This window comes from Phytophthora infestans, genomic scaffold (genome assembly GCF_000142945.1).
Source record: "Phytophthora infestans T30-4 supercont1.58 genomic scaffold, whole genome shotgun sequence".
NCBI classification, from domain to species: Eukaryota; Oomycota; class Peronosporomycetes; order Peronosporales; family Peronosporaceae; genus Phytophthora; species Phytophthora infestans.
In genome coordinates, this window is record NW_003303701.1 from 156,450 (window position 1) to 223,691 (window position 67,242).

A 67,242-nucleotide genomic window follows, 5' to 3' on the forward strand; every position below is an offset into this window, starting at 1 on the left:
GGGAGTGCCTTGTCGGCTCCCGATCGAACAAGCCTCAACGGACCAGTTCCCATAGAACTCGGGTCCGCCGAACAGCGTGACATCCGCTGCTTCGGCTGTGGGAAGATGGGCCACTTCAAGCGCGACTGTCCCGCGGAAAGACTCCGCAGACGGTCCTTCCCCAAGCCCGTCCTCAAGTGTCGCTGGCAGAAGCCAGGATCCCGGGGACAGGAAAACGCCGGGAACCAGTAGGGGCGGGGCGCCCTACTGGGGAAGAACTAAGTCTTCGTGATGGGTGCGCCGGTGGCGCGTACCACGGAAACTTAGCCCCTGAGGGTCTTTGCACTCTCGAATCGGCGAAGAGCAGCGGCGGGCTGCTCGTAGTACACGGATGTGTACGGGGATACGATCATCCCTTTAAAATCTTGATCGGTTCTGGGGCGTCGAAAAATTTCGCACGCCGCCAGACGGTTGCTCGCAGCAGCAACAAGTTGTCCGATGCTTTGAGGGAAAGCAAGGGCAACGGGGCGGTGTCAGTGCGACTGGCCGACGGGAAGGTCGTCACTGTCCCCAACGTCCAAGTGGATCTGGCCGTCAAGTTTGAAGACTTTGACAGCCTCGAACAGCTCACTGCTCTCGATATGGATCCATATGATATGATCTTGGGCATGCCCTGGCTTGAGAAGCACGAGCCCTGGATCGACTGGCGAGGCAAGGCAATCGGTGCCAGCCGCCCTGCGCAGTCCGACAGAGCATTGGTGAGCCATGTTCCCATCTCTGTCAGGACCCGGGGCGCCCGCAAGAGCTGCCAGGGTACCAAAGCATCCGGCAGATGCTTGGGAGTCGTCGACGTATATGACGACTCCGAGGATGTTTTGATGGTGGCAGCGCCCAGAAGAGGCGCTGGCCAAGTGGGTAACTTAGGTCCACAGGCGGGTAACTTAGTTCCGCAGACAGCTGCAGCTGTCACAAACACTGAGAACAACGTGTTCAGAGTGGGTAACAGAGTTCCACTCACGGTCGCCCAGACCTTAACTGAAGAGGAAGACGTCGGATACGCTCCCTGTGTGGGTAACACAGTGCCACACGCGGTCGCCCAGACCTTAACTGAAGAGGAAGGCGTCGAACACGCTTCCTGTGTGGGTAGCACAGTGCCACACGCGGTCGCCCAGACCTTAACTGAAGAGGAAGGCGTCAAACACGCTTCCTGTGTGGGTACCACAGTACCACACGAGACCACGAGTGCCTCGGATGTCGTAGCGCCGACATCCCTAGACGTGGGCAGCAAAGCTCGACGTCACGGTCGCCGTCGTCAACGACGCCGCCGCCGCCTCAAGTCGGATCCGAACTTCGTTCCGATCGACGTCGCTTCAAGCGACTCGGAGTCCAGGGCCCGGGCTCCTCCGACAAGGCCGGAGGAAGAGTGTTATCACATCTTCGATGGCGAGACCGGTTTACCCGTCAAGGCATCTGGTGTCCACTTGGAGCCGTTGCCAGAGGTTGCAGAGATACTGAACCTCGAGGAAATGACGGCTGAGTCTTTCCTAACCAACCTCAAGGCTGGAGAGATTGCTGAGATGGTACTCATGAGACCTGAGACCACTCGGGAGGAGCTGAACTCCTCCTCTGTCTTGGACGAGAACGTCCTGAAAGACCTGAACAAGCAGCGTCAGACGCGTTCTGAGATCCTTAAGAACCCCAATGATCCGGTGTATCCTTTGGTGACGGAGTATGCGGACGTGGTGGACAAACACCCACCGACCCAACTCCCACCGGATCGAGGCGTACGGCACGATATTGATCTCGTGCCCGGTATAAAGTATTGTGTCACGAGGCAATGGCCTCTCCCGCGCGAACAGTGCGAGGTCATTGATGCCTTCTTCGCCGCGAAAGCGAAGGCAGGCATGGTGCGGGAGTCGAAATCCCCGCACTCGACTCCGACTTTCTGCGTTCTGAAGCCGAACGGAAAGTGGCGTCTGGCTCACGCTTATAGCAAGCTGAACAACGCAACGGTGCCGGCCCAAGCACCAATCCCACGAAAGGATGTGTTGTTGAACAACATGGCAGGGAGCGTACTGTACAGTGCGCTGGATTTGGTAGACGGATACTACCAAATCCTGATGCGAGAGAGCGACATCCCGCTCACCGCGGTAAGAACTCCGAGCGGCATGCTTTGGGAGTGGCTCGTCATGCCGCAGGGCTTGTCTAGCGCCCCGGCGACGTTCAATCGCCTGGTGACGCAATTGCTCCGCCCTTTGCGTACGTTCGAACAGACGTACTTCGACGACATATTCGTCCATAGCCGTGCCGAGGGAGGCAAGACGGCCATGGACGTGCATCTAGGACACCTCCGTCGAGTGCTGGACGTGATGCGAGCGAGCAAGCTCTACGCCAACATCGACAAGTGCATTTTCGCGTCACCAGAAATTAAAGTTCTCGGTTGCTTCGTAAGCAACGTGGGCGTTCGGGCTGACCCAGACAAGGTCAAGGCCATAGCAGCATGGCCGACGCTCCGATCCTAGAAGGACCTTCGAAAGTGGTTGGTCTTGGCCAACTACCTTCACAAGTACAGCGCAGGGTACGCGGGCTAAGCCCTTGTCGAGCCTCCTTCAGAAGGACGTCGACTGGCGCTGGGAGCAAGAGCACCAGGATGCTTTTGACAGCATCAAGGCCAGTCTCCAAGAGGCCCTGTCCTGCCCCTGCCGGACGAGACGAAGCCGTTTAGCGTCGTCTGCGATGCCTCCGATTACGCCAGCGGGTGGGCATTGCTGCAGGCCGACACGGCTGGACACGAACGAGTCATCTCGTTCCAGTCCAGGCAGCTCAAAGCCGCCGAGCGGAACTACCCTGTCCACGACAAGGAGCTCCTGGCAATGAAATATGCCCTTGTGAAGTTTCGTGTTCACCTTCTGGGCTCTAGGCCCTTTGTGATCTACACAGACCACGCGTCCTTGAGAACGGCGACTAACTCGCCTCACCTCTCCCAAAGGATGGCGAGGTGGCTGTCCTTCTTCGCGGAATACAACTTCCGCGTCGAATACAAGCCGGGCAAGCTCAACGTGCTTGCGGACGCCCTCTCTCGGCGTCCTGACTATGAGTTGGCCCACATCACGCGGGTGACAACGGATCTATTTGATCGGATACGCATGGCGTATCGGGACGATGAGGCTGTCGCGCCTATCGTCAAGCTCCTTATGGCAGGAACGAGCGCGAAGTCCGACTGGCTCTCGTCGCGACAGCGCTCACGGCTCCACCGATATGAGCTGAAGGATGGACTCCTCTATTACCGGGTGGAGCTTACTGATCCTCCACGGGTGGTCGTACCCAGCGACGAGGATCTGAAGTTCGATATACTCGCGGAGGCGCACGACGCGCCCTCCAGCGGTCACTTGGGCCGCGAGAAGACCTTTCTGTCGGTCTTTCTGTCCTTCGGGTGGATCCACATGTACAAGTGGGTCGCCCGGTACGTTAAGACATGCGAAACATGTCAGCGGGTCAAACCCGCAGGACACTCTTTGGCTCCACTACAGGTACCGGCTGACTGTTGGAAGTCGATGAGTCTTGACTTCATCTTTGGGCTTCCCGCCAACGGACACGGCAACACCGGAATTTTGGTGTTCGTGTGTCGGCTGAGCAAGATGGTACATATTGCTCCGGTTCCCGTCACTGTTACGGGCGAACAAACCGCAAGGGGGTTCGTCGATGGTGTGTTCCGCTATCACGGTCTCCCGGAGGCGATTGTCTCGGACCGAGACCCGCGGTTCACTGCTGCGTTTTGGAAAACGCTGTTCCCTTTACTGAGAACTCGTCTGCAGATGTCCACTGCGGACCATCCGCAGATAGACGGCCAGACAGAGCGCGTCAATCGAGTGCTCGAGGACACTCTGCGCAGTGTGTGCGCGGAAGCACCACGTACGTGGTCGATGCAGCTTCCAGTTGTTGAGTTTGCGCTCAACAACGCGGTGCACGCGTCCACGGGGTTCACGCCGTTCTACTTGAAGGGCTTCCGTCACCCCAGCGTGCCTCTCACTCTTCGAGGAGACACTGACTCCTCTATTCGAAGTGGGGGAGAGGCTCGGAAAGCCATTTCCTTCCAGGTCTCGGATGTGAGACTAGTTTCGCTGCGATAACAAGTGGAATCCTTTATGGATACCAATCTGAGCGTTGTCAGCAGGGTCCGCGATGCCATGGCAGCGGCCCAAGATAAACAAAAGGAGTACTCCGACAAACATGGAAGAGGAAACTTTAGTGTATTTAAAGTGGGAGACTTAGTGTTACTAGACACAAGGAACCTACCTCTTGACACTGTCAGCTTTGTCGGCCGCAATAAGCGGAAGCACCGCTTCATGGGACCATTTGCAGTCCTGGTCAGACATGGTGCGTCGTACACCACCGACCTGCCAAAGTCAATGACGACGCACCCGACGTTCTATGTTGGACGTCTTAAGCGGTACTTTGATCCGCAAGGAGTTGCTGACTCGCAGACCCACCTTGACCCAGCTCCTCGAAGCGAGGGCCGGGCACAGACGCCGACGAGGGCGTCGGAGCAGGCACCCAAGCCTCGGTCTGAACGGCAAGGTCCAGACCGTACGCCGGAGGGGCTCCCTACGAAGGGACCCGAAGCCATACGCTGAGTACGCCGGGTACGCACCATGCGCGTACGTCTGGGAGTGTGCCGCAGGCGGCTCCGGACGTGGCAGCAGCGCCTCGGTCCGTCGGATCATGCGATAGGCCTCGTCCAGATCGGACGAAGAGGCCCGGCGATCCACCCCCAGATGCAGGCTCGCGACCTCTCGCTCCAACTGGTCCAGGCGGCCCGCAAGATGAGCGAGCTCGCCCTGATTCCCGGCCTGGGCGGCAGCATCACCGCCAGTCCCAAGGCCAAGTGCAATATCAAGCACGAGGACACGTTGACGGAGGCGGTCAACCTCAGGGCCCTGTGTCGGACCCGCAGCCGGAGCACTCGGACGAGAGTGGCGTTCGGGAGACGCCGAGTACTCGTACGCGTACGGGACCTCCGCGCCTGCTTGACCGGAATGGAGAAGTCCACTTCCACGTGAAGCGGATCCTCCAGGAGCAACGGCGTCGCGGTAAGCGACAGTTCCTCGTGAACTGGAGGGGTTATGTCCACTCCGAGAGCTCGTGGGAGCCGATTGAACGGCTCCTGATTGACTGCCCGAAGGCTGTCGCAATCTGGGAACAGAAGCGGTGGCAGCTTCATAAGTAGTCCGGGGCTTCTTGCCCGAACGGGGTACGGACGATGAATACACTCCGTACCCGCACTCATCGTGAGCGCTGGAAGCCACACGCTTCAGGATGTCCCTTGGGAACATGCGCTTACTGACCAAGTGGGCAAACCGAACACGAAGATCACGCTGGTCCAGGATGCGGAATAGCAGCTGATCATCATGGAGTTCCCGTAACTCCGTGGGTGAGTACTTGAGAGACTCTATCCATGCCCAGAACATGTCCTCACAAGAACTATAGGTGGGACAGTTCTCGGGCATAACCCAGGGGTATCCCCAAAGAGGCTAGAGACCACCCCGGGTCTCGGGCTTCTTACGACAAGTCGTGAAGTCCTTCAGGGGAATGCGGTGTGGCGCGAGAAGCACGCTCTAAGCAGCTACAACCATTGGCGGAGATTGACAGCCTGTTTGGTGGGAACGCTAAGGCCGTCCAAGACCCATACTACACCGGCAGAAGGAATTCTAAGTGCAACAAAGACAGCAAGCTCGACGACGTGAGAGAGATTCTCGAAGAATGTTCGAAAGAAATGTTTGATTAAGCAAAGAAATTAAAACAACAGGAGATGCGCGAGCGCCGAGATCAGCACGCCAAAGGATGACGCTTCTAAGAGAGTTAATCTTAAACCATAAAGACCTAGATGGAGGGCGAAATTCATCGGCAAGATTGACAATTTGAACCAATGATGTGACGGGGTCATACAGCACCTTGCGCTAGAGGAAGTTATCTTCCGAGAGTATACAAACTCTCAGTGAACGGCAGCTCACAGGTCCCCTCTTTATTCAAAAGAGAGCGAAGTGACCTAATTAAGGTAGATTGTAACTGAGTATATTTATAGGTAGATTAAGTTTGGGTTTAATACAAACTATAAGTCACCTATAGAAATGCAATGTCATCAACCAATGGTTGGCTTTGGACGACCTTGGTACTTTGTACCAGATATCCCGAAGTATGACGTGCCATACTTCATGTAACCAGGATACACTTAGGGCTACGTACCTCGTTACATCCTCCCCCACTTAGGTTCGGTTTACCGACCAATCAGAATGAAGAGGTGTTCGTCACAAACTTTCATTAACAAAGTCACAAACCATCGACTTGGCCGCGCGAGCGCGGCGGAGGCTCACTTCACAGTTAGATGCTCGAGCAGCAGTCAGTGCGCTCTTCTTCTAGGTCTTCCACTTCGACCGTTACCCATGCCTCGTGGCACTGCAAAGAGCGGTGCGAAGACACGCTCCAAGGCTGCAGTCGGGAAGGCGCAAGCCAAGAGAACTAAGCCTCACGGCAAAGGCTCGGCACTTAAGGAGGCTACTCAGGTGGCCTCCGAGGCGATCGGTTCCTCGGGTGACGCGGCTGTGGGCAAGCGAGCAAGCAAGCGCCGCAGCCCGTCGCCCTCGGCCTCTCCAGACAATCGTCCGAACCCTCGGCTCGTAGAACGTGAGTTCAACTCTGGCAGTGAGGACGAAGCCGAGTCCGAGAGCACGCACGATGCTCCTGCGGGATCTGCGGAAGGGCACAGCCCAGTGCCCAGTGAGCACAAGGATGACAGCGTGCAGTCGTTCGCTAGTGATCAAGGTGATCACAGTCCCAGGACGTCTGTGCGCTCTAAGAATCCGGCCGTCAAGGCTAAGGGCACTTTCAAAGCTGGTGGCGATGAGGAAGAGAATCCTCGCAAACGTCTCTCGCTTGCCGAGGGTCTTGCGCGTACTAAGGCCTCTAAAGCCGAAGGCGCCAAGCCCTCAAAGAAGCGTACAGCCTCTAAGTCTCCACTCCGCGAGGAGAAGGTGACGCGGCACTCCCATCGGGGCATCTTCGACTCCTCGGATGAAGAGGAGGAGAAGGAGGAAGAAGAGGAGAAGGAGGGTGCTATCTCTGAGCCCCGGGAGGTCACGACTGACCTCGACCAGCAGCAGGAGGATTTACAAGCTGACCAGCGTGTGCGTGGGGGTTCTGTGGTGGTACCCGTCAGCCAGGGAGCTGCCATCATGACCTTTTCTTAGAGGTCCTCGTCGCTCCTCGTGGCCTTGTGGGCGGCCACACTTCTAGGGACATTTACGAACGTGCCCTTGTTCAGAAAGAACAATTGTTCGTTGACAAATTGGAGGCTGCGCGGTGTGTGCTTCTCGCGCCACACCGCATTCCCCTGAAGGACTTCACGACTTGTCGTAAGAAGCCCGAGACCCGGGGTGGTCTCTAGCCTCTTTGGGGATACCCCTGGGTTATGCCCGAGAACTGTCCCACCTATAGTTCTTGTGAGGACATGTTCTGGGCATGGATAGAGTCTCTCAAGTACTCACCCACGGAGTTACGGGAACTCCATGATGATCAGCTGCTATTCCGCATCCTGGACCAGCGTGATCTTCGTGTTCGGTTTGCCCACTTGGTCAGTAAGCGCATGTTCCCAAGGGACATCCTGAAGCGTGTGGCTTCCAGCGCTCACGATGAGTGCGGGTACGGAGTGTATTCATCGTCCGTACCCCGTTCGGGCAAGAAGCCCCGGACTACTTATGAAGCTGCCACCGCTTCTGTTCCCAGATTGCGACAGCCTTCGGGCAGTCAATCAGGAGCCGTTCAATCGGCTCCCACGAGCTCTCGGAGTGGACATAACCCCTCCAGTTCACGAGGAGCTGTCGCTTACCGCGACGCCGTTGCTCCTGGAGGATCCGCTCCACGTGGAAGTGGACTTCTCCATTCTGGTCAAGCAGGCGCGGAGGTCCCGTACGCGTACGAGTACTCGGCGTCTCCCGAACGCCACTCTCGTCCGAGTGCTCCGGCTGCGGGTCCGACACAGGGCCCTGAGGTTGACCGCCTCCGTCAACGTGTCCTCGTGCTTGATATTGCACTTGGCCTTGGGACTGGCGGTGATGCTGCCGCCCAGGCCAGGAATCAGGGCGAGCTCGCTCATCTTGCGGGCCGCTTGGACCAGTTGGAGCGAGAGGTCGCGAGCCTGCATCTGGGGGTGGATCGCCGGGCCTCTTCGTCCGATCTGGACGAGGCCTATCGCATGATCCGACGGACCGAGGCGCTGCTGCCACGTCCGGAGCCGCCTGCGGCACACTCCCAGACGTACGCGCATGGTGCGTACCCGGCGTACTCAGCGTATGGCTTCGGGTCCCTTCGTAGGGAGCCCCTCCGGCGTACGGTCTGGACCTTGCCGTTCAGACCGAGGCTTGGGTGCCTGCTCCGACGCCCTCGTCGGCGTCTGTGCCCGGCCCTCGCTTCGAGGAGCTGGGTCAAGGTGAGTCTGCGAGTCAGCAACTCCCTGCGGATCAAAGTACCGCTTAAGACGTCCAACATAGAACGTCGGGTGCGTCGTCATTGACTTTGGCAGTTCGATGGTGTAACGGGGTAAGAGATACCGCTACTAGCTTACACTGTAATGCAGAGGAAGCTCGCAATAATAAAACCAAGTCTTAGGTTTGTGTCAAATTCAACTCTGATTTATTTAGGACCAGGGCGGCTACCCCTGGCCTCGTGTGAACCACTCAAACACATGTCTATATCTGATTGGTCAATAAGTGAGTCTGGCTCCTCACTATCAACCAATCAGATGATGACACCTTGGCACACGCTACCCGTGTGCCACTTTACCTACTTATGTAATAACTAAAGAAATATCTACCTACTTATGTAATTGGAGTTGGGCCCATTACATCACCCTCCTCTCTAAGTTGCGCTTACGCAACATAAGCGCACGGAACACATTTGAAGAAAACTCAAAAACCCAACGGAGCGAAGATGGCCGAGGACAACACGACGCAGTCAACGGACGTTAGCACCAGCGTGACGCTGGTGACAGCAGCAAGCATCGACACACTAACGGCGGCGGTAACCCAGACAGCCGAGACACCGGCGGAGCCGACAGTCACGAGGATCAGCGCCGGAAGCACGCGGTCGCGCGTGATGGACGACGCCCTGGTTCCCTGGGACCTGTACGACTTGTCAGGAGCGGAGAATCCGGATACGCTCGACACCATGAAGAACCACTTTCGTCGCTTCCGCGCGACGCGGAAGAAATACATTGAAGGCGCTGATCGTGAGGGACTTCGTCGCTCCTGGTGTGCCTTCATCCGGCGATGGAACCGGATGTCGCGTGCTGGAGAAAGCTTTGTCGACTGGTTGACGTATCGCGAGGAGATCCTCGCGGATCATTCGATTGGAGAGCTACGCGTGAAGGTCTGCAACAACGCGTGGGATATGGATCGACTCTGCTTCGTGCACGTGAGAGAGGGATGTGAGTCCTGTGGTACTTCAACCCGTCCGACTCAACGCGAATGGAGGGAACATCTCGCTGAGCGGCCACTCAGCGGAGAGGAGTCGGGATGGATCGGGAGGTACGAGCACACCCTGTCCAGTATGGATCAGGCGGCTAATCGCGGCGGCTCACGCCGACGTTGCACGCGTCGGAGCGCGGCGTCGTTGTCGCCTTCTCGTGCGGGTCGTTCTCGTGGCCGTTCTCGATCTCGTTCACGGTCTCCGCGGGGTGACTCGCGGAATTCTTCTTCTCAAGTAGAATGGTCTCATACTCGTGGACCACGTCCGGAACGTCGCGGAGAAGGTTGGCGCGGGACTCCCACGTATCATGTTCTGGGGGATAACCGAGCCAACGTACCAAGTAGCGGCGCGCGGTCGGAACCGCGCGAGGAGCACGACTACGGACGTTTCGTTGAGCGGTCGAGCTGTGGGGATCTTCATGGTCAACGATACGCTCCACAATCCAGCGCGCGTCACCCACCGAGTCAATTATCGGTGGTGGGCCTTCACGATGATACGGCGTACGCCCTGTACGTTCAGGGCGAGGTGGAGGAAGCTTCGAACCGCGCGTTGGACGCTCAGGTTGGGGCTGAGCGGGCGGAAGATCGTGCCTGGCGGGCTGAGCAGATCGCGTCGGAGCTTCGTCAGTCGTATCGGGAGCTGTTACATCGCCTACGGGGATTGGAGACGCATGTGCTTGGCTCTGCCCAGCAGGGAGATCGTCCGCGAGAGCGGGCGCCAGGGGCTGACGGCTTTCTGGCGCGTCAGGCTCGTCGGGCTGGTCGCCCGACGCATGCTCCGTCTGCTGGATCGAATCAGGAATCGTCGCAGGGAAGTACCGCTTGAGTCGCCCGACGTAAAACGTCGGGTGGAGTCTAAGTGACGACGGGATGTCCAAGGTGTAGGCGTCGCCCACAGCCTTGGTTACACGAAAAGGACCGATGAAGCGTGGGGCAAGTTTGTTGGCGCCGAGGTTGGTCACGGCGGAAGCGCGGATTCCCTCGGTCGATAGGAGAACGCGATCTTCTATCTTGAATACATTCACGTTCTTTCGACCGTGCTTATCAGCTTGTTCCTTTTGCTTGTCCACTGCGTTCTGCAGTGCGTCGCGGACGAACCTTGCATGACGAATTCCGCAACTGCCGAGCGATCGGCAGGAAGCACCGAGGGTTTCGGTGTATAGTTTGCCGTGGTAACTTCTTGCTCACGAATCTTGCGGCCTGGATCGATCAAGTTCTGCGACGTCCATCTCGTTATCGGAGATGCAGTATGCCGAGGAGGCTCGATGGACTGCTTGGACGGAGAACGAGTCAGGGCGTTCGCACTGGCTACACCCGAAGATAACCCTGAAGTCGAGTGCGCCGGCAGGCTTGTTGACACCGGTGAGGCTACCGGTGCGTGCTGAGACACCGGTTCACGTACCGGTGATGACCACGACACGGACACGTTGTCCCTAGAGCTGAGCGCAGCTTCAGCATCCATGTCGACCGAAGGAGGTTCTCCCCCACCAAGGGTGGAGCCGCCAGCATCCGTGGGGTGACCCACGGCGAGAAGTGCCGGAACACGTGGGTGGCGTGCGTTGTTCACGAAGAACGGCGTCATACCCGTCGAGGAGTGCTCGACGTTGTTGAGTGCGAACTCGGCTAGCGGTAGGAACGAGCTCCAGCTCGTGTACGAAGTTGCATAGCTGTGGAGAACGTCTTCAAGGACGCGGTTGACGCGTTCTGTTTGTCCATCCGTCTCCGGATGTGCCGCAGTTGACATCAGCAATTTGGTTCCCAAGAGCTCGAAGAGGCGTGACCAGAACGCGGATGTAAACCGCGGGTCGCGGTCGGACACGATAGACTCCGGCAGGCCGTGGTGACGAAAAATCACGTCGACGAAGTGGGCCGCGGACTCTTCCGCGGTGATTGAGGCCGCCACCGGAACGAGATGGACCATTTTGCTGAAACGATCGACGAACACAAGTACACCCGTGCGCCCGGCTGTATCGGGCGGAAGACCGAAGATGAAGTCCATCGAAATGGAGCGCCAGGCTTCCGTGGCGACCGGAAGAGGGCGCAATGGGGCCTGAGACGTCGAAGACGGTTTGACTCGCTGGCAAGTTTCACATGTGCGGACCCACTTGCGTACCCACTTGTACATGTGCGGCCAATAGAAGTCTCTCGACAGAGCCGCGTACGTCTTCTCGCGACCGAGATGTCCTCCAGTCGGGGCGTCATGATACTCGTGGATTATGCGCGCACGTAGATCAGCGTCGTTTGGGACGACGACTCGAGGTCCATCGAACCTGTCGATGCTGTACTTGAGCAGATTACCGTCCAGTCGATATTGATCGATCTGATTCCGCGTGGTCTTGGACAGGGCACTTAGCGTGTCACTACTAGGAGCACGCAGGTGCTTCATGATGGCGCCGTATATAGGGTCATCAGCGTACGCTGTAGCAATCTCGTCGCCCAGCGGGAGCGTGGGCGTGGTCAACGTCAAGTTGATGCCTGACGACACGCAGACCGCACATTCGTCGTCGTCCTCATCAGCGATCTGATGTCCTAGCGCCTCACGGGGATCGTAGTCCGGACGCCGAGACAGCGCGTCGGCGAGAATGTTATTCTTGCCCGGCTTGTAGTGAACAACGAAGTTGTACTCGGAGAAGAATGACAGCCAACGGGCCATCCGTTGCGACAAGTGAGGGCTCTTCATCGCTGTCCGCAGCGATGCGTGATCAGTGTAAACCGCAAATGACTGTTCACCGAGCAAGTACACTCTGAATTTGATCAGAGCGTACCGCATTGCCAGGAGCTCCTTGTCGTGGACTGGGTAATTCTTCTCGGCTGGCTTCAGTTGGCGCGACTGATAGCTGATAACGCGTTCGTGTTCGTCATCGTCGAACTGCATCAGCGCACAGCCGATGGCAAAATCGCTCGCGTCGCAGACGACGTGGAATGGCTTTGAGTCATCAGCAAGCTTCAGTATCGGCGCAGACGCCAAGCTCTTCTTCACCGAGTCGAATGCAGCTTGGTGGTCCGATTTCCACTCCTAGATCACGTCCTTCTTCAGCAGCGAGGACAGCGGCTGGATCAACCCAGCGTAATTCTTCGTGTACTTGTGCAAGTAATTGGCCATACCAAGCCACTGACGCAACTCAGTGGGGCTTGTCGGCGTTGGCCAAGCACAGATAGACGATACCTTCTCAGGATCCGCGCGTACACCGTTCTTGCTCACGTAGCATCCCAACACCGGAATCTCCGGTGCGCAGAAGACACATTTCTTCAGGTTTGCGTAGAGCTTGTTCTCTCGCATCACCTGGAAGACTTGTCTCAGGTGTTTCAGATGTACGTCCACGGCACTGAGGTTGCCCTCAGCGCGGCTGTGCACGAAGATGTCGTCGAAGTAACTCGGCGCGAAGTCTCGAAGCGGGCGAAGCACATGGGAGACCATGCGGCTGAAGGTGGCAGGCGCGTTCTTGAGGCCCTGTGGCATCACGAGCCACTCCCAGAGCATCCCGCTCGGTGTACTTACGGCGGTGAGAGGTACATCAGATGTTCTCATCAGGATCTGATAGAATCCATCGGTCAGGTCGATGGCGCTGTAGATGACGCTGCCAGCCATGGAGTCCAGTACCATGTCCTTCCGAGGGATCGGAGTCTGCGCGGGGATGGTGGCATCATTCAACTTGTTGAATGCGTGAACGATACGCCATCCCCCTGTGGCTTTCTTCACACAGAACGTTGGACTGGAATGGGGAGAGGTACTCTCACGCACGTGACCCGCCTTTCGGCGGCCCTCGAAGAAGTCATTGATCGCTTTCACTTGATCACGCGGAAGTGGCCATTGTCTGGTAACGCAGTACTCCGTACCTGGCGCGAGGTCGATCTCATGCTGAACTCCACGATCCGCCGGTAGCTCGGCGGGGATCTCATCCGGGAAGACGTCGGCGTACTCGCAGGCGGTGTCGTATACGGGATTCGCTGACTCCCGCAAGGCCTCCCAAGACTGCGTTTGGAATCGTTCCTCTCGAGCAGACTTAGGTTCAGCACCTAGCGGACGTGAGCGTACACTGTCCGTTGCGACCGCATTTGCTGCCTCATCCACCGAGACTGCCTCGGTGACCAAGCATACTTGCTCGACGTCTCCAGCCTTGAGGTCCCGAAGAAAGTTCTTCCGGGACAAGCCTGGAAGGCGTGTGATCGCCGCCGCTTCGCGCGGCGGGCTCGCGATTGCGATGCTGCGCGACCGATTCGGGCCTCCTTCCACGTACTCCAGCGCGCTGACCGATTCCATCGGCGGGCTATCGCTGGTCGTGTAGTCTCGACGAGGTTTAAGGCGTCGTCGCTTCGACTTCTTCTTCGACTTCCTCGAGCTTACGCTCGAGTCTGACGCACTGCTACTCGACGATGCATCACCCTCCTCTAGGCGCGGGAGACCGTACTCGACCGGGCCGGGAACACGCGGGAGCCCCTGCTCTACCGCGGCATCGTTTGACGGGAGCCCAATGTGCGCGACCGCCGAATCGTTCGGCGGGAACCTCTGCTCTACCGCCGTCTCGTTGTGTGGGAGCCCCTGCTCGACCACTGTCTCGTGTTGTGGGAGCCCCTGCTCGACCATCATCTCGTGTTGTGGGAGCCCCTGCTCGACCACCGTCTTGTACTGTGGGAGCCGCTGCTCAACCACCTCATCATCTACCTCGCGAAACCGCGAGGGCTCTTCGTCCAACAACGTAGCACAAGCCATGCAGAGAGGGCCATCGCTCGCTCTGTGCACTGCTTGTGTCGTTGCTGTTTTGTCTATGACTGTGACGTGGGGCCAGTCTCTTGGCGCCACCAAGAGGTGTGTGAAGACCTCGCTCACGTCGAATCCACGTCGACGCTTGACTGATTGGGCCAGCCAGTCAATCTCTGGCTGATATCGCGCAAGCCAAGGGATGCCCAGGATGCAGTCAAACGCGTAGTTCATCTCGATCACCAAGAAGTCGTCCTTGCTACGGAAGCCGTCGAACGTGTACGACAAAGACACGTCACGCCGCGCAACGCGGCGAGCCTTACCATCTGCGAGTTTGACTTGGATCTCGCCCGGACCATTCCGGACGCGGACGTTCTTGGGTAGTACCGACAAACACGATGCGCGAAAGAAGTTGTTGGTCGCTCCTGAGTCAAGGAGCGCGCGCAGTGGTCGCCGGGCACCGGTGACGTGGAGGCTGACAATGATCAGTCTCAAGTCGCCCGGCGTAGTGGTGGCATTGGTGTGTGCTTGGAGCACGGGAGGGCTCGAAGGTTGGGCTGCCACCGGAGGGCCCGGTCCTTCGTTAAAGCCAGTAGGGCGCCCCGCACCTACTGGTCCTGGTCGTTTTTTGAATGAGCGACCGAGGAGTGTTCCGCGTCGACGTGAGAGACGACGGGAGCTGGCGCGCGGCACTCCGCCGCGCGATGACCCTTCTTCCCACAGCGGAAGAAAATGAGGGGGCGATTGCTTCGCCCAGCGCTGCCGCGGTAGGACCCGCGACGTCGATTGCTCGACGCGTTGATGGCGTCGATCTCCATGGGCTCGGGGGTAGACTCTCGGGCTTCCGCAGGTATGGCTGCGGCGTACGATGCAGCGACCATGTAATCCTCGCGAATCGCGAGTGCAAACGCCTCCTCGAGAGAGGAGGGCTCAGCTCTGGTGAGGCAGTAGCGGGTCATACCCTCGCGCATGCCGAACACAAATACGTGGACTTGCGAGGCCATGTCGATTGGCTTGGTCACGATGCATGACGCCAGATGTCGCGTCTTCTGGACGTAATCACGCATGGACATCTGCCCTTGCCGCAGAGCGAAGAACTCTGCGCGAACGCGAGACTCATCTTGCGGGGGCTCGAACGCGAGGCGCAAGTCGCTCTGGAGAGTTTCCAGAGTCGGGAAAGCCTCGGGGTCGACAACCAGCTTCCCAAGGGCCCATTCTTTGGCCTTCCCGGTTAACCGGGAGAGGAGGAAGTTCATCTTGGCCGATGACGCCTCGATGCGTCGCGAGGCGATAGCGATGTCGATCTCGCGGAACCACCGATTTAGCGGAAGCCGGTTTTCACCGGCGCCAGAATACGTAGACGTCTCCATCTTGACGACGTCATTCTGGGATGGACGCGAGGGAGTTGACACCCGCCGATTCGCATCGGCGAGCTCGCGTTCCATGAACTTTCGTGCTGCAAGACGTTGCTGGTCGGGCGTCGCTGAGCTCAGCAGCGATGCGACGACAGCGTCTCCGGACACCGCCACGAGGCGGTGAAGCGCTTCCCACTCCACGCGAGTGAGATAAGGGAATGCAGCATTCTCCAGGGTCGCCCCGGAGATCTGGACTCGGCTCATCGTAGACTTGGTCGTTGGAAGGACTACGAAGTGCTACCAGGTGTAACGGGGTAAGAGATACCGTTACTAGCTTACACTGTAATGCGGAGGAAGCTCGCAATAATAAAACCAAGTCTTAGGTTTGTGTCAAATTCAACTCTGATTTATTTAGGACCAGGGCGGCTACCCCTGGCCTCGTGTGAACCACTCAAACACATGTCTATATCTGATTGGTCAATAAGTGAGTCTGGCTCCTCACTATCAACCAATCAGATGATGACACCTTGGCACACGCTACCCGTGTGCCACTTTACCTACTTATGTAATAACTAAAGAAATATCTACCTACTTATGTAATTGGAGTTGGGCCCATTACAGATGGTGTACGACGCACCATGTCTGACCAGGACTGCAAATGGTCCCATGAAGCGGTGCTTCAGCTTGTTGCTGCCAACAGAGCTGACAGTGTCAAGAGGTAGGTGCCTCGTGTCTAGTAACACTAAGTCTCCCTCTTAAATACACTTAAGTTTCCTCTTCCATGTTTGTCGGAGTACTCCTTTTGTTTATCTTGGGCCGCTGCCATGGCATCGCGGACCCTGCTGACAACGCTCAGCTTGGTATCCATAAAGCCTGCAGGAGCGCAGCATCGAAGCTCATCTTGATCCGTTGCGTGACTGCATTGTAGTATTCTTCAGAAGTACGTCATCTAGCAACCACTTTGGTTTCACATTCGCGACGCTGCTTGCGCCATTTTACAAGGGCTTCGTGTGAGATAGACGTGATCTTGTGGGGTACCACTGGAGTGAGCAGTGGTACTGAGTATTCGCAGGATGTCTCCTCGTTAGGAACTAAGGGGTTAATGCGGTGGGACGATGGTTTCTAGTGATTCGATACAACTACCGAACTGTGGTGGATTGCTGACATCAAGCAAAAAAAGGCTTCCGCCATCTGTATTGACCCTGGAGTGAACGAGGAGGGCCAGGTACATCTTGGTCAGTGACTTTTCCTCTCATTTATATATCAGGTCCTTTTAGCTAACATCCAGTTGTCCTTTTTAAATTTTCTAGAGGCCTTACATTTTTCATAACTGCATCTCTATGTGCTTAAAAAAAAGGGGCAGCCTCAAGTTGTTCCTGACTTTCACTCTACATTTCACCAGCAGCCAGAAAAGCAGTTGAATACACTAGGTTATCAGTTCCAGCAGGCTCGCCACCTGCCTTGCCGGTGTTTTCTTTGTTTCAACTCCGAAAACCAGTACAAAGAATTCTTTAGTACGACTAGTACTTAAAGTGCAACGAAGCGCTGTGTGGAATCTCGTCAAGTCGACTCTAATCCTCGTAATCCTCGAGCTACCGCTACTACTATATCTAGACGAGGTGTAACCCGCGCTGCGATAATAAATACTACTTTGGAAATATAGGGCCAGGTCGCACTTAAGTACGTCCGGAAATATAAGGCCACCTGATTTACTTAAAAAATGAATTAATTCGATTAGGAGGGTGTCTGGACTGGACGAAAAATCGTACTTACGTAAGAAATAATCGTACCTATGGAGAAAGTGGCTCGCCTGATTGACGACAAAAAGACGGTTACCATGTTTCTTGTCACTTATCAGCTAGCTCTAATTTGGTTTTTTTGTTTTAAGAATAAACTTTTGATTTGACGTGGCCCTATATTTCCGGACAGAGGAAGTGGGTTAAGATTTATTATTGGCTGGCGATACAGCCCATGTTTTTAAAAAGGGTTAGGTATCAACACAATGGTGATCATGGATACATTTCCAGGTGCCATCCATGTTTTCTGGGAATAAATGACGAAGGTCCGGTATTTTACCTTATACATGTTTCACATGTTTTGTAACATGTCCAAACATGTTGTCAGTACGACGTAAAAAAGTAAGAGTGAAGAGGATTCTGTGTTGTCGGCGACACCTCACACCCACATTCGTCATGGGTTGAAACTACCTTACGTAATGTATCCATCTCAGGTCTCTGATACTAAAACATGTCAAGCATGGAAAACATGGTACGTAAACATGTATTGCAAAACTTAGCATCGAATTACTCTGCGTTTTTGCTGGAGTCACTAAAGTCCACCACACTGCGAAGGAGATCCCACGGCTGGCGTAGACAACCCGTCTTCGAATGATCTCTGGGTGCTTCCTTGTCCACGCGGCGCCAGAAAAACAGGCATACGAACAGACCGCAATTGCCACCGTCGTTCTGGATGGGGTTGTGCACAGCTATTATCTCGTACGGCTCCGTCATGCTCCGGACCACGAGCTCTTGCGCCAGCTCTTCCAGCAAGTTATGATAGGCGCGTTTGTCGAGACTGTCGTAGCAGTAAATGTTTTTTTTTAAGCTGGTTCACAGCGAGGCATGTCCAATGACTGGCATTGACGTTCAGCGGCATGAACACCCATTCCATGTTCGTAGCTGCTACAAGACTTAACGTCAGTGGCGGGATTCGATGGCCCTTATCTTTTGCCGGTGTGTGAAGCTGCGGTAGGAAAATTGTAGTGCTGGCACCGTACTTGGCCGACAGCGTCGCCGAGAAGGCTTGAATTAAATTGTTGTTGAACCAGCAGCCATTTCGAGCACAGTACAAATGCGTCCAGTCCAAGTGAAAGCCCTGGTCGAATCCCGGAAGGCGCTGACCAGGCCATGTTTCAATCATTCGTTTAGCCAACAAAGCGGCTTGGTCATTGTCAAAGAGTATGTCCACCTTACCCATCAGCCATGAGTAGCATTTTAAGCCGTTCGCGCATGCTGCAGACAAGCTCCACAAAAATTGCATCGCCATCAGCTGGCGTTGTGTAATCACACCTACACCATATATGTCTGCTACCCAGCATTCTACGCTTGCGTCCATCGGCGTACTGAGATCCATAACTTCACCGTAGGGTGTCCTGCGTTCAATATCTGCTAGCGCTTTCTGTACCATAGCCTCGGGAAGACGGTAGGGCACGCTATCTTCGGGAGGGGTTCGCTTCGTGACTGTGATGTTTCTCTCCTTGCGCCCGTAGTGTCGCGTCTCAAAAGTGTTCAAATACGAGCTTAGCTCCATCAGCGACGGCTGACTGCTCTTCAGGAACTCCTCGACATGCACTACGTCATCTGCTCGCAACGCATTCCGTAACTTTGCCCCCTTGTTGTACTCCTTCCTGTCGGCGTTTCGCTGAGCGTCTTGTGCAGCTCGATTCTTTCGAGGACGGCCCAGTTTTGGCGCTCGTGGATTGAATTGGTTGATTTTAGGCGTGGCTTTTCATGCTGCTTTCATCGCGCTTTTCTGTAAGTTCACTTCAGGCTTAGGATCCGCTGACATCGAATCGGCAGTTGTTCCTTGGGTCTCGGCAACATGAACACTACTGCCCTTCCCTTCATTGTTCGGATACAGCGACTTGAGTTGGGAGGAGCTCAGAATCAGATGTACCGGACTGCGTGAGAGGTAGAGCTACGTTTCCTTGGCGCAAATTATCACACCAGCTCTCTAGATGGTCCAGCGCGGCAGTGAACTTAGCGTCAGGTAGGCCAGTGAGCTTCGACGTGAGACGACTGAAGACACTCTGAGCGCATTTGTACTTGTTGCGCTCTGTCATCTGTTTCTTGTGAGCGACGTGGTCCCCTTCTGCGTGAATCTGTAGACAATAGAGGGTAGATCACAGTTCACGGTCCCTACTCGAAGCCATCTACATCATAGAAACATGGGATAAACATGATACAACCATGGTTATTACATTCTTGAAAAACGTGGTTAACATGGTGTTAAACATGGCAAGTACCTGGCTGGGATTGAAGCGTACGGAATTGTGAGTAGCGCGGCATGATGTTTTCGATAGATCATCCCATGTCGACAAGGTAGCTTCATCGTAGACGAGAACTCGCAAGTACACCTCCAATCGAACTTGTCCACGCTGTGGGACCGATCATCGCGAGTCAGTGTGACGTACAGCGGCTGGTCGTCAATAGTATAACTGCGTTGATTATCGGAGTCAACAGCAAAGTTGTACTCCGTCAAAAACACACCAGCTTTTTGTCAAGTCGAATAGCGCCACGTCGCCACTTAATCACGTGAAAATGGCACAACAAAATTCGCGCCGTCGGAAACATCTCTTTCAGAACAGCAATCTCATTCAGGTCCTTGTCGACCATGATTACTAGAGTCTCGTCCCAATCGTTCACAGCTTGGAAATGTTCGATCAGCTTGAGCATATGCCAGTCAGCATTGCGCTCGATCACAGAGTGCTGAACAGCTTGTCCGTTTTCAAACTGGTCCATGACCATAAATGTACACAGCTGGTAGTTGTAATTACATGAGAATACAAATTTCACAGTTAATACATGGCCAGAATAGGGTAACATGTATCAACCATGCATTCAAACATTATAAATACCTGGTCAAAACATGGTCAAACATGGATGGGTGTCGTACCGGCTGGTCTTGTGCGTACAGTCAACTAGAAGCAGCTCCGGAAAGCGATTGTACAACTTGCGCATGTGCTGCGAGCAGATAGAGACCACGGCCGTGTGGCCCCGACCATTCACTTCTACATTCGTCACGTTGCCCTCTGCCGCCATGCCAAACTTCAACAGCAATTCTGCTACTTGGTCTTCGTCGGATAGCGTGCTGCCTACAAAACCGATTGTTAGCCATGCTCGAATTCAAGATCCACATTGAAATACTACGTACCCGACTTCTTTATCTTGGCAACAAGGTTGTATACGTCCTGCATTTGCATACGGTGTGGCGAATTGGTACGGATGTAATCGTACAAGCGGCTGGATTTGCTGCCGCTGGCAACCATAAGCTCCACATCACGCATACCGGGCGAGCTTGCAGGTAGTTGGCGGACCTTCGGATACGACTGGTATATATCCTCGGATACAGGATGGTTGTGTCTGTAGAACGCCAGCTTCACTTGGACTCTCCACTCCTTGTCTGCTTTCTTCACCATTTGCGCCACAAACCGTACTTTGCACTCCGTTGCGTTCACGCTATGCGAAGGGCGCACGCCTTTCGAACGCACGCGATTCCTCCAGCCATGAGTGCAGATATACACCCGCTGATACGTGTCCATGGAATCAGGGACGAGCAGCATCTTGGACTCGGCTTTCCCGGCAAACGATTTCATCTTCTTAATCTGTTCATTGCGTAAGCGAGCGTTCAGCGTTTCTGACACGACCAGTACTGTCGAAGTGTCTTTCTGGTACTGCGCTAGATATTCCTCGAAACGCTTCCAATTCTTGTGAAACGGTCTCAAGGATGGGACGTACTCGAACTCCACGTTGCTCTCCATTAGTGTCCTCTTTCGCGATCGCGTACTTGTGCTCGTTCCAGAAGTATCACTCTCTTCTTCATTAAGTGTGTCATCAGCCGCGCCTTACACATCATCTGATGAACGCAGTAATTCTTCAGATTGCGCAGCATCACCGTGACGTGCTGTTTCCAGATCAGCAACGGTGTATTCGTCAAGCTCGTCCGTGGCTTGAGCTGCTTGTATGCCGTCATTGATAACACTTGAACTTACGCCCACTTCACTCTGCACGGGCGAACCAGAGTCCGCCTCGGCGTCGTCGCTGCTGCTGCTGCTGCTGCTGCAGGAAACTGCCATGGCTCGAAGTATACTTGCAGTCTTGCTCGTACGGACCATTGTTCTAGCAGACACCAAGCATATTCACAGCAAACATTGTAAGGTCATGGGATAAACATGAAAAACATGGAGTCCATGTTTTCTTCAATGCATGTACACGTACGTGATCGCTTCAGTGTATGCAGCACAAACGGCCCTCGTTGTCCACGTGCTTGCGGCGCGTGTCTTGTACCGTAACCTCACACGTGTTACTGTTAGATCCACGCAATAATAGTTAGCTTCCATAGCATTCGACGTACACGCATGACACACGACGTACCAGTATAGCACGGGAGGAGGGGGGGCGTATTCTGAGTGAGTGGGGGGGCGTATTCTGGGAGAGTGGCTGAGGTTTGAAGCCCCGGGGCTTCTGAGAAAATGCGGGTCTGGTGCACATACATCAATAATAGCAATGAAAACGGCAAGCAGCGTTAGACATCGTTGATCACGAGACGCGATACGTACATGCGTCTGCGGGGAGACACTACCTGAAGTTCAGCAGGCTGGGCAGGCTGGCAGGGGTAACGGAGCTTCGTTAGCGGCGGTGGGAGGTGCGTCACGTGGCAGAATGAGTGGCTGTGCGATTCGTAATTTACCGAGGGGATTTTTTTAAATTACAAACATGGTCACACATGGATACATAACAGTTTTAAACATGGTGATAAAAACATGGGCTGTACATTTTCCGTTTATTATTTCTTAATATGAGCCTGCCGAAGAGGACTTCTGCTATAAATGTAATTTATATAAGAACATCGGAAAAGGAAAATAAGGAGACATATTTTTCGATGAAAGTTATGCAAATGTGGCTTAATTTCTGCATAATATTAGTTTCTCAGAGCGTTTCGCGCTTGGATTCATTTGTGTTTCGGCAAGGGTCCTGGCTTAATCCTACGCTTACCGATACGTGCTGGTGCAGGTTACATAGTGCACTGTCGCTGTAAATGTCACGCTTGTAGGCCATGCTCTAACGGAAAGGTGTACGTATCGCGATGATGGTCCGTGTAGAGTCGTACAGTGATTCGACACGCACCCCGTCCTCTGTAGCTGCGTAAATTGCGTGGATACAAGGAAATTCTTCATCTTGCTACATTTGAATCGGGTAGGTTAACGAGCAGTGGAGTTTAAAATTATATGAGTATTTCAAATTGATAGTACAGGTAATACTTTTTCACAATCCAATCAGCTACTCGCATACGTACTTAGCAATGATCTAGTTTTCTACAAATGCGAACTTATGCTAAAGCTATCTGTGTACTGTAATATTTTTTAAGATTGCGGTACATATGTACCAAGACCGAATGGTGATTCAAATATGTTCCATGTGTCGGGATCCTCTGCGTTACGATCCCACCAAAATAAATACCACAATGGCGCTCTCGTCCGCTGAGCTTGTTGGGCGTATGAGCAACGGAGGCTGACGATGAATAAAATGACGGATCATGTGCGTTATTGCGGCTCATTCCTCGGCGCGATTTGTGTGGCTCTGCAAGGTAGAGTCCACCAGCTTGTCCAGCATGTACATAAAGGCTGGGTTTTCCTTGACCCAAATGATAAACTTGGTAGCTTGAGAGGGTGTGAGGATCTGCTGTAGCTGAGCTACCTGGGCCTCTAGCGCCGTGTTCTTTTCGTCGGTCACCTCTTCCAGCTTTTTCACGATGCTCAGGGTATGATTCAAATCGTCGCGCACCGTTTTGATAGCCGCTCGGCGCTCCAAAATCTGCCCTTGCTGTTCGTCTGACACCTCCAGTTCATCCACCAGAATACCCCAAAGACTCATGGTTGCGGTGGCGGATTCAGGCGCGGACATCGGGTCTTCCTTGATAACGTGGTCACGCCTGAGCATATCCACACCCTGTTCCACGGAATACAGACTCAACTTCGTGACCTGCGTGGGAAGAAGCAGCTCACGAATGCGCGACAGATGAAAGTGCAGCTTCTCACGCCTCTTTGGCCCATAGTCCGAGTACGTCACTTTGTACATATTCAGGAACTGAGCGATCTCTTGTTCATTCGCATTTCGCTGCAGCATCTCCCGCATCTGCTCCCTAATCTGCTGCTTCTCGCGCTGCTCACTTAAGATCGCCTCCTTGCCGATTTTCAGACGCATCTTCAGATCCATATTTTCTGCCTCAAGTCGACGTAGTCGTGCCTCATTCTGTTCAAGCTGCTTCGTCTTGCGCTTGCGGAACTCTCGTACAGACACTAAGTTTTTCACCCGCCGAAGCTGCTTCTTCTCAATATCGTCTTCGGCTCCAGATCCGGCAGAGGTTGGTGACACCGGATCGCTTTTCTTGCGCTTTAAGGGTCGTTTACTTTTCGCGGTGGCCGACGAGTTTGCTTTGCTCTTAGCTCTAGTGCTTCGAGTAGGCGCCTTTTCTCCAGCGCTCTGCGCCTTAGAAGTACCGTGTCCTCGTTTCTTCCCAGCCCCCCCCTTAGCAGCCGTCACCGACTTGGCTACTGAGAGTTCCCCCTCCTTCTGCTCTTCGGTGTAATCGTCGTCAAAATCTTCGTAGCTCGCGTCTACGCTGAGATTGTGATTGTCAAATGGGCGTATGTTCGGAAGCATTGACATGAAGCTCGATGTCGGCTTGGACGGGGACGACCGAAGACCCTCGTACAGCTGCGCCGCCAGCAATCGAGCGTCCGACTGCGCTGTCCCAGCAGCAGTAGCTGCTTCGACTGCTTGTCCTTTTATCATCTGCTGCTGGCCAAAGACCGAGACCCCCGCCATCATGCGGTCCATTTCGACATCATCAAGCGGCAGAATGTCGCTTACCACGTTCTCTTCGCCGTCGGTTGCCATACTTGCGCTCGTATTCGCGGAGGCCGCCGCGTTGTTGCGCAGCAGCCACCCGAAAGCGTCCTTCTCGCCATCCTTAAAAATGCTCCAATCAATGCCACTCATGGCCGCGGGGGTTCTCGGGTTGCGCCCGCCGCTGCTGAAACTAGCATCCTGTTGGTCGCCCATCAGTGTGGCAGCGCGCGTGGTAGACGGATAAGTTTCCCTCTATTGAGCGAGTTCTCTCTTACTGTAATTGTCTTGCTGCACGCGAGCGCATGTACCGTACTCCAGTTATCGTAAGATAGGCTTCAACAATTTGAATTTAACCAGGGCGAACTGATTCATGCACGTGAATCAGTTTGCAAGTGGCGCCAGCCGTTAAGATCGCCATTTTGCTTTTCATCCATTGGACAAGCTAAGGCAGCCAGCCATGCCGCTACCTGCAGTCTACGGAGCCGTGTACGCTTCGGCCACCAGCTCGGCTCCGGCCGGTAAGAAAGCATTGCGTCACCTGGAAAACCTGCCGCTGCTCGTGGCCTCAGACTCGCTCGAATCCATGACGACGGAGGGCAAATGGCTCCCTCGCTTCATGCGCCGAGCAGTTGTGCGTAGCGTCGCCAACCGTATCGCCGGTCTTATATTGGTGGGCACATCGGCCTTCTTGGCCAGTTGCATCACCACACTGGTCAAGGACGACACAATAAAGCTATCGGCCATCGAGGCGCTGTTCTGGCGCTCTCTCGTGTCCTGGTTTCTTACCGTGGTAGGTCCTTTTTGGTATCGCTATCGTGAGAATATCTCTAACTCGATTTGGCTTGTTGGCTGTCAGGCGGCCTTAGCGACCACCAGCACGAAGATGCGTGTGAAAAAGGAGTTCAACCGTCCGCTCACGCTTCGATGTGTCTTTGGCTGCATTTCAACGACTCTTACCATTGGTGTGCTGGAGAAACTGGCGGTGTCGAATGCCACCGCAGTCACATACGTCAGCCCTCTGCTAGCTTTCGCGATGGTAAGTCCCTCAGCTCGCTTCATTATTTTGCTTTGTCCGCCATATCCCGCATCTCCTTTTACATGTAATTGTTGCGATTTTTATTTGATCGTTAGGCCACCTTCTTCCTCAAAGAAAAACCGGGAGTTTTCACAGCAGTCTGTTCTGCTCTATGCGTTGCCGGTGCTGTTTTGGTCGTGCGACCAGCCTTCCTCTTCGGCAAAAGCGGGTCAACTGACGCCAAGTGGTATCACCGCTCGATGGCAAGCTTCGTGACTTCGAATCTGTTCGGCGAGTCGTTAGCCGTCGGATGTGCCGTCGTGGTAGCTTTCATGCAGGCGGGCGCTTATGTATCGCTTCGCAGCTTACACAAGGTGGAATATCTCGTTGTGATGCAATATTATCTTTTCACGATGACGCTCGCCGCGCTGGCGGCGATGCTAGGCATTCAGCACGGCAAGTTCAAGGCTGGAACGTCTCTGGAGACTTGGGGCGCCATCGTAGGCACGGGTGCGTTGGCATTTGTAGAGCAGCTCTTCCTCACGCGTGGATTTCAGTTTGATGGCGCCGGTGTATTGGCCGCCACGCGGCTCTTGCACGTTAGCTGCGAGTTTGCGTGGGGCGTCATCCTGCTGGGCACTGCTTTGAACCCATGGAGCGCCGGCGGTGCTGGTGTCACTGCGGCCGGCGTGCTTTTCCTCGCGCTTCGCCGAGTGCACACTCATTGGGCAGCAAGACGCAGCTTGAGGAGGATTCTGCAATAAGCAGTTTAAGTTTTTCGACTTGTAAATAAATACACACCGGTTCTTGTTTAAATTTTGATGTAGTTTGTGCTTTCAAACTTAGCCCCCCCCTCCAACTACAAATCAAAGTCGATGGAGACTGCATCTTCCTCGAAGCGACCGCGTTGTCGCTCCGAGCTAGCGCCGGACAAGAATGCGTACATACACTACTCTCGCAGTCACCGTGATGGAGTAGTAGCGGCACATCTGTCGTGGTCCGTTCAGCAGGTCTCGTCGGAGCTGGGGCGGCAATGGAAAGCTCTAACGGCTGCTGAACGCAAGTCCTGGATCGAATTGGCGCAGTTTGACAAGGCACGCTTCCACACTGAAGCTTGCCAACAAATTCGCAAGCAGCAAGCAGATGGCGTGAGTTTAATATATGAGTACCGGTAGTGCTTTCCATCACTGCAATGAAGAGACTGATGAAACCATGCGACTGTGTGTTTCCCGTTCGCATGTACCAGCAACCGGCGCAACTTTCGATTAAGCGAAAGAAGCAGGCGAATGAGCCACGGCAGCCTGACACAGCCTACATTTGTTTCTGGAAGAGCCGACGACCAGAGGTGGTAGCTGCCAACCCGTCGCTCGGTGCACAGCTCGTTTCGAAGGAAGTTGCGAGGCAATGGAGAGCTCTGTCGGACAGTGAACGGCAAGTATGGGAGGACATGGCTACAAAAGACAAGCTTCGCTTTCAGGAGGAAATTGCACGTATGCACCCGACGCTGGCGGCAGCCCCACAAAGCCTGTCTGCGGTGTCAGCCCCCCTAAAAGACCCCTTCGCCCCGAAACCGGCGAAGACAGGCTTTCAGCTATTCATGAGCCACAACCGCGAGAGCTTCACACTGTTAAACATGACGATCAACGATTTCCGCACTGAGATGAGTCAGCTTTGGAAGCGTCTCAGTGATGTTGACAAGAATGAGTGGTATGAGTTGGCTACGCAAGACGAGCAACGATATGAGCGAGAGGTGAACGCCTACAAACTGCCTGCCTACATGAACTCAGAAGCTCAACGCGCGCACGAGCGTATTGACGAGCTTAAGGGCTTAACTCGTGGCGATCCACGCGCACCGCGACTGCCCAGAAACTCGTATAGCGTGTATTTGTCGACAAAGCGGCAAGAAATGGCAGCTCAGCACCCAAACCATAAGAATTCCCAAATTATGCGTGAAATAGGCATTGCGTGGAAGGCATTGAGTGACGTCGAGCGCGCTTTGTATCAGCGCAAGGCTGAAGAGGATGTGGAGCGCTTCCGTGCAGAAATGGAGGCTCATCTAGCACAGCAGCAGGAGGGTCACCATGGTGCCGGTCATTCGGCAACGAGGAGATCACGAAAGCGGAAGGAGCGAGAAGAAGAAGCACATATTCAAGCAAATCACGATCAACATGATCAGCAACTATCTGTTGTGCATGAAAAAGTTAAAGCACGGGTAGTCGGACGCAAGCAGCGGAAGGTAATACCTCCACGACGCCCTAAGACAGCCTACAACCTCATGTATATGTCGAAGCGTACAGAGCTACTAGCGACGTATCAGATGTCCCACAACGAATGCTCAGCCCTCTGCGGTCGCCTGTGGCGTCAGATGCCGGAGGAAGAGCGCGAGCCATACAAGCGCATGGCTGCTGAAGACAAACGTCGGTACGAGGTTGAACTGGAAATCTACAGTGCGGAGGTGAGCCAATCCAGTGAGGGAGTGCTGCGCGACTCTGCAGGATGTTGCTACTTTTTTTAAGCCAAATGTCGAGAGAGTGAGAAGATCACAAAGAATGAAGCAGCCGCAATTTGGCGTGGCATGTCAGAGCAACATCAGTTATTGTGGACCGACCTTGCGAGTGATAATCAGCTACCCGGTGCTAGCATGTTTGAGGAGCAAACAGAAGAGCCGGGGCATCTTGAAGCGCATGAGAGGCTGCTCTGATTATCGATGGAAACTACATTGGAACGAATTCAGTTACTTCATCTGTCAGAGATCTACTCTGAGTCACATGGGCAAGACAACGGACAGGAAGTACGAAACCACTAGTCCGGTGTGCTTTCGAGTGAGTGGTATCTATATATACGTTTAAGGGCAGGCGACTCATATTGCTACGTGAAACGAATCAAAACGAGTTATCTGCACGGGCTTGTCGTCCTGCGAGTAGGAGACTGAGACCTAGCGACTATGAATAGTAAGCTCCGTCGTACCGCAGCGGGGTTTGAACCTCTAGGTGGGGTAAGTTAAGATATGGATTCGCAGAGAAGCCAGTCTGCGCGTTGGTTTTGATTTATATCCAGCCACACTTCGATGCGTAACTGCTCGCGGACTTAATGCCTTCCGCTGTGTGCGCTCGTCTTCATACTCCAGCGGATAGAGTTAGAGTACGAAACGAACCAAGCACCCAGCTTTGAATATCTTTCTTGGATCGACAAAGCTCACTTCTCAAGTTGGCGACCGTCGCCCAATCCACCGGAATTCAGCATCAGTATCTTAGACGATAACGCATTAGAAAAACAGCTCGTCGATGCTTCACGACCCGACCTCGTATTCAAGACTCACGTCATTCTCCCCTGCAGCATCTCCAAGTCCAACTGACAGTGTTAAGTCAGCAGGCTGCAGTCCTTCTTTTCTACCCATCACAACTCCAGCCATGGCTAAGCTGTTCGATGGTGACTTCAATAACTCGAACTCACCAGCTATTGTTCCTCTCGTGTCGTCGGCTAGCGTACCCCCATTAGACTCTAATTTAGAGATGTCGCTTGAATCATCGACTCTAAAATCCTCAGTAATGACAGCCTCTACTCCAGCACCATCCAACGCGACTCACCAAAAGGGACAGACAGGCATGAACGGTGGCCGCTGGACGGAGCTAGAACATCAGAGCTTCCTTGCGGGATTGAGGCTCTACGGCCGTGAATGGAAAAAAGTGGCGGCAAAGATCAAGACTCGCACGTCTGCGCAGATTCGTAGCCATGCACAGAAGTACTTCGCCAAGCTCGCGCGCGATGACGAAATGCGAAAGCATAGCGGGCTGTCCATGGTCATGTCTGGGCCTGTCGGATATTTCAGCGATGGTGGCTCCTCCATCGCCCAGAACAGTGGGGACGACGAAGATGATGGATCCGATGTAAGACAAATGGCCCGCGGTCGCTCAGCAGGACAAGCCAAAGGAACTGCTGCTATCTTGATCGCTTCGATGGACTCAGCTGCTAGTAAGCTTTACAAGCAGGCAGCGACGGCAACTAAAAAAAGATCGCGAGCAGTGGCGACAGGCTTTGAGGATCAGTTCGGAATGAACTCGACCCCCTTACGATTCCCCTACAAGCTTCAGAAACGAACAGAGGACGCCGTAAGTGTGGAAAATCTTCCGTCGCAGGAAGAGCTACTCGCGACGGCGTCTCCAAATCTTCGCCACCGACTATCCAGCCTCATTGAAGCAGAATTGTGTGCTCTTCAGGTCCTCTCATGCTATGCCATGCTGCAGCAGCAAGATCAATTCTCAACTCCAATACAGAAAGCCAAACGGCAAGGCAGACCACGCAAGCTAGCGACAGTGACCGCTACCGCCACCGCCACCGGAAGTACCACAGCGTCGTCGCTTGGCCTATATATGCTATCTACGGAGCATATTCCACCGACGTCGTCGATCTATTAAAGTATCAGATACAAGGTACTTTGTAGTGAGATCGGCAGACAGAAACTATGTACCTGTTGCACTAGTTGTACAATTTTTTACAGCAGCAATGCGATTAATACATGCACACCAAAGCGAACCCCGCAAACTTTATATTCTTCACTAAGCCTTCGTCATCGATTTTCTCCCGCCTTCATGCTTGAGGTTCTTCTTGTTGAGCTTTGAGGAAAAGTTCCAGCACGGTTGCAGCAGCAGAGCGAGGGCTATAAAACCATGATCCAGATCCTTCTTCATCTTTTCAGCTATAAGTCGCACAGGAGCACTGCGTGATACAGATCGCATGAGTTGCTCGTATAGCTGGTTCCACATCCAATTCGAGCTTTGCGTATTGCGCTTCTGAGCGATCTGCGGACACACGGGTGTTACCACCCATACACAATGGTCTGCGTTTTCTCAAACGGTATGCTTTACTGTACCTTATCAAGCTCACCCATCGTCTTTCGGTATTCCTCAGCAATCGCCCATACTTATCGATGCCTTTCTTCTCCAAAGCAGATATCATTTTTACCTACACAGGCAACGCTTGATTAAAAATTCGCTGCGTAGAGAAAAAGATAGCTTACTTATGGTTCCCAATCAGGATCTATCCTGCGCATGAGGTGCATTGCATGCATGTAGTCCACCGCAGTATGCTTCGCCGGTCTGTCGCGTTCGCAATCATCAGCGGGAGGGCAAACGCATCTTCTTTTAGCAACCTGCGTACCCTGTCAGCTCTCCGTCGGCTTTGTTAACCACGACAATGTCGGCAATCTCCACAATGCCCTTCTTTTGGCCTTGGAGGTCATCACCACCAGCCGGAGATACCAGCAGCATGACCAATGGTCAGACCGTATCTACTGTGTCATCGATCACGATCTCTGACTGACCCTCTACGAGGATGATATCGTATCCGCCAGCCTCACAGAGCAGAACAACTTCGTTCGTATGCTGTGCCACGCCGCCCAACGTACCGCGCGAAGGTGATGGACGAACGAACGCGTTAGGGTCGTTGGATAGTTTTTCCATGCGAGTTTTGTCGCCAAGAATCGAGCCGCCCGATCGTGAAGATGACGGATCTGACAGCAGAACAGGCGATAGATCAGCACAAAATCGATTTGTAAAACTACTTCACTGCAGAGCATACCTTTAGCGAGACCGCCACCTTATGGCCTTGCGCGGTGAGAAATTGGCCTAGCGTCTCGATAAACGTGGACTTTCCAGCACCTTGTGGCACAGCGATGCCAAGTCGGATTCCGACTTGGCATCGCTGGGCCTCCGACTCGGAAGGATGTCAACCCCGCCGGGTCGACATGCGCGGGCTTCCGCGATCTGCGCTGCGTGAGTACACTGTCCAGCAGTAGCTCCGCCTGCTCTTCGTCCCTCTTCAGTGTTGACTCGACTGTCATTCATTCGTTTACAGCAAGTCGATCAGCTCTATTGATAGTTATTTTAGGAATATTGCAACAATGCAATAATTGCATTGCAAGGCCAACTTCAAGGAGACCGCTCATACCCAACGTGATGGACCTGCTGAGAGCTGTGCGATTTCCCTGCAATACGCCGTCCACCAGTCGCTGCGTCATTGGCCGCATCTCTCGGGCAAATGCCACAGAGACACTGAGCAAACGCACCCTGGATGCAGATGAAGTAGATCGTGGCACTCTCGCCACAATCGCGCCGCAGGGTCGCCCAACGACGCGCCTCATTCTGTACTGCCGTCGGCTTGCGTTTTCACTACATCGGGTCCCGACTAACTGCGAGCATGTTGAACTTGCTATTATGTTCACTAGGTTTCGTGTGTGTCCACACTTTGGTTTTAATCACTCGGAATTTGTATGGGCTAGGGTAGTAGTCAGTTGCATTAGCAAACGTTTCTCACTTGGAGACGCAGCCAACTCGAGGGTCAGCACCGTAGCAGGCTTTCATTTCCACGAACACCAGCCCAGTGACAGCACGTACGATCGAAGCGCTATTTGAGCCCAGCGCCGCCAGCCCCCAGAACCACCTCCCTCTTCATTCCTAGAGCTTTGCTGCCACCACTGATTCCAGCATGGGGCAAGGATTATCCCATAACGGTATGCCCAGCGGCGGGGACTTCTATGGGGCCCCTATCTACGCGACCAGCCTCAGCCATGACCGGCAGACGGAGGTTCGCGTAAGTGGAGACTCGGATACAGTACAAATCGGCCCACGCGCGCAATTACCGTATCTGGAAATGCCCGGCATGCGCAAGCAGGATTTCTTCCGACGGTTAGGCCTGGTGGTCAAGACCCGCGGCAGCCGAATCACGCAGAACGCCGAGGTTGTGATCGCCGACTTTTACAGACTAGACGGGAAGCGCTTCGTTCCACGGGATCACGGGCAAGGACCGCAGCCTACGGACTGGCACGGACTCAAAGGACCCGCTGAGGCCAGTTGCGGCCTGCGCGCTGGGGACACGCTCTACGCTATCAACCACCGACTGGTTATGAACAAATCCAAGGGGCAGGTACTTCGGCAGATCAACTCCCTGCTGGAGAAGGGCGACGGCACGGCTGTCGTCCTTACATGGAAACATACAGACGAGGTTGATGTCGTGTCCTGGGAAAACGAGTTGTGCATGCCACCGCCTGAAGGCGTATACACGCAGATGGAGAACGAGTGGGGACCTGCGAGACCAAGCAAGATCTCATCTGTCTCCATCTAGCAACCAGGCCTGCTCCTCCCCCATGTTTGAGCGCGTGATACAGCCACGACCCGCCTCACCAACGAACGACAATCCAGTTTTCACTTTTTAATCTTTTTCAACGGCATATTTTCTTTTGCCGTGCCCGCCAACTACAAGTCAGGAGCACCGACGGGATACGAGCACGCCCGCGATGATTCTCAAGTGCGTCGGCCGTAAAGCTCTTTGTACACGTATGCGGCCTCTTTCGCCGATCATTAGCTCTTGCGATCGGGGACATCTACAGTAGTGATCGAAACGACGAAGAGTGGTCAAAGGATGCCACGATTTGACCAACGCAGCTTTCAAAACGCATGAGCCAGCTGAGAATAGCGACGGGAGGACAGGAGGACAGGCTCAACACGAGGTTTGACTAGTAATCGCTCGAGTTCTAGTTTATTTAGTTTTGCATTTTATCTCGATGCCATCGAAGACATATTGTCACCGCAGACGTTGATTGATCGTCGACTGTTGCTCCTTCCGCTGGAAGAGGGAGACTGGCGTTGCTGCTGCGACAGTGTAAACAAGCACAATACATGCCCAATTGCAGTACCGGTATGGCAGCTCGTTTTACTTTTGTTGCCTGGCAGGTATTGCCGTCGTGCTGTTTCGCAACATCGTGTTTAGAACGGTTTAAAACGGAAGGCCAGTCTACAGTACTTGCACTGTATCCGATGCCCTGCATGATGAGCCTTTCGCGAAACCAAGTACATGTAATACATGTAGACTGTAAATTTTGGACTTAGTTCATGGAATGGTAATTCGTAAGTTACTACTGTACAGTATTACGTTTGAATTACTACGAAAAAGACAAGTCACGAAGACCACTTACCCAAGTACTGTAACGACCAGCCGAAGCAACACGACGGTACATCCATCGCAAGTATTAGTTTAACGGTAAAGGTCAGTCGGACATTATCCACCGGACGACCATAGTTCTAGCCTTTTCTCCTTCTTGTCTCTCTGTCGAGTCTAATCCTCCACTGTCAGCATCTTTTTAAGCCGTTCAAACGTGCCAAAAGTAATCCCAACCATGGGCACAACCTTCATAAGTTCCGGCGTGAGTCCACGGTAGAACCCACGGATACCCTGTGTATGCAACAGTTCCGACGCAATACCCGACGGTGTCGGCTTGATACCCGCATTCTCCGCATGAATCGCCGAGATCTGCAACCGACGGCGCACAACGTCAATGGGAAACGTCAGCAGTGACGAGGCGATACCAGCCGTGCCACCGCACACAAGCGTATCCGTCACACACAGATGGGCCCCGTCATACATCTCCGCGGCTTGTTCTCTTTCAACGCCAGTCAGCCCTGAAAGCGCCTGATTACGGCGGAACGACCGCGCGTATTCCTTGAGCGATTCGTACAAGGTGAAATTAACGGCCAGATTGGGGACTGCGACCATGAGCGTAGCGCCCATGCCGCGGTAAAGTCCCAGCACACCTTCCTCGGCGCTAATGCGCTGCACGGCATGACGAATGCCTGTGTATCGAATGTCTGTGTTGAGCTGAGTCGCCAATCGCGTTCGAATGAGGTCGATCGGATAGCAGGCCACAGTGGCTGTTGCGCCGGCCAGCGCACCCGAGACGAACATAGTGGTCCATGAATTGTAAGCGAAAGCAGGGTGGTTCTGTGCAATAATTCCATTCTTGACCATCTCAAAGGTGAAAAAGTTCACAGCCGAGTACGGGAAGCGGTGTAGCACACTGGCGCCGTTGCCTTTCCAGAAAGCAAGAGCACCTTCGTTCTTGAGTACCTTCGTAAAGGCACTGCTAACGGTAGGAGAAAAGCGGTCGGTGTGCCGCGTGGAGACCATGCTGTGCACCTGGAAGAGGATCGTAAGACGGCTTAGCGGCGCAGTGACTGTCTTGCCGACGCTTCCGGCCACACCGCCCGCGAAGAGCACGCTTCCGTGACGCATGAGCTGCTTGACCGCGTCCTGATGTACCAGTTCCACGTCCACACCATCCGTCTCCGTGCACAGATCGCCCGTATCGCCGAAGGTGACGACGCCTGTGGTGTGGCGCCGCAGCGTAATGCGCACCTCGCGCTCGCGATCTACGGGAAAAGGCAGCACGCCTCTGTCTTCATGGTCTCCTTCCTGGTTAATCGTTGGACCACGAGACATACTAGGTGCCAGAAAGAAGAGACCGCAAAGGGACGGAGTCGCCCGAAGTGGTCGCTGTTGGTGCTGCTACAATCCAGCTTACCTTGTTAAAAAATGTTGGGTGGCCTACACCTTATTACCTCAGAAGAATGACATCCAATTTATTGTTTGTGACGTGACACAGTTCTTCCGTCTGGACCAGTGCGCGCCGAGATGGACATGCGGTCGAAGGCGTACCCGGCGCTACCGGATGGTCGCGGCCTACGCCTAGTGATTCCGCGTGCTGGAGACTTACGCTTCCGCCCGCAGATCCCCGCAACCTTCTCACAAAGGCTGTACATCCACGCGGATCCGCGCCGCCGCTTCTGGTACGCTCGCTTCCAAGTGCGGCGCAAATTTATCGTTATGTCCACCCAGGGAGACTTGTACGCGAAGACCAGCGTGGCTACCTTCACGATGGCTGACCTACCCAAGAAAAATGTGCTCAGTATGCCCCGTGTTGCGCGCGGAGACCTCGTTAAGGTCTTGGACCTCGTGCAATGCTCCAGAAGTGAGGGGCAGCAATGGGAGCTCGTATTCGCGCGCTGGCGCAACGGCATGGAGACGTGGCTGCCACTGGAAGTGGCTCAACTTTACGCGACCAATCTGCTGCAGGAATTCTACGTCAACAGCGTCAACTCATGGGCCTTTCACTCCCGCTTACAGCCAGAGAGCCTCTTGGCTTTCCGGACGGAGGTGGAGCTGTGGCTTTTCCACACGGAGTTTCAGGAATTCTACAAGCGATTACGTCAGAAGCGAGCAAGTGGCAGCACAGTGGCACAAGCGCAGCAGCAATCATCACAGACGCCGGATCGGGTGCCTGTAAAACCGGAGCGGCCGACGGCACCTGTACATACGTCACTTACGCCCTCCGCGCCGCGCCCGGTTCAAGCAGGACGACCACCAGCCCCTGTAACGACGGCTGAAAGTGACCCATCAGAAGCCGTGATTCAGGGATTTGAGCAGCGAAGACTTGCGAGGGAACATCAGGAGCGTCAGGCGCAACTCGACCACGAGCGACAACAGCGTCTGCTACAAGCGCAACAACAGCGACAGCACCGGCAGCGCATTGAACAGCAAGCCGAGGAGCAACGGAGATTACAGCGTGAGCGAAAGGAGCGTGAACGACAAGTACAGGAACAAGAAAGTGCGCGACGTCTTCAACACGAACAACAACGACAAAAAGCCCACGACGAGCTGCAAAGGAGCCAAAAGGAATATCAGCAGCGGCTTCGAGCTCAAAGGGAACGAGAAGAGCGAGCGGATTTACAGCAACAAGAGCAGGAAAGACAACAGCGAGCAAAGGAACAAGAACAATTGCGACGGAGATTGCAGCAGGACAAGCCTCAGAAGAAGCAGCCCGTGTACAAGCAACTACCTACGCGTCGCCAGGAAGCTACGACGCGAACACAGCTTTGCCAGAAAGAGCGACAAGCGATGTCGGACTCGCACACCTCATCCTCGCAACGGTCGAAAGATAAACACTCCAGTTCAATTTGGAGTAACGATGGGGATGATGAGTACGTCCCCCCAGAGGCGAGCGACAGTGAGGACAGCGATCCCAGTGCTGACAGCGAGTCGAGTGAGGACAGCTTTGATGGGCGGCTTATCCGAAAGCGCCGTCGAAAACGATTATTATACTCCCAAGTAGAGCTCGATGACGACGACGATGACTTACCGGACCTGTCGCAGCCACCTCCTGCGACCCGTCGACGGAATACACGCGAAGACAACAGCGACGATGATCCACTTGATGGGAAGCGTGTGAGTAAAAGGCGGAGAAGGTTGCGACAGCCTGATTCGAATGGCAGGAAAAGTAAAGATGTTGAGGTTGACCTCACACAGCTTTCAGATGAAGACGAAGATTCAGTGGATCTGCTGACGGAAAATGGAGTAAACGCGTCAGTGGAACCGTCTGGGGGAGGGTCTGGTAGTGGTACAAGTACCTCAGAACTTGCTGACGAAAATGGTGATGTTGATCTTGACGACGATATGGATTTTGAGCCGTCAGTACTTATTGGAGAGATTCGATGTGTGTGTGGTGCTACATCCGTGGAAGGATACCGTGGGCAATGGCTACAATGCTGGAAAGAAGATTGTGGTGTTTGGGAGCATGCCGATTGCGTTGGATTTTTGACAAGTTTCGAAACCCGCCCACTATTCAAGTATCTTTGCAGTCGTTGTGACCCTGAGTCATACTTGGCACGTTGTTTGAAAGCATCTCAACGAATTCTGGACTGGCTGTTTCAGTGTTGTGACAGTAGAAACTCGAAGAAGTTGATGGATTTACTTGAAGGCAATATTGGGGCTGATAACCTCCCATCCGATTGGAAAAATGCGAATTATGGAAACAGGACTCTAGCGATGCATGCTGCACGTAATAGCCTTACCAAATGCTTGTGCTACTTGGTAGATAAGCGCAAGGCGAACCTTTTTGAGACGGATTCACAGAGTCGTAATGCACTGCACCACGCTGCGCTTGGTGGATCCCCCGCGTGTTGTCAAGTTCTACTGAAACGTGATCGAAAACTGCTGCTTCACCAAGATTTACGAGGTTGCTTGCCTTTCCACTTGATGCTGCAATCAGCTAAAGTAAACTACCTGTGTGTCCCATTTATCAGGGAGGACTTGGCGCTAGTGGGTATGGGCGATCTAGACTCCAACTTCCCAATTCACTACGTTTGCCAGGCTATCAGCAGGTACACAGTAGAGATCTGCCGAATGATCTTAGCTGCTCAGCCGTCAATGCTTCGGGAGAAGTCCAGCGATGGCTTATACCCTTTGATGATTTTGTGCAAGGCAGCAAATACTGATTCTACACCACGAACCAGTGCGATCAGTGCAAGAGAATTGTGTAGAAGCGCGAAGGACATTATCGCGCTGATGCTTGATATCGACGTGTTTGGAGACTGTTTGAACCAGACGGCACCCAATGGATGGCCTCCACTTCATTTCGCAGCAGCGTCGGGTAATCACGAGCTTGTTACGCATCTTAGCAACATCGGGCTGTGTGACATACAGTATGCTGCGAAGGGATCTGACCAAACAGCTCTTCATATTGCGGCACACAACAATCATTCGCTGTGTGTCCGTGCACTTTTGCAGGAAGGATTAAATGTTGTGGCAAAAGATACGGACGGGTGGATTCCAATGCTGTACGCGGAAGATGCTGTCTGCGCTCAGGAGTTTATGCACTACAAGCTGACAAAGCAACTTTCGAGGCTGCATCGGATGCTGGGCAAATTCCAGCAGAGAGGGCTTGTCCGTCGATGGCAGCGTTGTGTAGCACAGGACCCGACATGCTTCGATATTCTCAATGATTGGTGCCACAGTGATACAGAACGGATCGAGCGAATGGAAGGGCTCTTGCTGTCGAGCCCGTTTTTACTCCGTCTGGACAACAAGATGGATTACGTTTGGAGGTACATTATTCAATCCATCAAGAAATCTCGAGGTCATTGCCCACTTGGCGTCGAAAACGGGAAATTAGGCGCTCAGAATCAGTCGCGACAGAAAAAGCTCGCTTTCACCTTTTCGCGCAAAAATGGTTGTTTCTGGAAGCAATTCGTTAGTATGGGTTTGCAGCTAGAGCCTGAAGATTTTCGGTTGCCGATCATTTTCTCCATCGAACGAGGCAACTCGAGCAACCAAGGTGTCGAGAATCGTGAGGGCAATCTGAAGCTTGTGCTGGTTCGACTAGCGGCGGGATTGCTCAGGGAAGTACCAGGTTTGCTTGAACGCAGCTCAAGTGACGATTTGGAGAAGACGCCGCTCTCTTCTGACAAGGAGGAACTGGCAGCGCAATTGCTAGGTTTTTTCATGCTGGGTGAGCTGATTGCACACTTTGTGCTTTATGCAGTCCCTTTAAGTGGAATCCTAGACTTCACTGCAGCGTTTTTGCGATGTATCGGTTGCAAAGGGAAGTATCGTTTGGCACGTGATAAGGCTTGGGAAAACGCTGGACGCTCATTCGCTGCAGGATTCGAGGCTGTGCTGCCAGCAACTCTTGATCTCTTTCGCGCCGATGAGCTCCGTGTGCTTTTCAACGGCCCCGATATGAGCCTCAACGCTATGCAGATCGACTGGAATACCGCGGTTAACTGGAACATGAGCGGACACGAAGTAATAGGAGACAAGGAAGTTGGAAGTGCGAAGACGTGGTTGCCTCGCTTAATTAACGAGCTAGTGGAGGAGGAGCAACAACTTGTACTGCTGTTCATGACGGGCACATTCCAGTTAGTAAACGAGCGCTTTTTTCGGGCTGAAGGGAATTCTGGGCGTATTACGGTTGAGTCTTTTCTCGAGACCGACGGCATGCTGGACCACGACAAGATGTATCCGTCGATGGAGCACAAGGCAGGTATACTACGACTTCCGTCTTATTCATGCTACGAAGCTTTCAAGAAAGGGATGCTAGCTGCCATTCGTCATACCAACCAAGCATTTCTTCCGGAATAATGTAAACGGGTTTAAAACTATTGATTCTTGCTTACCTGGTACTGAAGCCCAAAGAGATAATCCTGCAATAACGTGACTACTGGAATATCAATGAGCTCTGTAAAAAGATCATCGACTTCCTCGCGCGTGCTCACACACTCCAGCTCATCTGCTCGGAAGCTAAAAAGTGCTGCAGCGAAGATGACGACAATTTCTAGCGAATCGTAGCCAATGACGCGATCCCAGAGGAGGAGTACTTGATCAATGTCCAATACACCCGAGAACGCACTCTGAATCCACGGGAATGCAACGTCCAGAGGTTTGAGGCCAATGTTTCTGAGATGGAAGACAGCAGCGGGACTGGAGCGCACAATGAGATCCTCAAATAGCTTGCAAAGTGGTAAGATCGTTCCTCGTTCAGTGCGGATAACATTGAGCTTGCTCCAGTATCGAATGTACAATTCGCGGAAAACGTAGTAGATCTCTACAGGGTCCGCAAAGAGATATGCTAGTGGAGCCAGATACATCACAAGACCACTGAAAGGTAGCACGCCGTTCGGGGGAACTCTGCTCTCAGCTTCTTGAGGCCGTAAATTTGCTGTCGTTGGAAGTCCAGCTCCAGACAACGAACATGTCACGGCACCATTAACTTGCAGTGCTTGAGCCTTGACGTATGTATCCCGAGTGAATGCCATGAGTACGCTTTCGAGGTGGTCTTGGAAAACGAAGTAGTCACAGCTGTTGATTGTCTGCTGGAGATCAAGCAGATACATGTCGTCCGTGAGGTAGGCCCACTGCGCGACTTGCTGTTGTAATTGTGCGTAGTAGTTTCGATCCAGTGCGGTGATAGGGACTGACAGAACTTGCCGCCATATCTGTATCAGGATTTATTGAGTGAACTGGGCTGTTTTGGCATTTTGAATTGTAGAATACCTTACCTGGGGTCGCAAACTGACAGGGCATCCTGTCTTGGAGTATTGGCGAGCCATCGACACACTTTGATGAGCTAGAACTAGATCGCCGACACGGATTTTCTCAGCAATGAACGCACCCCTTTGCGTGGGGAAGAGCTCATCAAGTCCAATTTGACCGAATTCTGGAGCGAGCTCCGAGAATAACCGTCGATACTCGGGGAATGGCGGTGAATAGAGCTGTAGTTGAATCGAGCCTGCGCCAAAGCCAAACGTCAATTTCTGAGCAATAAAAGCTGAGTGCTGAGTGCGTACCCCAAGTGTCTGCTGACGTCTCCGTCGACTCGTGAGCTCGGTTGAGCGGCTCGATGGCTTGGAGTGAACGCAGCAGGTCAATTCTAGTGTTTAAGAGCGACAATTACAGCTAAAACGAACCAATCAGCTTGATATCATGTCATGCCGTACCCGTCGTAGAGAAATCGTGCAGCTTGTATTTTGTTCGGCTTGGGAGATTTCGTGCTCTCACCATCGGTTTGTGCTGTCTGCCCGCCGTCGCGTTCTGCTGTTTTCACCGTTGTTTTAGGTGCTACTAGTGGCTGTCCCAGCTCATTTGCAACTCTCATCATCTCGTCACTCGTGATCATTTCCCAGTTGTCGCGCGCAGCTCGAACGGCATCAAGGCTGCAACCATCCGTCGCGCGCACCTCCGGTAGTAAAAGCCCATCATCTAGCGAGTTTTTCAAATGTTTCTTCGACGCGGCAGCTGCAGTCTGCATGGCCTCGCAGTGCAGATCGATTACAGTACGCTTGATCAGGCCTAACAGTCCCATCTTTTCCAGCACCGAGTACATGAGCGGGTTGTCCATCCTCCGCAAACTCTGCACCTGATCTACCGAATACTGGGACTGCGTGAACTCCTTCTTGACGGCGTGCTTCCACTCGTTAAGTTGGTCCATTGCTGCCAGCTGCTCGGTAAGCAAAATCGCTCTTTCCTCGAGCCCTGTTTCCTTCTCGTAGCGGAGCGCCGCCATTCTATGGAGCGCACTTCAACTTACAGCTAACGAGGTATTCGTACTTAAACGAAGTTGTATTTTTCAAGTTTTCATGAGTTTTTTGTCCGCACAGTCGAATCTTGGCCAAAATGAGGCTCTTAGCGCTGGTGCCGCTACTTATGGCTCCGTCCCGAGCCTTTTTCTTCCACTACCCGAGTGTTCACGGCGATTCGTATAGCTACGAGGGCGACGGTGATGCCCCTGACCACCCCGAGAATCTTTTCCAGCCGGACGACACCTTCACCGATGTGTGGGTGGCACCAACAATTGCTTCGAATAACACTATGCAACGGACTTCATCGGGTGCTCTCTATATTTACCTTTCCTAACAGCACGCTGGAGAACTGGGATCTGAGCCAAGTCGCGGTTCTTAATCTCCCTCACACAGTCCAGAAATTGTACGACGGTAACTTGGTTTCGTACCCACGCCTGGTATCAGCATTACTAAAGTATAATTTGTAGGAGTCTTGTCAAGTGTAAGCTGTCTGTCATCCCGGAGGAAGTGCGCACTTTGAAAAATTTGCGGGAATTGTACGATAGCCGAGCGCTCTCTTCATTTTGGTGTCAGTTTGAAGACTGACGAAATCTGTGCATAATGATCCGGCAACGACAGAAATCTGGCGAATAACGGATTGAAAGTGATCGGCGGAGTATTTTCAGCCTCTGCAGCCTTGACCAAGCTGTACGTTTTGTAATTTGGGGTCAATTGCTCCGTATAAAATCTGTATGCTTAGCAAACTATCCTACATTTTTGTAGGAATGTTTCACACAATGTTATCGACAGCTACGACGTTCCATTTCCACTGCTGGGCACTCTGTAAGTTGTCGTGTGAGACATACTGCTACAAAATTACTACTCTAACCTCGGAATTTGTGTGTCCCGCTTCGGTCAGCGATCTATCGACCAATGCCCTAGCGAAGTTCCCCAACGCAGTGTTTGCATCGTCTCAGTTGGACAGCTTCCGCATTCCCGACAACGGGTTTGAGATCGTGACGATGTCGACGGCACAGTATGATTTCTTTGCGGGTTTATCTGATTTCCAGGCTAGTTTCGCCGACATCTCAACATGTGCATCTGGGTCGCTCGTATACCTGCAAGGGAAAGGTGTGTGCCGTTTGGATATCGCAGCAGAAGAAGACCCTGCAGTCGTGATGAAAGATCATGGGGCGGACCGAGAGGAGCCCTCTACTCCAATGGCAACGGTCGGGGTGGTCATTCCCCACTTGCCGATCCCAAGCAACAATACCACCAAGAAATATATCATTGCAGCAATTATTGTACTGATGGTCATCGGTGTGATTGCTGGTGTGATCTCTCTAATCTCGCTTGGAGTTGTTGGCGGCATTGCACGCGCAGTCTACGACTACATCGGCAGGTGGCAGAAAAAGCGCCACCGTGAGGGTATTCACGAGAACACGCCTTTGTTTTTCGACCAGGCAGCTCGTGCCAGCTACCAGAAGGAGATGGATGCGGTTGATAAGTTGTTCCCATCAAATGACCCGGTACTGGTGACCTGGCGCATTGATTACGATAGTGTAACACTTGTGAAGAAGATTGCGCAAGGTGCGTTCGGAGAGGTGTGGGTGGGTCAATACCGCAATACTCGAGTAGCTGTGAAGCGGTTGATTCAAGACCAGGTGTCGCTAGCGACCAGTGAAGCGTTTCTGCGTGAGATCAAGTTGATGGCGTGGCTCGAGCACCCGAAGATTGTCCAGTTTGTGGGTGTTGCGTGGACAAAGCTGGTTGATATGCTGGCCGTGATTGAATACATGGATGGTGGCGACCTGCGGACGCTTCTGGATAAGAAATCCCCCAAGAAACTTCCGTGGCAGGAGGGCGGGCTGAAGCTACAATACGCTTGTGACACGATTGATGCCGTTGTGTATCTACATTCGCTAAGTGTCGTAATTATTCATCGTGATCTCAAATCCCGAAACATTCTTCTCGACTCGAAGAACGGCGCTAAGCTTGGAGATTTTGGGGTATCGGCTACTAAACGACAGCACGACATGACTGTCGGTGTAGGTACTGCCCGTTGGCTCGCTCCCGAGATCGCACGTGGGGAAGATAAATACACGGAGGCCGTCGACGTGTATTCCTTCGGCATTATCCTATCCGAGCTGGACACCCATCATCTACCCTTCGCGGATGCCAGAACGAGCTCAGGGGCGCCACTCAATGATATGGCCATTCTTCAAGGTGTTTCATCCGGCGCACTTCAGGTCGCCCTGTCTCCTACGTGCCCTCCCAAGCTTGAGGCTCTTGCGAGAAGCTGCATGCACTTGGATCCTGCTCAGCGTCCAACCGCAGCCCAGGTTGCCTACGAACTTCGAAAACCAGGTCTACTACATGTACTTTAAACGGTGCGCAAGAGGTTCAAGTAGTTCAGATTAAGCTTTAGGAGTCAAGCGTTTATGCAGTAAGAACGAAAAATACGAGGAAGTTTTACCGGAAGTCATGGAGCTCTGGCTTCTGACTAGAACCGTAATGTGCGATCTACCGAAGTCGGCAGCCATCGTGATGGGGCGCTGTTGTCGGTGGTTGAGTAGTATAGGTAGGAATGTTGGGTGTTTGCGTCGATGGCGCGTTTGTGGCCTCAAATGAAGTAGTTGCGGGTGGTTCTGTTGCAGGGACTTCAGTGCCAGGACTTGCCAGAAACGTCGGGAGCGGTGGAGCGGGTGAAGCGGTTGTTCTTGACAACGTCGGCGACTGACCGGAACACTGATAACGGCTATCAGAAGGTGAGGGACACGCTTCATTGGAAGTGCTATCACTGGCCCATTGGAACTGGCGAAGAACTGGAGAACCTGCAGGGCAAGTGGATGTTTCCGCATGGTTCAAAGGGATCTTGTAGGTGTTAAGCGTTGGCTGGCCCGAGCTGTCGTACGACGTGTATGCCTCTTTGAGGTTCTCAAAGTTAGGGAAACGCTGGAACGTGCAGTTTATGCCTGCGTCCGTGCAGTCCTCCGGCGAAAAATAGCCCAGTCCATAGTTCTGTGGGCCGTATGCCCTAAACGGGTAGGCTGACGTTGACATGGAATTGGCATTCTCCGTCGAGTACTCGAAGGCGACGCCTCCAGCGAAGTAGTCGCTGTACTCTGGCAGGTTCATGAACACAGCGTCGTGGAATGTGCGCTGTGCCTCGTAGCCGTCCACAGTAGGGAAGGCCGGACTGACACAGCCGAATTCAGTGAGCACTACGGGAATGGAGTAATCGTAGCTTTTGAAGCTGTCGCGTAGCATGTTGAAGCCGGTGGCCTTGGTGGGGTCCGAGATGTCGTCGCAATGCACGTACGTGTTGATGCCGTACCACTGCGCGTTTTCAAGCTCGTCGCTCTCATCAGTGCGGCAGTTGTAATACTGCGCATTTTCAGCTCGGTTCATGTCAGCAACAACGAGTCCCACCGGCACCTGGCGCAGGTTGGGGCATGACTGGATAAAGGCGCGCATATCCCGAATGAACTTCTTCTGGCACGGCGCGTTCCATGTCCACGGATTACCTCCGGTACGGTGGTTGATCTCGTTTCCCCCACTGAACGCCAAGACATTATCGAAGCGAGCAAATTGTTTGATGATCCTCTCTCCGCGTGTCTTGTAGGACGCGGGATAGCATGCTGGCGCGGCGTCAGTCGTGATTTCGCATCCTTCGCAGTTGGCTCCGAGATCGACGATGACGTAGACACCCGCAGATTCCAGTGTGCACATGAAGGCGGTATGATCGACTTCCGGGTCGACGGCGTAAAGTCGAACAACGTTGGCCTCCAGCGCTGCAAATTGCGGAACATCTCGCTGCCAAATGTGCTTGAAGTCGTTGGAGAAGAGATCGAGGTTGTTTTTGTCCAGGGGTCCAGTGTTGGGTCTGGGATAGTAGTTGACACCTTTGATGGGAAAGTAGTCTCCCGTGGCTGAGTCAAAGAAGCGGTTGCCCTTGATGATAACTGGGTTTGTTGCGGTGGTAAGGGCTGTAAAAATGGCTTGCAGACCACCAATGAGTAATAAAGCTCTCGGAAACATGGCCGTGGAGTGATATATTTGTGATCGTAGTGCGGCCGCTGAAGATGTTTGTAAAATGCGGAGCCTAATCCTGCAAAGGGAGGGAGGAGCCCCCCCCCTCGGAGGGGGGGGGCATGGGAAGGCAAAGGCGGTCGCAACTTTGAAAGGGCTTAGAAAGAATCCACGTCCCATTTTCTCGGGGTAACGACGTTGTGATGGGATCAGGATCCCGAGGATCAAGAGGACTCTTGATACTATTCGAAAACTGACAAGAATTAGGATAGTGGTAAAACCTGCCAGCGCTTTCCGAACATCCAAATATCTTCTTAGCTACGAAAGCCGTGGTGATTCTGCTATTCGCATGGTGGGCAATATACCGCCATGGTCCATTGAAGAAAAATCCGCTCTATTTAGGATTTATTGTACAGGTGTCAACCTTCACCACGAATTTCTTCTTCACCTAACAGCTACCTGTGACAGCATGCTAAATTATTTTCTAAGGAGGGGCGACTAAAAGGCAGACAGTATAAATATTTTATTAGTATCTATTTTACAAATTTTACTTTTAATATATAAGAATATTGAGCTAGTTAAAATACTCTCATTATGTATTGCAGCTTCAATTACGCAAAAAAAAAAACAAATTATGTGCACACCTTACTTTTGTAGATTTTTTTCTTGTGTGGAGCGATTTCGAATTCAGAATTCTGTCGTGTTGCCAAAAGATGCACGGCTATCGGGGTCTGAAACTAACAATCGTCGCCCAATAGACATACTCAACTCAAGTAAACTCAGCATTTTGGTCCTATCGGTAGGACAAAATGGTCGATTTGATACGATATTAGGGACCTTTTTTAAGCTGCTACTACGACCACGTGGACCAAGGAGGGCTCCAGAATGACACATACGCGGATAGAACGAAGACAAACCTTTATAAATATTGTAATACAAGCTCGGTTTTCGTGGCAGTATTGCTTAGCGAGTGCAGCGAAGATTTTGTCCACTTGCTCGTCCAACGGATGTGCCGACTGGGACTAAGCATCGAGAGATTATATAGCTAAACAAATTTATGACGGGTACATGTCTAATAAAATAAACGCACGTTAGCGTGTATAAAGAGCTTTAAGAAAAATCTCGTTCCAGCTGTACCAGGTTGGGCGTTGCGACGATTGGACGGATGACTAGCAGATTGAACATTGAAGTACAGGAAACATGCAGCTGGGCTGCCGTAGCTTTAGCGTCAGAGGAAGACGTTCGACTCAAAGAGTCCTTAATACAAATTCAATCATCCCAAGGAGCTGTAGCACAGCCCTAAAGCCAGGGCTCAAAGGTTATTAGCTCGAAAAAACGTTTTTTTTTTAATCCGAAGTGTTTATTTAACTTTTATTGCGGCCAAGCCGCCTTGGGGTAAATGTATCTGTTTAACTATCTAGTATTGTTAAATTTAATTAATGCATAAACATGTGGGTTTTCACCAACGTTCTGAAAGATATTGCTAACTCTCCAACCTATGTATTGAGAGTTTGTTAACTGTTCGGGTACTTCGTACCGTGTGTGTCCCGCACCGTGTAACCCCATTACACTCTCCCCCATTAATACGATAGCGTTCTCGTTTTCTAAACTTCCTCAGCGAGGTCGCGCCTTGCCAGTGCGTCGGGGGTTGCTGCCTGAGCTCCGCTACTCTGTGAACCCGCAAACACATTCGCATTGTTAATGCCTAGCTTATCAACCGGGGACCACGACCCAGCCACACCAAAGCGCAGCACTCCAAGATCTCAAGTGGTCCTAGACCGTCCCGCACGCGCCGCGACTACCTCAGGAGCTTGCTAAAACCGACCAGAGCTACGCTCTTGACTCATTACAATCGCGGACAATAGCTCAGCGGTGGAGCACTCGTTTCACATGCGAGAGGTCAATGGCTCAATCCCACAAGGACACCGCCCTCTCGTTCCACGAGCTATTGTTCAAGCTTCGACAAGCTTAAGAGCATTGCCCTTTTAGCTCTGTTGTCGAGCGCTCGCTTCGCAAGCGAGGGGTCAGTGGATCGATCCCACTCGGGCGCAACAATATCCTCGTTGTCCACCGAATTCAACATTCCAATGTCCACCACTCCGACCGCTTCGGCCTCACGCTCGCGATAATAGCGCTTCTGCTTCCTAGCAGATGTAGTTTCATGACTCACCAAAGCTCCACTAGGGGCGGGGTGCGTGGTACCAAACAACGTTCTACGCTATCGAAGTCCGCCAACTCCACACCAAGGTCAACTGAGACATTCAACATCGTCACAAGTGTCCCCATCGCGAGAGGGAGAGAGATGGTATTTCCTGTTTGCACATTTAGTGCCTTTGCATATATCTGACTCCCTTCCAGGGTGGAGTGACGGGCGTACTTGCCTGAGGCTCCCGAGTCAATCAAGACCCTCTACGGCTTCGCGAAGCCTTTCACATTCGCTTGGACGACCAGCAAGCATGGGTTGCCCACACGCTTCTCGCAAGAGAGCCCATCTCTCTTCGGGCTGAGCCCTGTTGCCCTCTACCTCCTCGAGGCACAACAGAACTCATTATTTCCCCAGTAGGCCGCCCCTACTGGGAGTTGCCGTTTCTTGGCGAAAACCCGCAAAGCTGGATCGCCGGAGCCTCGCGCTTATTGCGCGATGGGCAGTAAGCACGCAAATGCTTGGTGCTTCTGCACACAAACCATCGTCGGATGCCGGCGCGCTGCTCCGGAGCAGTAAACTCCGCTTCTTCATCTTCAGCATAGCTGAGATCCATCGGCTCCGGACCGCTCGAAGAGCCCGCACTACCATCGTACCAGCCCGATCGGGCCGCCTTAAAGCTGTGTTCGGCATTCAATGCCGCGCCCACCGCCTCTTCAAAAGAGGTAGGGTGTACACGAAACACTTCTGTTCGGGCAACGCCCACGCGGAGCCCTTCCGTGAAGACAGTCACTGTGACCAACTCCGGTAGAAGGTCCACCGCCATTCTGGCGATCAGCGCTCTCAACACTTGGCCAGAGCCCATCAACTCCTTCTTGCCCTGTCGGGTGGCAAGAAACTTCGACAGAACATGGTTTGCCTGGCTAGGAGGCGCAAACACGCGCGACAACCGTTGCTCCAGCGGCGTCCAAGTGGGAAACGCTGCGTCCACAGACGTATCGCACGTTAGTGCCCACTCGCTAGCGCGACCTTCAAGCTAAGAAATAAAAAATCCACGCATTGCTGCTCAGACTGAGGCAAGGCCGATCCCATGGCCATCTCGAACGCTTGGGCCCAGAGAAGATATTTCTCTTCATCTTTCCTTCGAAGCTCTTCACGCTCAGTAAGAGCGGCTTATGTCTCGCCGACTCGTGACGCGTGACCGATTTTGCCGCCGCTGCGGCGCACATCTTTTCTTGAGCATGCTCCTAGAGCACGATATATTGGGAAAGTGACTCCAGCCGAGCGGTCACCGCTTCTGGACCTTGCGACCCAAGTGAGCCACGCCCTCCAAGCCAAGCAAGGACATGTTAAGCGCGATCTGCTGCGCCGGGGGCAAATTCGTAAACACCAGGTGCTCCATCCTCGCAGAGATTACAGTCAACCGACTCAGGAGCGAGATTGACAACAAGTCCTACCAAGTGCAGCGGGGCTGCCGTAGCTTTAGCATCAGAGGAAGATGCTCGACTCAAAGAGCCCCTAATACAAAGTTCATTATTTTAAGGAGCTGGAGCACAGCCCTAAGGCCAGAGCGCAAGAGTCATTAGCTCGAAATAACTCTTCTGCTTCAAAATCCGAAGTTTTTTTTTGCGGCCAGGCTGCCTTGGGGTAAATGTTTCTGTTTAACTATCTAGTATTGCTAAATTAAATCAAATGCATAACATGTGGCTTTCCGCCAACGTATTGAGAGACATTGTTAGCTCTCCATCTTTTGTACGGAGCGTTTGCTAGCCCTCCGGGTACTCAGTACCCAGTGTATGCCACACCTTGGTGCTGGCGCACTCCATGAGTGTCTGGTAGCTTTGGACCCAGGTGGTGGACAAGTAATCTCTTCAATGGCAGGCGACAAAACGAACGAAAGTACCATGAGGCCGGGCCAAACGTCGCTGACGTGCGCCGTGAACCAGCCGGTAGCTGATGAAGACCAGGATACGAAAGATGGTGCGGAGCCCGGGTGCACTCACTTTGGATTTTGCGTCGCGGGGCACTAGGGACCTCTGGTCTTTCGTGGCTGAGCGCGACCACTGACAAACGAATAAGCGTCACAGACCCGCCGTTCGGGACTGGGACAATAGGCGAACGAGGACAGAGGACACTGGCAGCGCTTGCTGTGCCGAAGGTGGGAATTGACACAGAAAGCGAGTGGACAAACGGACGATGAACACGGATAGAGTGTATCGAGCGTGTAGAACGGCGAAGCGAGGCGTGGTGTAGCACAGCGCTGGTTATGCGAGTGAGCCATAGCTGCTCTTTGTCGGATAGGCGCCTGATGCGTCTTGGTCCAAATGGCTAAGTTCAGCGTTGGCCACGTTCTTGGGGTGGAGTCGAGTGACCAGTGAAGTGCATTAGGATGTGAGTGCTAGAAGTTCGGACGTAAACGAAAGAAAATAAAGCAGACAGAGACAGAGACTCAAATTAATAAGTAGGTCTTGCTGCCCTAAGGGCACACCCCGCCGCGGCGATAAGTTGCCGACCATCTTCCTGGGCGAACAAGCCTCGTAGCTGGGTACTAAGAAGCTATTACACAGCTTAGAAGTACATTATATTAGTAGAGCGAAATTACCACAAGCTAGGTAATCGGTTAATTCTTTAACGGATCAAAGAAGTACGTGTGCAGTCATATATACTGTAGACTGTACAGTGTACAGCTTATTTTGCAGCGTTATTTTTAAGCGTGCTTTGATGAATATGGCCTGTCATTTAGCTTGCTTTATTCGGCTAGCTGCAAGGCCCAGCACAGGAGGGTGGCGAAACATGTTGTATATTTTCAATGATACAACATCACTAAATTACCAACTACAAGTTTTGCACAATTTGCAATGTTGGCTTAAACACTTTTCACCCCCATCGTACGTAAGGGGATATACCCGAGGGATTTTTGTAGAACTCACACCAAAGAGAAAAAAAACTTGCCTGCTTCGTCAAGCAAAACCAACAGAAAATGTATAAGCTTGTACCACAAAGTGCTCCAGATTAATTCACAGGAACATAAGTAGTGGTGTCGTAGTCCGTGTAGTTCCAGCCAGCTTAGTTTTTTAGGCAAGGATCGATAAAAAATATAAAACTTGATTGCAAAACGTTTTATGGTGTAATAATCGTTACAGTATTATCGACATCAATCATAAATTCTATATACGTGATGCTCGAATTTGGTTGTTGGCAGCAAGCCGAGCTCGTACGGCTGCTGTACCAACTCGACAGCGTGTCATGAAACCAAGCTTGACTGTGCGTTCAGCTCGTCGTAGTCCGCGTTCACGTACCCTCCAATGCGGTTAATACCTCGCTCCCATGATCGTTTGCTTACCGTCTGCAATAAACGTGTTGAAACCACGCATTCGTGTAGTTCCAGCCAATCGTAGATTACTATATTAGAAATAGAAATTATCACCATAATGAATTACTGCCTGCATTTAACTTGAGTTTTGTAAGCTTTACAGAACTTAACATCAGCCAATATGGACGTAAGAAAATTTTCATTTGGGGGGGGGGGCTCTACAGCGAATAATGATTCCCTGAAATTGGTGTTTCAATTTCCAAAACCAATTAGTGTGGGTGCTGAAAAAAAACATAAATTCATGAGGGTAAGTACAATACAGGGAAGTAAGAGCACTGATGGACGCGTGCATTTGTTCCTGTGCTTGGTCTATAAACTATACAAATGTTACCTGTGTCGTCGCCCTCGCGGTTAAGTACGTCTATTTTAACCAATCAATATTATCGAATGTTAGACGAACAAATCACAGAAACTAATACATGTGTGAGCCGTGTGTAAATTGCTGACGGTTGATGTTCTCAAGTGCGCCCGAGAAAAACTCGATGAAGATCTCTCGCGTGGAACCTGTGAGTTCCTACAAGCGTGCAATACCTCGTAAATGTTGCTAAAATAGTGACGGAGCTGGGCTAGTTCATCTCTTCCACAGCAATACGGGAAGAAGAAGAAAAATTGGTGTTAAAAAACCAGCTCAACTCCGACGACATCTTAGCTCCATTTGCGAGACGCGAACAAGCAGCAACGATATTCGACGTGCAGTAGTGTTTGTACAAGTTTGTGTAAGTTTTTATCACTAGTAATATAGATATACCAAAGTTTGTAGGCACTCACAGGATCTTAAAGAAGCTTTTAGCTACATTTGTGAGACACAAACGATGTTCAGCGTGAAATCATGTTTGCAAACTAGTTACCGTAGCACAATTAAAACGGTTGTAGCAAGTATCGTGTAAAGAAAAGTTATCACTTAAATACTAAGCCGGTCATTTATTACGATAAAGGAGAGAGCTAGTTTGACTACCGGTACTTAGCGGGTAGATTATCCGAACGCTGTGTTTTTGTTGTCGTTTTCTTGTTGGTGGTGGGACGCTTGGAGCTCGTTTGATTCGGCCTGGAGCTTCCCACAGTGTCCTAAGTTGGTACCTTGGAGTACGCGCAAGAAAGCAAAACGACCCTGTCATGACCCTCCGAACGAGGGAGGGTATATCCCGCTCTAGGGTCGAAAAGGCAGAGTCAAGTTTAGCTCATGACGCTACCACAGCTGCCCTGTCTTGCCTCAAGACAGGGCAGCAAGAAGCTCTTCATACCATTTTCGTAGTCATTTTAACCGCCTTTCATCTCCAACCTTTAATTTTGACTTGCTCCGATTCTATCAAATTTCAGAGCTTCTTTAGGCGAAGCACAACTTTGTCATTGCAATACGACCAGAGCCTTCGAATATGGCATTTATTTTTATGAGAATCAAGAATGCTCGATAAATTATCCGATGTAAGTCATGCTTCTGTAAAAATAAAAAATGCCATTCCTATATCAGCCACAATAAATAATGTTATAATATAAAACATGTTTATTAGAGCGACCAATTACAGCACCTACAAATTACTGCAGGCTGGCTACAGTGCTTGTATCCCACTAGGCGCGGTTCTCGCTGAGGGGCAGAATTGTTTTCAGAGTGCGTGGTAATAGACCATGCGGCTGATGTCCAAACGTCACATGGGTGACGCTGAAGAAGCGTTCCATGACATTAGAAATTCTGGTGGGATGCTTTTCAGCTGCTCATACTCAGCTCACTCCTCCTGAAGTCGACGTTGCTTGCACAGGCGGCCAACAAATGACGCTTGGCCCTCATCTGTGTCTACACGTTCGTCATCCTGCGTAGTTGCTGCAAAGGTTACAGCGCCTTTTCAGCCTACGTTAGACGCCTCAAAGCACACGCGGGCGCACCCAGAATCAATGTCTGAGTGGTGTAGAATAATTGCGCGTCGACCTGCAGTAATAAAAGTACCGATTGGTTTTTACAAATACAAGAAAGTAATAAAAACAATTTCCAATGCAGCGTGCGTATTGTGACATGAAAGTGATTCGTTCGTCAAACCACTCTCGCACGTCCAGCAGGTCAGCCGCACGGCCTTGCAGTACCATCGATACTGACTCGATGTTTCGCAATTCTTGCTTGAAACCACGGAGGCATTTACTTGCCGCCGGGGCTGGAAGCAGCTCCATTATGTCATCGATGTCGATAAACCGACAGCTCGAAGTAATACTTGAGTATCGCAAATGTCGAGCCCCACCTCGTCGCTCAACGAATTATCAGCCGCAAGGGTTTAGCCTAGATAAAAAAAGATTGGATAACATTTGTGGTTAGTAAAATAACTTTTAGAAGTTGGCCACACTGTTTTACAAAACAAATCATACCGCACTATAGTTAATTGGGTTAAGGTGCGCGACTGCTGCCAACGCTTGTTCGTGCGCAGCCAAATTTTCATGAACAGCGAGGTTGAGCCGGTGGCCCGCGCAGCCACTAGAGGTACCTCTATTACAGCCGCCGGCCTGCGGTTTAATTTGTCGCGTATAATGAAGCGAAACTGCCCTAGCTGTACGCCGAAGTCACGAGGCAGCATTGTAGCTAGGAAGGCTTGGTAGTTTTCCGCCGAGAGGTCGTCATCAACCTTGTTGCGTAGCGGAGCCATGCTTAATGGGGGGTCCTCAGCATGCCGCTTCCTTCATAACAGACAAGCAGGGCTACGTAGTGCTAGGAAGAATGCGTCCAAACGCGTCCAAACGTCGAGCCGTAGCCCAAACGTATGGGGAGCTCCGGTGCAATTGAGCGCTTGACTGACACCAGCACCCCATCCATGCCAGCGTGTCATCTATTCTCTGAGATTAGATCCAGGCTAGTAGCTGGCAAAATTCAAACATTAATTTAGCATTAGCGATTTGTATGATAATTAGCATTGTAAATGGAGTTATAAATAAACAAAACAAAAAATTGGAAGTGTCTACGTTCACCAGTAATATTGCTACGAAAAAGGCCAGGGTTTGGTTACCGGGATATCGGGGTAAGGGTGTCTCATTTTGAGATCTTAGAGATTTTGCTGGCCACTCAGTTTCACAATCCCCCTCTCCACACTTCCAGCACTAGCACTCACCAGCAAGCGATGCCGTCACGGAAGACGAAGAAGTGGGTCCATGTCAGCGACAGCGATCACAACAGCGGAGATGATGCCGATGATGCCGAGGATTTCGAAGGCGTCAGCGTCTCTTTCCCCCCATTTAGCGGGGAGTTCAAGTCCTGGGACGCATTCCACGAGGAGCTAAAAAAGTAATGCTTACAATTTTTGTTACTGTATGAGATAAAAGCTAATATTTATTTTAATTGATAGGTACCAGGAAGAGACGCATCAACTGTACAAGATCCGCTCAACTAACTCCGTGGTCGATCCCAACAAACATCGTCGAGCTGTAGCCTTGCGCCGTGGGACTTCTCCCGTTATTTTTGACGAGTCGCTAGAGCTATATACGTAAACGCTTATCTGCACGCACGGGTGGACATTCAAGCCCAGGGGGAAAGGAGCGAGAACCAACCACAACATCCGTTCTATCGACTGCCCTGTAAAGCTGAATGCCGTTCTTATCAAGGAAAAAAACGAGAATTACAAAGTTCGGGTCACCAAGCACGTGGCCACCCACAGCCACGACGTCGGTCAAGACGTCTACTATACCTACGCAGAAGCCCGAAAAATTACTTCGCCAGGCACGCAACGTGTCGTCGGGACGATGATGCAAGGTAGTGAGTCTTTATATCCTAGTTAGCTATAATCGCTCCTAACCGTTTTCAACTGTCTTAGGTGGTTCTAAGAAGAAGAAGATACTGCGCTATCACAAGGAGGTCTCGGGAAAGGTTGTTCTACCCAAGGATGTCGAGAATCGCATTGCTAAAATGCGTAAGGAGACCTACACTTCTGGGGACGACAACGTGCGCGTGGATCAAGTGCTTAAAGACTTAGCAAGGGTCGTGACAACGCTGTCAACGTCTTTCGTGATAAAATTACGGGGCTTACATCGTGCATTACATTCCAGACGGCCCACATGCGACGGATGGTGCGTAAGTTTCCGGACGCTGTCTGCGTCGATGCGACTTACGGAACCAACATCGATCGGTACGTCGTATGAACTGATGTTGTATTTACCAATACATTGGTGTTGTGGTCACCAACACATCGGTATCGTAGAAGTAAGTGTGAATAATGATAAGCCGCCATCCTACACGGACGCAAGTATTGTTGGAGAACTCGCAAGTTCGGATGACTTTGTTAACAGTGTCACCCATCCGTGTGATACTGGTGATGATACTGGTAACAGTGTCACCAATTCGTGTGATACTGGTGATGACATTGGTGATGGTGTCACCAATTCGGCTAGCCGAGTGCCGCCGCTACGCGGCGGGTAAGAATGAATGTCGTTCATTGTGCTTTGCCTCCGTTCCGCTGGCCACGGGCTCGCTTCACTACTCGCACGGTAGGTTGGCAAATTGTAGCTCAGGCGGGACCAAAGGCCCGCAGGGTTGCAGAAGGTGCCGCCTCGCTGCGCTCGGCAGCTAGTAGAAATATTTAAATTATTTTACCCAATGATTTGTTCGGAAAAGCGTGACAGGCACGACAATTTAGTGTGACGGACAGACAGGTTGCTGCATTTGATGCTTAAGATACACCCAGTTCTGGACGTGTTCTCGCGTCCGATTCGCCGATGGAGATAAAATCGAAAGGGAAAGACGGTCCACCCAGGCTTCAGCTGCGAGAACTAGACGGAGACTAAACCTTTACGTTTCACACAGAGACTTGAGCGATGAAATAGTCAACATTGTGTTGACGCGGCCAGTAAACCTGGAGGAAGACCACGTGAAAAGGCTTCTACAAAGAAGGCCAAGCGTCGAAAGGAGTTTCAAGACACCAAGGCGCTTATTCAGCAGATAAACACTTACGGAGACATCACATTGTCCACCTTGCGTGAATATGTGGATCAACAAAAACTGTCGCTGGAGCAAATAGAAATTGACCCCGTGTTCAATGCAATCTGCCCCAGGCGTGATGATGCCGTCTTCAAACGACCGAAAGGACATGTGGTAACTCGGGAACAACAAAGAGTGTGGAGACGAATATACGATACGTACTTCCAGAGCAGCTCGTCCTGAAAGCTCAAACACCCGGCAGGAACGCCATCTTGAGAGAGCAGAGCGAGTATGGCCGGACACCACCACACGAGGACATAACCGTTTCAATTTTGGATGTGGGATCATTTTCTCTCGTCGACATCGACACTATGCATGAATGGCATTGTCTGAAGAATTAAAAAAGTATCTGCCGCTCGTAAGCTGATGAAGGGGATCGAGACAAAGCCTCAAACAGAGACCCGCTGCGAAATATTGAAGCGTGTGCAAAAGATTAACATGTACACGTCGTTGAAATCTAAGAGCGGGAAACACTTGTTCAGTGACGACTTGACAAGATTTGCGGGTGAAATGTGGCTTAGTGACGGGTGCGTATTTGTGGCGGCATTGAAGATAGCAGAACCATGGAGTCGTACCCAAAATAGTGGTAGAATCACCCAAGTGCACGTCGTTGATCCAGTTTTTTCTTGGGTTTCAAGACGCTGCAGACCGTGCAAGACTGTTGGATACCAGGGAACAGTTGCTGAGTACAGTCAGCCAAAATCGCGTCATCCTGATCCCAGTCTACATCGTCGTTGACATCAGCCATTGGTGCGGAGGGATCGTCAACTTTGGCTGTAAGACAATCTGGATCTACGATCCGAAACACAACAAAGAATATTTGAATGCAGTGACTACAACCATGACCAAGAAAGTGCCAGTGATCGACCAAGCATGTAAGTTAACTATCCGCCGGTCTTCGGCGTGGTATCAAGACGACGGGACAATTGTGGAGGTTTTATTGTGAAGTGGTTTGAGACCTATTTCAATGTCGCTCACAACACTAAAGTGGACGAAGACCTGGTGCAGCTGACTCCTGAATTTACTTCTGCTAAAGACCTGGGCGATTGCAGATACAAAATGTTTGAGTCAGTTTTTATGTATGTTACAAGCTAGCTAACTAATATGAGACCCACCATTACAATCGTACGTGCACGACAAATGTAGACTTCTCCCAAGATCTAAGTGATCTTCTAATGACTCTGAAAAATGAATGCGCAGGTAGCTTAATCCTCGGACAACGGTATGTGGTACACACAATGCTTCACCAAGTTTTAGACTTTTTTTCAGAAATACCGACCATACCGTTTTTTGCATTAACCTCGCCCTAGCAATATTCCTTGAAGAAAATGGCTGATTTACACCCGAAAACTGGTATACGTAGGGAGAGCCAAAAAAAATATACCGTCTTGCCTCGTGGCTCTCGCGAAACGAAACTGGCAGGATGCACTGCATATTATATACCATCTAGTCGAATAGATTCTGGGAAGAATGATGGATTGAGTTGAGGATCGAGTCAGTTTGCTCTACCGCTGCTTCCAGCATCACCACTTCGTAGTCGGGCTGCTCGCGTAAAAATGCTGCATGAGGTTTGTGTAGCCATTCCGGTTCCTTTGCTTCCGCGCCGTGCCACAACGGCAGCAGAAATATTCGATGAGTACCTCATCGTGTTGGTCAAGGCGGGGGCAGAAGTAGAAGATCACTATTAATACTTGGACGTTGGAGTAGATTGGGCTGGGAGGGCAAGTTACATAAACCATGATAAAAAAGGGAATTAGTGTGTCTGCTTGCCGGAATGTGCTAAAAAGGAGAAGTAAGACGTCGGTTGGAGATTGACAGAGCTCCCGACATAACAGAGCTTCCGAAATGGTTGGCTTGCGAGTTAAATATCTTTTAGAGTACCGAAAAATAAATAATGCATTAAATCTTTTTCAGAAGATAAATTATTGCATTCAAGGTTTTGCAAATACGAAGTATTTTTAGCACACCACTATTTACTTAAATAATGTCATCGACAATGCTATTTTCTAAAGGCCCTGAATACAGTAATGGATATCGTAATAATAGTTTCAACCTTTTTTTCGATCCCAGCTCCCAGGAAACAGAGCTCTTCATCAAGAGTAACTTCTGGCGAAGAACAATGCTGCTCCATTTTCCACGAAACACCGTCACTAAGCGATTTCTTCGCACTTTCGAAGGTTTCGTGGCATGCGACCTTCACCTGACGCGTATCATCGCAATTGTTTTTGTGGGGGTTGCCCGTTCACATGTCAGATGCAGTTTGGGCATCCCTCGCAATCGCACACGAAACTCGTCAACTAAAAAAACACCATCACTACAGAATGCCATTCTCCAATTTCCAGTGAAATACGCACTCAAAGGCACCCTCCCCTTCCACTCAATAATGGTCAACATCATTAACTCGTGGTGGCTAGTAGCAGACTTCGCTACTGGTTCACTTGGCACCGCCAAGTCTCAAACGAATTCGCATCTGGGATCGTCCCGACTTCCGGAACTGAATATCCTCGCTGACACGGAGCCCCCAAGTGCTATCCCTGCTTCTGGTTCTATCCCCGAATTGACGTCTTCAACATCGTCGTCCAGCCAATCCAGCAGTCCGCGCACCAGCACAAGACGCAGCTCAGCCAGCGGAAGTCAACCAATGGGGAGTAATGAGGCTGGTTATGCCGGCTCCTTCATCACTAATCCGGTGATCATCAAGGGCAACCGCTTCTTCGACTCCGTTACAGGAGACTATTTTGCCATCAGAGGTGTCAACTACTATCCCAGACCCAACACTGGACCCCTGGACAAAAACAACCTCGACCTTTTCTCCAATGAATTCAAGCACATTTGGCAGCGAGATGTACCGCAGTTTGCTGCGCTTGAAGCCAACGTTATTCGACTGTACGCCGTCGACCCGGAAGTCGATCATACCGACTTCATGTGCACACTGCAGTCCGCGGGTATCTACGTCATCGTCGACCTCGGAGCCAACTGCGAAGGATGCGAAATCACAGCCGATTCCGCGCCAGCATGCTATCCCGCGTCCTACAAGACACGCGGAGAGAGGATCATTGAGCAGTTCGCGCGATTCGATAATGTCTTGGCGTTCAGTGGGGGAAACGAGATTAACCACCGTACCGGAGGTAATCCGTGGACATGGAACGCGCCGTGCCAGAAGAAGTTCATCCGAGACATGCGCGCCTTTATCCAGTCATGCCCCAACCTGCGGCAGGTGCCTGTGGGCCTTGTTGTTGCCGATACAAGCCGAGATGATAACGCGCAATATTACAACTGCCGCACTGATGAGAGCGACGAGCTTGAAAACGCGCAGTGGTATGGCATCAACACGTACGTGCACTGCGATGACATCTCGGACCCCACCAAGGCCACCGGCTTCAACATGCTACGCGACAGCTTCAAAAGCTACGATTACTCCATTCCCGTAGTGCTAACTGAATTCGGCTGTGTCAGTCCGGCCTTCCCTACTGTGGATGGCTACGAGGCACAGCGCACATTCCACGACGCTGTGTTCATGAACCTGCCAGAGTACAGCGACTACTTCGCCGGTGGCGTGGCCTTCGAGTACTCGACGGAGAATGCTAATTCCATGTCAACGTCAGCCTACCCGTTCAACACGTTCGGTCCACAAAACTATGGACTAGGGTATTTTATGCCGGAGGAATGCACGGACGCAGGCATAAACTGCACGTTCCAGCGATTTCCGAATTTCGAGAATCTCAAAGAGGCATACACGTCGTACGACAGCTCGAGCGAACCAACACTGAGCTCCTACAAAATCCCCTCGAACCATGATGAATCATCCGCTTGCCCAAAAGGTTCGCCAATTTTAAGCAACTTTACCTGGGAGGGAGATTCGTCCAGAAATTTGGCATGTCCATCGAAGGCAGAATCGCGATACCAGTGCCCAAACCTTCCTGTGCCTTCGCTTGCGCCTTCCCTTGCTCCTTCGTCTTCTCCCGAGATGTCCTCCATGGACGGATCTCTTCAGCTTGACGAAATTAACTCCGGTAGTGGCACCGATGGCACAGGTCCTGGCACCGTGCTTAGGTCTGGAGCTGTCTCTAGATACAATGGCGTTCTTGTCACCTTATTGGCTTCAGCTTTTGTAGGTATAACGCTCGGTCAGTGATCATAGATCGTTTCCGTGTCATCCTGCGCATTTATTATAGCTCAAATTTCGCCGCCGCGAGACATCCAATCCAATGTTTGGTAATTGAAAAAGAGTGCAAACTGTTGTTCTGTTATTCAATAATTTCGTGCTAGTATTTCCTAGTAGCTTAGTAAAAGCAGAACGCACGAAGCAGTAGCACGAAATGATGCGATTAAGTTTGCCCCCGAGTTTGAGGTTAAACTCCCATCTTGTGACGCCGACGCCGACTCGGAGACGGAACCTTCAACCGACTCGCGGCAACTATAACGTTCGCTCTTCAAACTCAGTGTCTTGAATAGCGTGTCGAAGTTCAGCGAGTTCGCAATAGTGCACGCCGTCGACTTGTCGCCGGAGTACTCGATGCCGAATACAGGTTTGTTCGCCTTGGTAAAAGGTACCAGCATATCACATTCGTTGTAGTGCACACACTGTTCGTTCACCGAGAAGTCAAAGACGGAAACCAGGTCCTCGACTTGATTTAGGTCATTTTTCAGACCCACGGTCAAGTTGAGATCGTGAGCTGTCGTGGCCAGGAACTCATTGAAGTCAAGCTGGTCGGCCGCCGTGAGGTTGAGGCCGTTGACATTGAAGGCGCCGTCCACATTGTCAGGGTCTACACCGTCACAACCTTTGGCCTGAGCAAGCTTCATGCGGTCCGCCAAGATTTCGCGCAGTTTCGTATTGCGAATGTCGACCCAGCTTTCACCTTTCCACTCTGGAAGAGGTGTGCCGATAATATCGGTGCTGAAGCGATCCTTGTCAGAACGCCAGTCTTCGTACGTACCGGCGCTGAAATAGCAGATAACCTTGATGCCTCGTTGCTGTAGCTCGGCAATGGTGGCGTTGGGTGTGTCGAACATATCAATGTCGTACATGTCGACGTCGTAGGAGAGATCGAGCGTCCCACTGAGTTGGATCTGGTAGGAGGTGTCCGGGGTGGGTTTCCACCAAGCATGGACACTACCGAAAAGGCCAAGCGACAAGGCAAAGGTGAAAGCTTTCATCTTGGAGTGTGAAGTAGACGATGAATTTGAAACTGATACATGGAAGATTGGTGCACTTCGTTGAGAGCAATAAATTGAAGGCATGTGCGTGCAAGGGCGAGCCACCAAACGACTCTGAACAGTACAGTAGTGGTAAGTCGGTGAAACTGACTGTACTTTCGCCACTTCCAGATGGAGAAGGCTACGGAAGGCCCCACCCATGTTTGCTCTACGAAATCCCATGCCAAGCTTGGCAAGTGATATGGCAATGCTTAAAGCGATGTTATTAAGCCGTTAGCGCCAAATGTAATCTTCATAAGACTACGGACGCAGTAGCGTCTGCAGCAACAAAACGGAGACTACAAAAAGCGTTCCAGCCCATCAGCTGCAGAAATCTTTCTGGCCGAGATTAAAGACCTCTGAAGAGAGCAAGAAGCCCAAGATGGCTCCAATGATAATAGCCATCGATGTAGGAACGCGAAACACGCCAACCATCAACGCCGTCGCCAGCCCGATCGCGGCGCTTGCGTTAGTGTGCACCGCTTTGTCCCACAGCAAAAAGAAGGAAGCAACAATGAGTCCTGTAGCGGACGCATTGACGCCAGACAGGAAAATCTGCAGGCTTTTGTTGCGGCGCACGCGTTCCCAGAGTGGGAGTAATCCAAAGAAGAGAATTATGCCAGGTCCGAACAGACCGACACTGGAAATGAACGCTCCAGGGACGCCGTAGATGAGCGCGCCAAGATACGCCGATATGTTGAATAGTGGTCCCGGTAGAGATTGCACGAGCGCGAGACCGATCAAGAACTGCTCCTTGGAGACCCACCCAGCCATCACAACGTTGTCCAGCAGCATCGGGAGCATCACTTGTCCCCCTCCGAAAATAATGGATCCGATCCAATAGAAAGTGTAGAAAAGTGATAGCACTGAGTGCTCACCGGCGTTCTGTGGATGGTAGTGTGCGAGTAGCACCAGAACTACCAACCACGAGAGCACAATCAGGACGCCTGCAACCGGGTGAATCCCAATTTGCCTGCAATTTAGCGTAATATAAGCACCTTTAAGAGAAGATTTTGTGACTGAACGTAGCAGTCCACCTACCTTTCAAGGTGGCTGGAGAGAGCTCGATCGTTAGAGAGTGGAGGATGAGAGTACCCGCACATTGTCGAGAACAATATGACAAGACCGCCGGCAGCCATAACTGCGGGGAAGATCAGAGACGACATGCCTTGTGTAGCTAGAATCACACAGGCAGACACTGACGCCACAAAGTTCTTCGCTGTGTCATCTTCGCACGCTTTTTGCCATAGTCGTACCGCCGCGATCACGACGATCGACACAGCAGCAGGTGCCAACCCAATCATCCACACGGGAAGACCCTCTACAGCAAGCACAACACAAATATCACAATGTCTGCTACGCGTAGTAACCGGGTTCTCATGGTACCTTGAAGATATGATTTGGCACCGAAGCCAGCAATTGTCAGGATAATCCATCCCGGTAGAACCCAGAAGAACAGCGCGATCAGCCCGCCCAGTGGCCCAGCACGGAACAGCCCCATAGCGGCAATTGTCTGCAGAAATTAAGTGTCAATTCTCCTCGTTCAGTAAAGCGTTTTTTCGCAAAATTCCACACCATCGTCGACGACGGGCCTGGAATGGCCGAGGCGATGGACAACACCTCCAAGAACCTCTCGTCCGTCAGCCACTTCTGTTTATCTGTGTCAATGCAGCAACAGAAGTTCCCTTTAAATTTTCTACAGGATCGAACATATTGACGCACGTACACACGAATCGGTCATGGGCGAGCGCAAGGTGAGCCGGAGGTCCCCCGAACGCGAATAGAGACAGCGGGATGACCTCGCGCGGTATCGAAAGCAGGCGTCGAGCATACGACTCGCCATTGTGGAGCGAGTGGTCATTGCCCAATGGCAACAGCGGCTTCGTCTCCAGTCTGGACATCGCAGTCGTCTAGCAAAAATGAAGAGGCGTTGAACGAATCTTGAAATCGGGACCAAATTTGCACATTTAAGGATCTTGTATTTGGGTGTGTCTAATTTGAAGATGACTTGAGAATTGTGGTTTCTTTTGAAGGTGGCAAAATTGCTGTTACGATGGAGTGCGATGGCACTTGGACTGTGAAGGTGCTCGATTCGGTCGTTTGTACATTTGCCACTTCGTCCGAGCTTTCAAGATTCAAAAATTGGATAACAACCTGATTATCGGGAGTGACGAACGCGCTGTCAATTTCCGAGTCTGCGTTTAAGGATATTTTTATGCGGCGTGAGCCTGCCGGCACAAATTTGGCGAAATGCCCCATGAAATAGAACATGGGCTGCTTGTAGAACTCAGCGCCGTTCTTGGCGTCAACGAGAATGGGCGCGTCCACCATATTCTTCGCCCAGTTTGGTCCGCCTTTGGTATCCAGGACCATATTCCAATCAGTCCACCCGCCCGCATAGCTATTCAGGTCTCCAATGATGTCACGACCATAGTTCTCACCACGAGTCCAGCTCTTATCGGCGTCTGTAAGAAAGGGTCCTTTACCCGTTCCTAAGGGGTTTGGCATGTACCCTTCGCACGCTTCGGACGGAAGGATGAATAGATCTGGGTAGGAATCATGCAACTTTCGAAGTTTACCAAAGTGTCCACCCATTCCAAGTACGAAATCCACATTGCGGTACCAGTGAACAGCGACGCCACTAATACACTGTAGTGAATCGGGATCCTCAAGCGGCTCCAAGCGAATCAAAATGCTCGGCTTTTGATCATCATTTGCAATAATCTTCAAATTGGGGTGATGCTTCTTCATCAGAGGCCCAAGATCGAATTTAATAAAGTCTCTTTCTTCTTCAGGGGAGATTCGCAACGTCTGCCATTTAGCAAACGCGAGAAGGGGTTTCTCAGGTTCATTCTGGACAGTCATCGCCCAGAAGTCAATGCCTTCTTCCTTGTAAGCTGTGAAAAACTTGGAGTAGTACAACGCCAGTGCCTTCCAGTTTTCATCGCCAGGCTCACCTTTAAGATGACAGTTGATAGTGGAGTTCTCTTTCGTCATCCACGCAGGAGGTGCCCACGATGAAGCGAAGAGCTTAATGTCACGCGACGTCATGTCCAGCACACGCTGGATTAGCTCAATTTTGTGGGACTTCGGAGCTTTATCTACGTCAATGGAGAAATTTTCCATAGCGAGATCACCCTCCACATCATTATACGAATATATACTGGTGGAGAAATCGTTCGACCCGATCGATACACGTCCGAGGATATACTCGAGTCCTTTTTCCGAAAAATACTGGTCCAAAAGTATTTGCTGGAGTTTCGGCGACAGTTTGTAAACGTTGATAGCTGCTGAATCCGTGAACGCAGCGCCGAAGCCAATGATCGTCTGGTACTGCGTCGATACGTCGATAGCGAACGTCGGACTGCTCACCGGTCTCGCATGAAATTTCTTCTCCTTGTACTCGAGTCGTGCCCCAGATTGAGACGTAGTGAAAACACCGACGTGTCCCTTCCGAAGGCTACGATAGTCATTCGAAACTGAGTCGCACTGAGTTTCGTTGCAGACGCAAACGCCCTCCAGGTGATCCTGGTATAGAGAAGACCAACTGGAGCATGCTGCCAATGCCGGGTGCGGCGCGAAGGACAGACTTCCAATCACCGCAGCGCCGACGGCAATGCACCCAACAGCTCGCATGGCTCGAGGCAACTCGTCCAGCTCGAATCTGCAAGCCAGTCTCCCGATTTTATGCTGGGAATTGCAGATGCCAGGTGTTGTATAGGAAAAGACCACGAGAAGTATCGAATTGGTAGTCAACAATGGCGTTGAAGTTTTCGTGTTGACAGCAATCTACGATCTACCGGTACTCTGTTTAGGTAGGTAAGAAGATGGTGTAATACTGAGGCTAACGTCGGCGTCAGGATGCAGAGTTAGAAAATCTACAGGATTTTGGTATCCTCGGAAGCCGGGAGGATAACTGTCTGCATCGAATTGGGCGGCAGCGTCAGCGAGAACGTGTTCGAGTCCGTCTGCTTGACGCTTATCGAAACCGGGTCGTCGTCGCGATTCAAGAACTGCATCACAATTTGGTTGTCGGGGGTAACAAAAGCGCAGCGGTGGAAGTCGCTCAGTGTCTCGGTCTTTGGAAATTCGATGCGCTTCGATCCCGGCGGTACGAACTTTGAGAAGTGGCCCATGATGTAAAACATGGGCTGCTTGTAGAATTCGGCGCCATTCTGCTCATCGACAAGAATCGGCGCATCCACCATGTTCTTCGCCCAGTTCGGACCACCGTCCGTATCCAGGAACAGGTTCCAATCGACCCAGCCGGCAGCCATGTTGTTGCTGTTCTCAATGATGTCACGTGCGTAGTTCTGAGCTCGCTTCCACGCCTTCTTTGGATCATCCAGAGAGGGTCCCTTGCCGGTACCGATGATGCCGGGCAAGAATCCTTCACACGCTTCCGTTCCGAGCATGAACATGTCGGGATGAGCCTTGTGGAATTTCTCCAGATTCTTAAAGTTGCCAGCGAGCGGCAAGATAAAGTCGAGATTCTGGTACCAGTGGAAGGCAAGCCCACTCAAGTATTTCTTCGACTCCGGGTCATCAAACGGCGCTGAGCGATCCATGATACCAGGCTTCTGGTCATCGTTGGCCATAATCTTTAGGTCGGGGTACTTTTTCGCCATCAACGGACCAAGGTCCAGTTTAATAAAATCTCTCTCTTCCTCGGCAGTCAAGCGCAGCGTTTCCCACTGGGAAACAGCGAGAGGAGGTTTCTCAGGCTCATTCTGAACTGTCATAGCCCAGAAGTTGATACCTTCCTCCTTGTAGGCGTCAAAGAACTTGGAATAGTACAGCGCCAGTGCCGCCCAGTACTTCTCTCCAGGCTTTCCTTTCATCTTGCAGTCTACGACCGAGTCTCCTCTCGTCATCCAAAGCGGGGGTGCCCACGACGACGCGAATAACTTTAGCTCAGTCATTTTAAGAGCACGCTGGATCAGGTCGATTTTGTGCGAGAATGGTGCCTTGTCGGACGCGATAGTGAAGTTGGTCATCTTGAAATCGTCCACCTTCTCGTTGTATGTGTAGGTTCTCGTAGAGAAATCGGTCGAGCCGATCGGTACACGAGCCATATTGTACTCAAGGCCCTTCTTGGAGAAGTATTGATCCATGGCCAAATTCTGCAGCTTGGGTGACAATTTATATAGGTTGATGGCTGCTGCATCCGTGAAGGCTCCACCGAAGCCGAGCATGGTCTGGTATTGCGTGGTAACGTCGATGGTGTAGGTGGGTTCGTCTACCGGGGATGCGTCGATTTTCCCCACCGTGTACTTTAAGCGAGCGCCGGCCTTGGCCGTGGTGTAGATGCCAATCTCACCCTCCTCGAGATTCGTGTGGTCGCCGACAATTGTATCGCATTGAGTCGCGTTACAGACACAGACGCCCTCCAATACATCCTGGTAAAGTGACGACCAGCTGGAGCATGCAGCCGACACCGCACTCGGGGCGAGCAACAGACTCGATGCGAAGATAGCAACGGGGGACAGAGCCTTCATCCTGGTGATGCCAAGCTGGCAAGTTTTCCACTTGTGCGATAATGCCAGCGCGTTAAGAACTGCTTGGCAATGTACGCTTCATTGCTTCAGATAGAGGAGTTATCATTGTCCCGTCGGATGCTGTGCAAGGATCTGCTATCTGATAAAATGTACGATTCTCTTGATAATTGTATTTTAGATAAAAGTTGCAAGCCTCTGGAAAAGTTGACAATCCCATCGTTTGTATTATCCTGGTCGATTGCAGCTGTCTGCTTCAATTATTTATTATAATCGCACTTCGCCCAGTACTATACTATAAAAATATTGGGGCGAAGCAGCAGTGTGCCGGTACTATTATTATTAAAGGGGTTAATTGTCGATTTATTAAAAAGAGGTTAATTATCTAGATGACACCTTGAGCTTGTTTGCGCCAGAATAGTTCTTTTAGTCATTGTAGCACAAAATTTCATTGCTTTATTTTTAGTTGACGACGCAGTTATACAAATAAGATAGCCGAGGTTCTTTCCAAGATTGCCGAGGTTTTAGTATTCCCGACTGAAAAGACGACTTCAGTAGAAGACAAAAAGCAAGAGGGGCATGATGATACAGTGCTGGATGAATTGCAACACTCACTCAACTATTATAGGTGTTCGCAGTTATTTGGGAAAAGTCACGGCTTCTAGCCGCTAAATTGTTGGCTACAAGGCACACCAACACGAAATATGACATGCAGAAATCAATACCGACTCGTAAAGGAATAAGTCAGGAAAAACCACAGACACCCGAGGGTCTTTATATACCACATTGAAAGACGCAAGATGCTGACTCGCGCCTCAAGACATACATATATACTTCTATAGAAAAAGAAAACAACTATTAATAAAACAAAAGTTTTGAGATAGCCGAAGTTCATGTGTGAAATGGTAAGGTGGATTGCCCGTTGTCAAGTTAGTGCCGCCTTACAGAATTGTGGTGTCATCCGACCGAGGTAGAATCACTGTCGCAAGGAAAGTGCAGGGAGTGACAATGTCCAGAAACCGATGCCTCCCTACGAGTACGCATCGAAGAACTTGGAGTAGTACAGTGCCAACGCCTTCCAGTATTTTTCTCCTGGCTTACCTTTCACGTGGCAGTTAAGCGTTGTGCTCTTGGTAGTCATCCACATTGGAGGGGCCCACGAAGATGCGTAAAGCTTCATCTCATGTGACGTCGTGTTGA

The 67,242-nt window shown here is 51.8% G+C and overlaps 21 protein-coding genes across 21 annotated transcripts in view; 9 read left to right on the forward strand and 12 right to left on the reverse strand.

Moving 5' to 3' along the window:
• Positions 1 to 17,854: 17,854 nt before the first annotated feature.
• On the reverse strand, positions 17,855 to 18,596 carry PITG_17482 (uncharacterized protein; the record flags this gene model as incomplete). Its single annotated transcript, XM_002896500.1, has 2 exons — positions 17,855 to 18,088; positions 18,165 to 18,596. The coding sequence occupies 2 exons, from the start codon at positions 18,594 to 18,596 to the stop codon at positions 17,855 to 17,857; spliced, it is 666 nt and encodes a 221-aa protein (XP_002896546.1).
• A 4,286-nt stretch (positions 18,597 to 22,882) lies between these two features.
• Positions 22,883 to 24,331, reverse strand: PITG_17483 (uncharacterized protein; the record flags this gene model as incomplete). The annotated part of the gene is made up of 4 exons (XM_002896501.1): positions 22,883 to 23,775; positions 23,830 to 23,842; positions 23,951 to 24,073; positions 24,143 to 24,331. The coding sequence occupies 4 exons, from the start codon at positions 24,329 to 24,331 to the stop codon at positions 22,883 to 22,885; spliced, it is 1,218 nt and encodes a 405-aa protein (XP_002896547.1).
• Positions 24,332 to 24,638: 307 nt separating this feature from the next.
• PITG_17484 (Drug/Metabolite Transporter (DMT) Superfamily) lies at positions 24,639 to 25,960 on the forward strand (the record flags this gene model as incomplete). Its single annotated transcript, XM_002896502.1, has 3 exons — positions 24,639 to 24,971; positions 25,038 to 25,217; positions 25,313 to 25,960. The coding sequence occupies 3 exons, from the start codon at positions 24,639 to 24,641 to the stop codon at positions 25,958 to 25,960; spliced, it is 1,161 nt and encodes a 386-aa protein (XP_002896548.1).
• Positions 25,961 to 26,071: 111 nt separating this feature from the next.
• PITG_17485 (uncharacterized protein) lies at positions 26,072 to 27,815 on the forward strand (the record flags this gene model as incomplete). Its single annotated transcript, XM_002896503.1, has 4 exons — positions 26,072 to 26,344; positions 26,443 to 27,286; positions 27,350 to 27,694; positions 27,781 to 27,815. The coding sequence occupies 4 exons, from the start codon at positions 26,072 to 26,074 to the stop codon at positions 27,813 to 27,815; spliced, it is 1,497 nt and encodes a 498-aa protein (XP_002896549.1).
• A 596-nt stretch (positions 27,816 to 28,411) lies between these two features.
• On the forward strand, positions 28,412 to 29,611 carry PITG_17486 (uncharacterized protein; the record flags this gene model as incomplete). Its single annotated transcript, XM_002896504.1, has 1 exon — positions 28,412 to 29,611. One exon carries the CDS (start codon positions 29,249 to 29,251, stop codon positions 29,609 to 29,611), a length of 363 nt encoding a protein of 120 aa, XP_002896550.1.
• A 172-nt stretch (positions 29,612 to 29,783) lies between these two features.
• PITG_17487 (uncharacterized protein) lies at positions 29,784 to 30,463 on the reverse strand (the record flags this gene model as incomplete). The annotated part of the gene is made up of 5 exons (XM_002896505.1): positions 29,784 to 29,809; positions 29,863 to 29,995; positions 30,081 to 30,158; positions 30,274 to 30,292; positions 30,354 to 30,463. 5 exons carry the CDS (start codon positions 30,461 to 30,463, stop codon positions 29,784 to 29,786), a joined length of 366 nt encoding a protein of 121 aa, XP_002896551.1.
• Positions 30,464 to 30,491: 28 nt separating this feature from the next.
• On the reverse strand, positions 30,492 to 31,357 carry PITG_17488 (uncharacterized protein; the record flags this gene model as incomplete). Its single annotated transcript, XM_002896506.1, has 5 exons — positions 30,492 to 30,505; positions 30,553 to 30,752; positions 30,838 to 30,896; positions 30,940 to 31,028; positions 31,143 to 31,357. The coding sequence occupies 5 exons, from the start codon at positions 31,219 to 31,221 to the stop codon at positions 30,492 to 30,494; spliced, it is 441 nt and encodes a 146-aa protein (XP_002896552.1).
• Positions 31,358 to 31,565: 208 nt separating this feature from the next.
• Positions 31,566 to 32,315, forward strand: PITG_17489 (uncharacterized protein; the record flags this gene model as incomplete). Its single annotated transcript, XM_002896507.1, has 1 exon — positions 31,566 to 32,315. One exon carries the CDS (start codon positions 31,680 to 31,682, stop codon positions 32,313 to 32,315), a length of 636 nt encoding a protein of 211 aa, XP_002896553.1.
• A 990-nt stretch (positions 32,316 to 33,305) lies between these two features.
• On the reverse strand, positions 33,306 to 34,466 carry PITG_17490 (Mitochondrial Carrier (MC) Family; the record flags this gene model as incomplete). Its single annotated transcript, XM_002896508.1, has 1 exon — positions 33,306 to 34,466. The coding sequence occupies one exon, from the start codon at positions 34,464 to 34,466 to the stop codon at positions 33,306 to 33,308; it is 1,161 nt and encodes a 386-aa protein (XP_002896554.1).
• A 192-nt stretch (positions 34,467 to 34,658) lies between these two features.
• On the forward strand, positions 34,659 to 35,433 carry PITG_17491 (uncharacterized protein; the record flags this gene model as incomplete). The annotated part of the gene is made up of 2 exons (XM_002896509.1): positions 34,659 to 35,300; positions 35,425 to 35,433. 2 exons carry the CDS (start codon positions 34,659 to 34,661, stop codon positions 35,431 to 35,433), a joined length of 651 nt encoding a protein of 216 aa, XP_002896555.1.
• Positions 35,434 to 36,476: 1,043 nt separating this feature from the next.
• PITG_17492 (uncharacterized protein) lies at positions 36,477 to 38,942 on the forward strand (the record flags this gene model as incomplete). The annotated part of the gene is made up of 4 exons (XM_002896510.1): positions 36,477 to 37,276; positions 37,346 to 37,466; positions 37,518 to 37,898; positions 37,998 to 38,942. The coding sequence occupies 4 exons, from the start codon at positions 36,477 to 36,479 to the stop codon at positions 38,940 to 38,942; spliced, it is 2,247 nt and encodes a 748-aa protein (XP_002896556.1).
• Positions 38,943 to 38,959: 17 nt separating this feature from the next.
• PITG_17493 (uncharacterized protein) lies at positions 38,960 to 40,863 on the reverse strand (the record flags this gene model as incomplete). Its single annotated transcript, XM_002896511.1, has 6 exons — positions 38,960 to 39,488; positions 39,546 to 39,796; positions 39,860 to 40,089; positions 40,148 to 40,230; positions 40,298 to 40,335; positions 40,423 to 40,863. 6 exons carry the CDS (start codon positions 40,861 to 40,863, stop codon positions 38,960 to 38,962), a joined length of 1,572 nt encoding a protein of 523 aa, XP_002896557.1.
• Positions 40,864 to 40,973: 110 nt separating this feature from the next.
• PITG_17494 (protein kinase) lies at positions 40,974 to 41,464 on the forward strand (the record flags this gene model as incomplete). The annotated part of the gene is made up of 3 exons (XM_002896512.1): positions 40,974 to 41,134; positions 41,217 to 41,282; positions 41,347 to 41,464. The coding sequence occupies 3 exons, from the start codon at positions 40,974 to 40,976 to the stop codon at positions 41,462 to 41,464; spliced, it is 345 nt and encodes a 114-aa protein (XP_002896558.1).
• A 191-nt stretch (positions 41,465 to 41,655) lies between these two features.
• On the forward strand, positions 41,656 to 43,245 carry PITG_17495 (protein kinase, putative; the record flags this gene model as incomplete). Its single annotated transcript, XM_002896513.1, has 1 exon — positions 41,656 to 43,245. The coding sequence occupies one exon, from the start codon at positions 41,656 to 41,658 to the stop codon at positions 43,243 to 43,245; it is 1,590 nt and encodes a 529-aa protein (XP_002896559.1).
• Positions 43,246 to 43,655: 410 nt separating this feature from the next.
• On the reverse strand, positions 43,656 to 44,590 carry PITG_17496 (glycoside hydrolase, putative; the record flags this gene model as incomplete). The annotated part of the gene is made up of 2 exons (XM_002896514.1): positions 43,656 to 43,683; positions 43,776 to 44,590. The coding sequence occupies 2 exons, from the start codon at positions 44,588 to 44,590 to the stop codon at positions 43,656 to 43,658; spliced, it is 843 nt and encodes a 280-aa protein (XP_002896560.1).
• Positions 44,591 to 57,731: 13,141 nt separating this feature from the next.
• Positions 57,732 to 59,401, forward strand: PITG_17497 (glycoside hydrolase, putative; the record flags this gene model as incomplete). The annotated part of the gene is made up of 2 exons (XM_002896515.1): positions 57,732 to 59,270; positions 59,366 to 59,401. The coding sequence occupies 2 exons, from the start codon at positions 57,732 to 57,734 to the stop codon at positions 59,399 to 59,401; spliced, it is 1,575 nt and encodes a 524-aa protein (XP_002896561.1).
• Positions 59,402 to 59,787: 386 nt separating this feature from the next.
• On the reverse strand, positions 59,788 to 60,508 carry PITG_17498 (uncharacterized protein; the record flags this gene model as incomplete). Its single annotated transcript, XM_002896516.1, has 2 exons — positions 59,788 to 59,794; positions 59,838 to 60,508. 2 exons carry the CDS (start codon positions 60,506 to 60,508, stop codon positions 59,788 to 59,790), a joined length of 678 nt encoding a protein of 225 aa, XP_002896562.1.
• Positions 60,509 to 60,868: 360 nt separating this feature from the next.
• PITG_17499 (Chromate Ion Transporter (CHR) Family) lies at positions 60,869 to 62,448 on the reverse strand (the record flags this gene model as incomplete). The annotated part of the gene is made up of 5 exons (XM_002896517.1): positions 60,869 to 61,520; positions 61,589 to 61,868; positions 61,934 to 62,060; positions 62,123 to 62,205; positions 62,274 to 62,448. The coding sequence occupies 5 exons, from the start codon at positions 62,446 to 62,448 to the stop codon at positions 60,869 to 60,871; spliced, it is 1,317 nt and encodes a 438-aa protein (XP_002896563.1).
• Positions 62,449 to 62,539: 91 nt separating this feature from the next.
• On the reverse strand, positions 62,540 to 64,183 carry PITG_17500 (glucosylceramidase, putative; the record flags this gene model as incomplete). Its single annotated transcript, XM_002896518.1, has 1 exon — positions 62,540 to 64,183. One exon carries the CDS (start codon positions 64,181 to 64,183, stop codon positions 62,540 to 62,542), a length of 1,644 nt encoding a protein of 547 aa, XP_002896564.1.
• A 242-nt stretch (positions 64,184 to 64,425) lies between these two features.
• Positions 64,426 to 66,045, reverse strand: PITG_17501 (glucosylceramidase, putative; the record flags this gene model as incomplete). The annotated part of the gene is made up of 1 exon (XM_002896519.1): positions 64,426 to 66,045. One exon carries the CDS (start codon positions 66,043 to 66,045, stop codon positions 64,426 to 64,428), a length of 1,620 nt encoding a protein of 539 aa, XP_002896565.1.
• Positions 66,046 to 67,139: 1,094 nt separating this feature from the next.
• PITG_17502 (uncharacterized protein) overlaps positions 67,140 to 67,242 on the reverse strand; it is a gene marked incomplete at both ends in the record, with an annotated part of 673 nt that continues 570 nt past the window's right edge. The window contains 2 exons of the mRNA XM_002896520.1: positions 67,140 to 67,143; positions 67,203 to 67,242. The exon at positions 67,203 to 67,242 is cut by the window's right edge and continues 271 nt beyond it. Of these exons, the coding sequence (XP_002896566.1) occupies positions 67,140 to 67,143; positions 67,203 to 67,242 (44 nt within the window). The remainder of the gene's footprint in view (positions 67,144 to 67,202) is intronic.